The 55,720-nt window shown below is 50.7% G+C and overlaps 3 protein-coding genes and 2 long non-coding RNA genes across 10 annotated transcripts; 2 read left to right on the top strand and 3 right to left on the bottom strand.

Annotated features, from left to right (window-relative positions):
• Window positions 1-2,817: 2,817 nt before the first annotated feature.
• Window positions 2,818-8,690, bottom strand: ZNF764 (zinc finger protein 764). Of its 2 annotated transcripts, none has more exons than XM_027126385.1 (3): window positions 6,669-8,690; window positions 6,407-6,520; window positions 2,818-5,613 (listed from the first exon to the last, which is right to left on the bottom strand). In XM_027126385.1, exons 1-3 carry the CDS (start codon window positions 6,862-6,864, stop codon window positions 4,697-4,699), a joined length of 1,227 nt encoding a protein of 408 aa, XP_026982186.1. In that variant the 5' UTR covers window positions 6,865-8,690; the 3' UTR covers window positions 2,818-4,696. The 2 variants fall into 2 exon arrangements, with proteins under 2 accessions (XP_026982186.1, XP_026982187.1); XM_027126386.1 differs by having other exon boundaries at window positions 2,818-5,610; window positions 6,669-7,941.
• Window positions 8,691-17,660: 8,970 nt separating this feature from the next.
• LOC113630318 (zinc finger protein 689) lies at window positions 17,661-39,832 on the bottom strand. Its single transcript, XM_027125518.1, has 7 exons — window positions 38,572-39,832; window positions 38,256-38,369; window positions 35,077-36,251; window positions 25,620-25,698; window positions 19,927-20,322; window positions 19,501-19,614; window positions 17,661-18,373 (listed from the first exon to the last, which is right to left on the bottom strand). The coding sequence occupies exons 1-7, from the start codon at window positions 38,774-38,776 to the stop codon at window positions 17,853-17,855; spliced, it is 2,604 nt and encodes an 867-aa protein (XP_026981319.1). The 5' UTR covers window positions 38,777-39,832; the 3' UTR covers window positions 17,661-17,852.
• On the top strand, window positions 20,735-23,972 carry LOC113630675 (uncharacterized). The gene is made up of 2 exons (XR_003437057.1): window positions 20,735-20,970; window positions 23,829-23,972. It is a non-coding gene; the product is annotated as an uncharacterized LOC113630675 (long non-coding RNA).
• Window positions 24,064-25,683, bottom strand: LOC113630674 (uncharacterized). Its single transcript, XR_003437056.1, has 2 exons — window positions 24,741-25,683; window positions 24,064-24,611 (listed from the first exon to the last, which is right to left on the bottom strand). It is a non-coding gene; the product is annotated as an uncharacterized LOC113630674 (long non-coding RNA).
• A 10,042-nt stretch (window positions 39,833-49,874) lies between the features above and the next one.
• Window positions 49,875-55,481, top strand: PRR14 (proline rich 14). Of its 5 annotated transcripts, none has more exons than XM_027126380.1 (12): window positions 49,875-50,570; window positions 51,363-51,434; window positions 51,559-51,727; window positions 52,370-52,491; window positions 52,564-52,753; window positions 53,040-53,083; window positions 53,286-53,395; window positions 53,696-54,284; window positions 54,421-54,496; window positions 54,573-54,664; window positions 54,937-55,008; window positions 55,099-55,481. In XM_027126380.1, the coding sequence occupies exons 2-12, from the start codon at window positions 51,412-51,414 to the stop codon at window positions 55,376-55,378; spliced, it is 1,767 nt and encodes a 588-aa protein (XP_026982181.1). In that variant the 5' UTR covers window positions 49,875-50,570; window positions 51,363-51,411; the 3' UTR covers window positions 55,379-55,481. The 5 variants fall into 5 exon arrangements, with proteins under 5 accessions (XP_026982181.1, XP_026982183.1, XP_026982184.1 ...); XM_027126382.1 differs by having other exon boundaries at window positions 49,876-50,570; window positions 54,421-54,490; XM_027126383.1 differs by lacking the exon at window positions 51,363-51,434 and having other exon boundaries at window positions 49,877-50,570.
• The last annotated feature ends 239 nt before the right edge of the window (window positions 55,482-55,720 follow it).

Here is a 55,720-nt window from a genome sequence, read left to right as displayed (position 1 = left end):
AGCCTTTGTCCCTGGTTCCTGGATTTTCTCAGGAGTGGAAGTGGATAGGAGAGAACCGCTCTCCAGTCCTGTCTGACTTGGATAGAGGCTTGTAGAGGAAGGGAACCTGAGAAACACTGCCCTAGGTGCAGCTTTGAATCAAAGGAAAAGTGACCCTGGAAAGACAATTTAATAGGATCCAGTTCTTGTCCTTCTACTACCCTTGCTGCTGAAACTAGTTGGTAGTGTTCTTTCTTCTTTTTTTTTCCCGGTACGCGGGCCTCTCACTGTTGTGGCCTCTCCCATTGCGGAGCACAGGCTCCGGACGCGCAGGCCCAGCGACCATGGCTCACGGGTCCCGCCGCTCCGCGGCATGTGTGATCCTCCCGGACCGGGGCACGAACCCGTGTCCCCTGCATCGGCAGGTGGACTCTCAACCACTGCGCCACCAGGGAAGCCCTGGTAGTGTTCTTGACAATTAATGAACCAAATTCTCTCTGTGGGAGTGATGCAGGAACCATAGATTGTGTTTTCTTGTTGCCTTACCAGACAAAGGAAAGGAGGAAACTACTTAGGAGGAAAGATGGCATCTTCCATTCTCCTGAAAGGAGATGAGAACAAGAATTTGGAGAATCCCAAAGGAGAAAAGGCTGGAGAGACGCGATCTCAGTTCTCAGTAGAGGCTTACAGACAGAATCACAGATAGAGATACCTTCCTACAAATAAAGCAGGAGTCCTTTTCTGCCCTCCAGAGGATCAGCTTCCAGCTCCATGCCTCTCTCCCATCCCACTGTCTGTCCTAAAACCTTCATGAAGAAGGTCCAGCACTAGAGGGCCCACACAGGCAGAACACCCTACAAGTGCAGTGATTATGGGAAGAGCTGGACCTGGGCCACCTCCTGGTCATCCCCAAAGCACACAAATGAGAGACAAAAGTCTCCTTCATGAGACACTTTTCTCTGACCTCCTACCTGCTTACCCACCAGAAAATTCCCACAGGAGAGCAGCCGTCCCCTGCAAAGTATGTGGCGAGTCCTCCAGCCCCAGCTCTGACATGGTCCCTGCCTGCACTCTTCATAGCGTGGGCCACAAGCCCCACGAATAGCAGAAGTTGGGCCAGGGCTTCAGTCTGCTCTGGCACCAGTATTTCCATGTGGAAATTCAGTCTCACTAGTACCTGGCTGACTTCCAGGCAGCCTCCTCCAGCACCTATCCTCTCTATGCAATGGACCTTCGAGAGGCAGCCAGCCTCTGCCGGCCGCATGCCCATAGCAGGGATAGGCTCTAAGCACAGGGAAGACTCTGATGAGGGTTCCAACTTGACCAAGTGCATGTCCTGAGTTGGGCAGCCACTTTGTCCACAGCATCATCCCTCAATGTGCAGCAGCACTGGGGCAGTGTGCAGCCACAGTTCATGGTCCAACCAACTTGGCCCACACCCAAGAGAGTCCTGACAAAGGCTCTGTGTGAGAGGGGCTTCTGTGTGATCTGCTTCCTCCCTGCATGCAAAGGACAAGCCCTCTAAGAGGGCTTCTGTCAGATGCTACAAGAGATGCCCAGGTATATTCAAGAAGCTTTGAGGTACCCAGAAAGAGACCAATCATGACACAGGCCCCTTTGCGAAGAACAAAGGAAATGGGAGTCTTTGTGTATGGCGAAGTCATCAGCTGGCCTGACACATTTGGAACAGGCCCTGACACCAACCCCTACTCTTGTAACGCTAAGAGCAGCTAGAAAATAACATTTTTACGTTCAGAGCAGTGGTTCTCTCAGACTTCAGCAGCCATAAGATTCCATTGCTGGAGATACAATAGACTAGGGACAGGGCCCAGGGAGCTAGCTGCATTTTGAAGAGATAACTGCATGTGATTCTGTGGCAGAAAGGCCTTACTTTGAAAAATATTGGCCTAGAGCAGGTTTTAGCTTCTGAGTCATAAACGTCTCTGCATGCACTGTTCCTAGAAAGATACACATAAACAAATATTCCCCCCAAATTTAGGGGTCTTTGGAGCTCAGATCAATACTTATCCTTTACATGGCTTGGACAAACTAGGAAGGGGCCATGTGGTCATGGCCTTGACCTCTCACTCTGGCCATGTGGATGGGGCTCATGTTTTCACTGGTGCAGACAAGCATTTCTCCTGATGCACCAATGAAGCCCTAGGAAAACCCTCTTCCTGGCTTAAATTGCTTCAAGGGCTGAGCCTCAAAAACCTGTGGTAGTGGAGAGAAAAGGGAGCCTTACCTTTAGGGGGAGTATCTGTGCCAAGGAGTGAGGAGCCAAGAAGGGGGTGAGGCTGAGGCTTAAGCGTTCCATGATACTCAAATATTAAGTGGGGGGGAAACTGGGTCACGAGGGCAGGAAGCAGAGGAGTTGGTTCTGGTTTGGGGGCCCTACGCAAGTCTTGAAAACTTAAGCGCACTCAGAGAAAGTCGTAATTATACCTTTAATTGGCAAGCTCAGACAGGGTCCAGATCTGGCTTTGAGGCTGACCTGAGAAGTGGTATTGCAGGCTGAGTTTCCCCCAGGCAGTGCTGAGGGGCAGGGGAAGGATGGGTTGGACACTGGCTTCTCTAGGGGAATAAAAGCTGGTACAAAGGTAGCTACTACTGCCAAGGTGCCTCTCCTCACTTCCAAGGTGCCTCTCCTTAACTCCCACATTCCCCCTGTGACAGGTGGCATATGAGCCAATCCTCCTGGTGAAGTTTAGTCTAAGAGAGATCTTGGTGGGGTCAGATTGGAAGATTAGGTTGGAATCAAGTCAGTCCATCACTTTACCTTAAGTGTCTTTTCCCCAAGTTTTGTACCTCTTCCTATAGAAGTTTCTTTAGGTTGACAAATCTGGTTTCTTCCTAAGGCCAGACACAGGCTGAGTTCTCAGAAGGGAAGTGCACACAGGCCACCGAGGACATAAGTCTTTGCTACTTCTACTTGAGGGGAAGGGTCATCCTGACCAGAGGCAAGAAAGGGTCTGCACATGGCTGGCTGCTTCCATCACCTGGACAAGGCTGGACTCTGACCACAAAGGAATGAGTGGTAGATGGATGATGGAGTCACAGGGTGATGGGGGAGGGATTCTGTGCAGAGCTTGGGAATATAGAATAGTACAGTTCCCTCTGGCCACTAACCCCAAATGTTCCTGGCCTTGTCCCCCTTTGCTGGTGATGGAGGTCCTGAAGAGAGTGAAGATGCGAGCTTTGCTTTTGTTGGCCCTGGAACTCTCATCTAAGGCTGCTTTCTCCCTTGCCTTGTTGGCTATGTGGCTGTTTTGTCACTCATCTTGTACCTGGGCTTCACTAACACTGGGCTGCTCTGTCCCTAGTCTAGGTCAGTGCCTGGGTGTCATCTCAGGGAGGGGGGAGATGCTTCCAGAACCCTGGCTGAGACACTGACAAGGAACTCAGGAGTGGTATGGTAAAGACAGCAGGAAACAAAGAATCCTAGCATCTCACTCTGTGTGTGACCTTGGACAGGTTGCTCAGCTTTCCCCAGTCTCAGTGTCCCCAAATGCAAAAGGATGGAAAAGCTAAGATCTCTTCCAGTTCAAAAATGTGATGAGGCCCTCCTGGCTGGGCCTAGAATAGCAAAGCCTGAGCCATAGGGCTCTCCGAGGGAGGCCCAAGGAGTACTAGAGGGGTCTCTCAGGCCCCTGCCCTTCAAAAACAGGAAGTGCAGGTCAGCTGAGTGGTGCTGAGGTGGAGACACCACTCCATTTGGGGCAAAACATTCAGTCCTGACTGCCTCTTCCTGATGGGCTGTCCTCTCCAAGCAAGATGCTTCCTTCCATATGCAATTATGAGGGTGAAATGAGTGGATGGACAAGACAGTACTTTGTAAACCATAAAATGCAATACGAGCCAAGATCTAACATAAAGCCTCCTTTTACTTCTCTCCTGCCACCCTTTTACAAATATGCTCTCTACCTGAATCCCTGATTCAAGAACAATTGAATGCTGTAGACTACAGTTTGCAAACTCAAATGACTACAGGAACCCAACAGGTCATGGAAATGAGTAGAAAAATGCCAGATGGAGAGGGCCTGCTTTGCCAGAGATGTTGGCGAGCCATGATGAGTGCCAGCTGACACTGGTCAGGAGGTGACAAGGAGTGGCAGGCATGCTGAACTGGAGAGCCTGGTCTCCATCCAAAGGGGCAACTGCCCCTCAGCTCCCACCAATTGTGGTTTTGTGGGAGCTCAGGTGGAGTTGCCAAATCTTCGGATTTTTCAAGGGAGGCCAGAAACCTGGTTTTCTGTGTGAAATATCCTGATTTTTAAATCTTAACCAATAATTCATAACATTTAAAAATGCTGGCTGGGCTAAAAAAAAAAAAATTAAAGGCTGCTACAGACCACATTCAGTACCCAGCCATCAGTTTTTAACTTCTGCAGTAAAGTCAGTGGGTAAAACAAAGTTCTCCACCTCAATCCTCTTAGAAACAGCCTTTTCTTCCCCACAGTGAAAGTCTAGTGGGGGTTCTAACCTCAGCCCTAACTCAGCAAAGGGGGCTTCTAGAGTCTGGGACAGTAGGGAACAAGGTATCAGCAGATGAAGCTCGTGAGGGCCTAAGATGAAACAGTCCTCCTCCCCCAGGTCCAACTCTGACTGGGAATTCTGTGGCCTCCCCGGGGCTGCCAGAGTTTCAGGCCCCTGAGGCCACCCTGGGCCTCAAACAATGTCTAGATCTTCACCCTTTGCCTTGTCACTGTTGAGGCCATCACTCACACTCCTGGAATATCTCTGGGTAGTGCTGGAAGCCCACGGGTGGGTCCAGGTCCCCTCGGCCAGAGGCCAGGGGTACAGGCAACCCACTGGCACCCCGGCCCCTGCGCCGCCCCGCCCCGGGCCGATGGACCCACTGGTGCTTGGCCATGGCTGACTTCTGGCCGAAGCACCTGCCGCATTGCGGGCAGGCGTAGGGGCGCTCGCCACTGTGGGTGCGCCGGTGGGCTGCCATCTCGGAGCTCTGCCGGAAGCAGCGCCCGCAATCTGGGCATGGATAGGGCTTCTCGCCCGTGTGGGTGCGCACGTGGCGCCGGAGGTCTGAGGCGTGGGCGAAGGCGCGGCCACAGTCGGGGCACGGGAAGGGGGTCTCGCCGCTATGGACCCGCTGGTGCTGGTACAGGGCGGAGCTCTGGCTGAAGCAGCGGCCGCAGTCAGCACAGCTGTAGGGCTTCTCGCCCGTGTGGACCCGGAGGTGGGTGGTGAGGGCGGAGCGCTGGGTGAAGGCCCGGTCACAGTCTGGGCAGCGGTGGGGCCGCTCCCCTCGGTGGATGGCCCGGTGCTTGCTCAGAGAGGAGGCCTGGCTGAAGCCCTTGCCACAGTCAGGGCAACTGAAGGGCTTCTCGCCCGTGTGGGTGTACAGATGCTCCACCAGGGTGGACCGCCAAGCGAAACTCTTCCCGCACATGTAGCAACCGTGCCTCTGGTCTGCCCTGGGGACCGGGGGATGGGCACAGAGTGATGGGCGACCCCGGCGAGGCACCTTCGATGGCTGCTCCCAACCATAAGAAAACCCAGCAGAAAAGGGTTTGAGAGCCGTCAGCCCGGGAGGCTGAGCGTCCACAGAAAGGATCTTCCCCAGTGCCTCGGTCCCTTCTCTTTGTCCTTTCTCTTCCTTGTCTCTGGAACCTGCTGGGAGATAAGGGGAGAGCTCAGACCCTGGCTTATCCTGGTCCCTGATTCCCACAGCCCACATGGGGACAGAGAAGCCTCTTAGATACAAGCACCTTCTGGACCCACAGCTGCCTCTGGGCCTCAGCTTGGTACAGGCAGGGAAGCTAGGAGTGACACATTTTCCTCAGCTGCACAGGATGGTAAGAAAAGCTGCAGAGACAGAGAGAGAGGGAAGGAACAGAGGCACAGTACATTCTACCTCAGGGCTGGGGAAATGAAGGTCAGAGGGATAACAATTTAGCTTGATCACGGAGGATGAGTGGATGGTAAGGATGCAGCACAAAGAGAGGCATGAAGGTGACTGGCATTGACAAGTTCAGAGGGGCTGGGCACTGTGCAACAGGTGGACAGGATAAGTGGAGGAAGAAAGCCGTGCAAGCCAAGAGAAAGGAGGCTGCTACAAAAATACAACAAAAAGGAAGTAAACTAAAACAGAGGAGGTGGCAGAGGAGCTAGAGAGCAGGCAAACAGCAGACGAGGTGACGCGGAGCTCCAAGGAGCTTAGAGACCAACTAGATGTGAGGGGCTCAGATACCGCGGAGCTGGGAGTGGAGAGGCAGGTATGCCTGGGTCACACTCACAGCCCCTTTCTAGGCTGAATCCAGAGCTAGGCAGGGACCAGGCATAACAACCTTAGCTGGGAAAGCAATTCAGGGAGGAAACTGATGAGCAGGTAAGGAGTTGGCAGAGGGTAGCAGGATGGGTCAGACCCAGAGGAAGTCCCCACGGGACAAAGTACCCACTACTTCACCTGTGTCTGCTTCTCTAAGACACTCTCCCGTCTCAGGATCCCGGGCATCTGGACCCCACAGTTCGGCCTCTTCCTCCACCCAGGAGATGAGGGCTGGCTTGGTGCCTCGGAAGCCTAGGGGAGAAGAACGCAAAGCCCACGCTGCGGGGGAAGCCGCCGCCCAGGGTCGCGACTTTCCAGGGCCTCCCACTCCACGTGCAGGACCCAGAGGTTGGGCGGGGTGGACGGGGTTGTGGGCGCAGGCGAGCAGGTGGAGCCTCACCGAGCGCGCCCAGGTGGCCGTAGGTCTCCCGCATCACGTCCCGGTACAGGGCCCTCTGCGCGGGCCGCAGACACCCCCACTCCTCCGGGGAGAAGTACACGGCCACGTCCGCGAAGCTCAGGGACTCGGGTGTCCCCCACTGGCGCCCGGCCCCGTTAGGTTCCCGCGCGGGGAGCGGGGCCGGGGGCGGCGCCATCGTAAGTGCCACCCCGGCGGCGGGCCAGCGCCAACACTACCCGCCGGGGTCCGCGGAGCCTCCGCGATCCAGAACGCTCCGTGGCCCGGCCCGAGGGTCGGGGCGCCGTCGTGAGGCCGGGAGACCAGGGACGGCCCCTCGAGGGCCCACGGGGAAGGCTGAACACTAAGAGCGGGTGGCTGAAGGTGCACCGAGAACCAGAACTGGAAGATGCCTTCCTAAGAGATGGCGGCAACGCGGCCCCGCGAACTTCGCTCCCGCGCCATCGTGCCCAGATGACGCCGCCCCGGTGTCTCCAGGTGGCTTTGTCTTCGAGCCCTCAGCCAACATGGCTGCGGCGGCTACAGGCGCCCGAGGAGGCGCTGCCACCAGCCCGGAGGCGGCGTTCCCCAGAGCTTGGCGCCCGGCCCCGGAGGCGCGGCGGCCCGGCTTCCCCGCCGGGTCCCCGCGCCCGTCGCGCTGGAGGCGCAGCCGCGGCCCCGCCCAGGTTTGCAACAGCGACCTCCAGCCCAGACCCCAGGCCGCTCCGCGCTGTTAATTCAGACGTTCAATTTCGTCGCTGGCCATCACTGGGTGACAGCAGGCTTCCCCCAATGTTGAGGGTAAAAAAAAAAATGGAGCGGGTAAAAGAACCTTCTCTACTGGAAGCTTGATAAGCCTGAAATTATGGGAGCTTCTGTTTCAGGAGATCGTGGGGGCGACTGGGAAAGAGTAGGGTGAGGTCTAAAAAGGTCGGAAGGACCCTCTTTCTGTAAGCTTACGCTCCCCCGACATGCCCTACAGGACGTCTCCCGAACATCTCTTTACCTCTAGCTCAAGCTTGGCTCCTGAGCTCCTGATCACAGAGCCACCTGCCACCTTGCCCCGGCATGGATGGCCCACAAGCACCTCGGACTCTGCGTGGCTCAAACTGAACTCATCCCTTTCTTCCCATAACCTGCCCCTCCTGGGGTCTTTGTCTTAGCAAATGGCACCAACTCTCTCCATCATTTCTACCTCCAAACCCTCTCTCTCACCGGACACATTTATTGACTGTCTAGTCTGTGCTTCCCACAAGCCTTCATAAATACCCTGCCCTAAGAAGCCTTGATATTTTTCCTTTGGCCACTTAAATCAGTCTCAGCATTTCACACACTTCGTGGACATGCCCTTCACATCTTCAGCAGCTCTGGTGTCTGCTCTGGAGCTCTTGTCTGTTTGCCTCCTTCCAAAGGCCCCCCTGAGGCTTCCACCTGACATCCTGTACCCAGTGGCTGCTTCTCCCTAGGGGAGCTGGGCAAGTAAAGAGTTGATCTCAGCAGGAGGGAAGGGGAAGACTTAAAACTTGGGAGGGGTCAGCCTGGCCAAGGAGAGAGGCTTGTTGCAGGGTGGTCCGTGGAGCGTAAGGACTAAGGGTGCAGAGTTGCCCAGGGGCTCAACCCCAGCAAGTTCTCTTAGCCTCTCAAGCCCCCTGAAGGACACAAAAGAAATTAGAAATTTTCCATTAAGAGTAATGGCTTTTTGTCACCTGTCAGTGCCCATCCCTATCACACACTGGAAGAGCCCTGGGTAGTGCTGAAAGCTCGCAGAGGGGTCTGGACTCTCCTGGAGAAGAACCCTGAGCAGAGTCTGCACTCCTGGGTCAGACCCTGAGGGCCATGGTACCAAGCTGGTGGGTCTATTAGTGGCCTCTGGCTGAAGCACCTCCCACTGTGGGGACAGTAGTAGGCCTGCTTGCCTGTGTAAGTCAGCAAGTAGCATGAGAGGTACTGCACTAGCTGCAAGTAAAGGGTCCCTCTCCAGAGTGCACTGCGCCGGGACTTCCCTGGAGGTCCAGTGGTTGGGTCTCTGTGCTTCCACTGCAGCGGGTACAGGTTCGATCCCTGGTTGGGGAACTAGGATCCTGCAAGCTGCATGGTGTGGTCAAAGAAAACAACACAAAACAGAGCGCACTGGGCCAAGTTGAAGGTAAAGGTAAAGCATGACTGCACTTGGTGTGGGGATGAGGGTGTGGTGTGAGTGCCAGGTGTTGAAGCTGGGCACAGACTGAGGGCCTGGGAAAGTCCTGACTACAGGGAGCCTTGGCCACAGGCTCCAAGGCCACGTCAGTGTCTCTGACCCCAGAGCCTCACGACAACTCCCAGATAGACTTCTGCTCACCCCTTCCAAACGTATCATTTTTCTGAGTGAGTGCTGGGAAACAGCAGATTCAAAACTTACCATTTTTCCTGTTAACTCTCCAAGGCCTACGTATGTTCAGGTAATAGAATCAACCTTCACAATGACAGAAGCATTCAGATGGGTACCCAGCCCTGGAAGCCCCCTTCTACACTGTATTGGCCAGTTGAGGGCTCCCAAGTCAGGGACATTCCCACCCACTCCAGGGCCAACCAGAAGAGATACTCTCAACCAGAAGGGCAGCTGTTATAGGAACCAGGGACCTGGAAGACAGATGAACTGCCTCCATCCTAAACTTGAATTCACACACTGCCACTAACCTACGGTCTGGATGATTCATACAGTGTGACCTAATCATGTGACCACTTGGATGCCTCAAAGCCAATTAAGTGAGAAAGAGAAGGTCAAGATTGCAATCTCCAGTGGGTGTCATAAATTCAGGTCAGTGAAAATTAGTAATGCCAGCAGTAAAGAGCATATAGATGGTGTTTCTTGCTCAACAAACGTTTTCCCTTACAGTTGACACTGGGACATCACCTCCACTTCCCATCTTTCTGGCTTTCTCTCAGGCTTCCTCCTCCAGAGGATCCTGAGCACCTGTACCCCACAGCTGGGTCTCCTGCTCCACCCATTTGATGAGGGCTGGTTTGGGGTCTGGCAAAACTGGGCAAGAACCCTCATCATCCAATAAACAGTTCTTAAGACTACCTACGCATGCATTTAATGAAAATGTATTGGGCATCTCACGTGTGCCAGGCATTGTTCTAGATGTTCCAGGTATTAGAGACATTGGTGAACCAAGATAAAGTACCTGCTCTAAGAGAGATACCAGGTAGGAGCTTTGCTGGCACAGGTGCAGAGAGGACCTTTGGGCAGATTGTACTCAGGGCTACAGAGATGGACACAGAGCTGCAGCTTAGAGGAGACTTCCAGCACAGGGCAGAAGAGCTCCAGGAGGAATTTCATTTCTTTTCTTTCTTTCTTCCTTCCTTCCTCCCTCTCTCTCTTTTCTTTCTTTCTAATTTTTATTAGAGTATAGTTGATTTCCAATGTTGTGTTAGTTTCAGGTGTACAGTGAATCAGTTACACATATACATATATCCACTCTTTTTTAGATTCTTCTCCCATATAGGCCATTACAGAGTATTGAGTAGAGTTCCCTGTGCTATATACTAGGTCCTTATTAGTTATCTATTTTATATATAGTAGTGTATATATGTCAATCTCAATTTCCCAATTTATCCCTCCCCCCCAAGGAATTTCTTGAAGATGGCATTTGAGAAGGGCATTGAAGGGTGTTAGAGTTGGAGGTCAGTGTATAACACAGCCGAATAGCAAGAACAAAGGCTCATTAAGCTAGAAGCATGTCCAAAGAACAAAGATTCTACTTAGCTGCAGTCAAGGAGATGGCTTGTCTGTAGGGAAAGATCTGGTTTGAGTCCGTGGAGGTTAGTGTGCCATGCGCCTTTAAGGCCGGTACAGGTTCTGAACTTTTTTTAGAAGTTTTTGCAGTGTTGAAATCTAACCGGAGAGGGTCACTTATGAATTTAGGCTGATCTGGCGAGGATGCCGGGAAACAGAGTCCCTCTCTGTTGGAGTCAGGCTCAGTGGATTCAGGCACCTGGCCCTGTTCGTCCCACCCACCCGCTTCCCTTTTCAGAGATCCGGGACACTGGATCTCACCGAGCACGGTCAGGTTAACGTATGCCACCGCAGACATCCCCACTCCTCGGGGAAGAAATACAGGGCCACCTTCACTAAGCCCGTGGCCCTCAGCCTTCTCCCAGCTCCTTCCCCCCCGGCCTTCACCGGCACCTGCGCAGGGAGCCCAGAGCAGGGCCGGGGACGGAGTCTTGGGCTCACCCCCATATCCCCGGGTTGGGACGCTGGTGATTCGGCCTGCGGTGCTGGGCGGGCGTGGGTCCCTCCGGGCCCAGACGACCGGAAGTAGCTTTGGTTGGGGCCACTCTAGGATGGCGGGAAACGGCTCGTTACGCGAACTCGTTGGTCCCAGGGCCGGGAAATGAAGAAGCCCTCAGAAGAGATGGTGGCACTCTACCGTCCTTATACTTTAGCGAAAGGCATGTAACAGCTTCAGTGTCGGCCTGGCGTTGATGATCTGGTATACTCCCCCCTCGAGTTGTCTTCTCTTACTGTTCCGCTAGTGGCTTTGCAAGGGCCTGTTGCTCGTAGTTAAGATGGCCGCAGCCGCTTCGGCGCCCGCGCTCAGGTCGGGTGGGTGAAAGATGAGGCGCGGGTGCAGGCGCGGGTGCAGGCGCGGGTGCAGGCGCGGGTGCAGGCGCGGGTGAGGGAGGGCTGGCGGCGGCGAGGGGTTTGGGAGACGGGGACGCTGGGCTAGGAGTGGAGGGGCTGTCCGGCCAAATGTCCTCTTCCCAATCCCCGCAAGAAGGCCCACTCAGTGACCCGGTCATTAAAATATATTTTTTTATTATTGGCAAACTAATTCATTTATCAGGTTTTTGGGTTTTGTTTTTTCATTTACAAGGTACATAAGAATATTCAGTGAATGTCCTCTCCCCCAGCCCCCCACCATTCCTCTAATAGTTTCTTAAATATCCCTACAGTGATTGTGCCTTATAGAGATAGTCAGTCTGTTTGTCTATAGTACTTCCACACATTTACTAGCTCTTACTGAGGACACCTGGCCGAATGCCTCTCAGTCCCTTAGAGTTCAGTCATTTTATAGAAGGGAACTGAAACCCAGTTAGGACCCAAGGTCAGGAGGCCATTAGTGACTCAGGGTTTTCAGACTCCTAATGCGAGCCTTTCCACCGCCTCCTGGCGCTGCCTCCTCCAGGCTCCCAGAAAAGTAACATGAATGCTTCAAATTTACTGGCCCCTGCTGACATTGTGAAACAAACTGGATTCTCGTTATTGTCATTATTGTTGTATAAAAAGTTAGACGAGGGACTTCCCTGGTGGTGCAGTGCTTAAGAATCCGCCTGCCAATGCAGGGGACATGGGTTCAATCCCTGGTCCAGGAAGATCCCACATGCCGCGGAGCAAATAAGCCCGTGCGCCACAACTACTGAGCCTGCGCTCTAGAGCCCACGAGCCACAACTTCTGAGCCCACGTGCCACAACTACTGAAGCCCGGGTGCCTGGAGCCTGTGCTCTGCAACAAGAGAAGCCACGACAATGAGAAGCCCGCGTACCGCAACGAAGTGTAGCTCCAGCTTGCCGCAACTAGAGAAAACCCACGCACAGCAACGAAGACCCAACGCAGCCAAAACTAAATAAAAATTTAAAAATAAACTTATTTTAAAAACAAAAAGGTTAGGGACTTCCCTCATGGCCCAGTGGTTAAGACTTCACCTTCCAATTCAGGGGGCACAGGTTCGAGCCCTGGTTGGGGAAGTTCCACATGCTGTTGGGCGTGGCCAAAATAAAATGTTAAAAAAAAGAAAAAAGTTAGATGAGTTACTGGATGACAGGACTCATTTGCTTTCATGCTCCATCGGAATATGCTTCCATTTCCAAGCTCCCCTAACAGAACAGTGGCCGACTATGCAAGAGCTGCAGTTGGTTCTGTGATGTGACTAAGACATTAATAATATTAGCTTATCTTGATCGATCACTTACTGCATGCCAAACTCTGTTCTAAGTGCTTTTGCCTGTTAACTCAACCCTCACAACACTTCAGAGATAGGTACCCTTCTGGATCAGGAAGCTGAGGCGCAGAGGAATGACCTTGCCCCAAGCCACACAGCTAGTGAGGGTTCTGACTCCAGAACCCATGCCATGATGTCTCCAATTATTGAAGGCACAATGTCAGCAACCAGAGACAGGTGGGATTTTAGGCCAGGTATGCAGTTGTAATGTGGGGTAGGGCAAGAAGCAGGGACGTAGGAAGTCAGAAGAACTGCTTTTGGTCACCTATGCAATTCCATACTGTTGTATTAAATGTAAAGAGAAAAAATTAAAATGATGTGCTCTAAGCATTAAAAGGATTGTGTTTAGGGGTCAAGTCACGGGGAAAAAAATATATCATTCGAGTGCTTGGGAGGTATGTGAAATTGCCCTTCAGGAGGGTGACAGGCTTCACAAAAGGCACCCTGTAGCAGCTCTTGCTCAGGCCATTGCTGATTTAGGCCTGGGGTCTCCTACCTGATCTCTGGGCATCCAGCCCTTTGCCTTTCCCATCCATCCGGCACTGCAGCCTGGTGTAGTGAAAAGATCAAGAGCATCAGCTGAGAAATCGGGAGCTTTAGGTTCCAGGCTTGCCTCTGCCACTAACTCAACTGTGTGGTCTAAGCCAGGCCCTTCCCCTCTCGGGGCCTCAGCCTTTCTCAGGGTGTATTCTGTGGAACAGTATTCCCATGAGATAGGAACAAGTGCTCTTCCCCGTGCCCCAGAGAGTCCCCTCCCACCCTCGGTTTCCCAAACCCTGCTTCAAACATTGGACCAGACAGCTCCAAGAGCTCCCTGCCAGCTCCAAGATGCCACAGTCCACCCTGTCATCACCTCCAGGTCCACCCCAGGAACTGCTCCTCCATCCTCCTCACTCAGCCAGAAACCTTATCACGGTCCTGGTGCCCCTCCAATGACCCAGCCCCCATGTGCAGCCCTGGACAGGCCCTGTCCCTTCATCTTCCAGTGTTTACCTCCAGCCCTTCAACTACTCTCCATTTCCACTCTATCGCCCCCCTGCAGTCCACTCTCAGAGCAGCCAGAGTGGGTTTTTAAAATGCAAATCGGATTACCTTGACCCTTGACACTCTGCTTAAAACCCCCTAGTGGTTTAATCCCTAAAGTAGTCAAATTCACAAAGACAGAAAGTAGAATGGTGGTTGCCAGGGGCTGGGGGAAGGGGGAATAGAGCATTATTGTTTAAGGGGTACAAAGTTTCAGTTGGGGAAGATGAAAAAGTTCTGGAGAGGGATAGGGGTGATGGTTGCCCAACATCGTGAATGTTGAGCAATGTTGGGCAATGTTAATGCCACTAAACTGAACACTTAAAAATATTTAAAATGGTAAATTTTTTTACATATATTTTACCACAAAACAAAAACAAATGATACAGTGGCTTCCCAGTATATTTAGAATCAGATCCAAACTTCACATCATGGCAAGCAAGAGCTCTGTGACCTGCCCCTTTCCCACTCCCCACACTCCTTCCCCTGCCTCCAAACTCATTTTCAGCACCTCACCCAAACTCATCCCTACCTCAGAACTTGGCACCTGCCGGCCCCTGTTTAGAAGCCCCTCTCTCCCACACCCTGTCCCCAGCAACCCCCCTACCCCAGCACCCACCCACCCCCGCCTCTGAAACCCTGCCCTCCCCCACTCCCACATCCTGTGACCCTACCCGCTTCCCCTTGGCTCCTTTTTTTTTTTTTTTTTCTGGCCACGCTGAGCTGCCCTTTGGTTCCTTCTCATCCTTTGGATCTCATCTCAAGCGTCTCCTCACCAAGGCCCGGCCTAGGTATCCCCCCGCAACAGGCACTTCCAGTATGTCCTCTGTTTTAGTTCCTTTGTAGTGCTTGTTATTTGCAATTACAGTACCTTGTCTTATTTATGTACCGGCTTATCACTTGTCTCTCCCCACCCTACCCAAATGTAAAGTCCAAGAGGATGCCTATGTCTGTTTTCCTTGCTATACCTTGGCACTTAGAATAGTACCTAGTACATGGTAAATGCTTAGTAGATATTTTCTTGTTGTTTTTTGTTTGGTTCGTTGGTTTTTCTTTTCTTTTTTTTTTTGGCTGTGTTGGGTCTTCGTTGCTGGGTGCAGGCTTTCTCTAGTTGCGGCGAGCACGGGCTCTAGGCACGCGGGCTTCAGTAGTTGCAGCATGTGGGTTCAGTAGCTGCGGTGCACGGGCTCTAGGGCACACGGGCTTCAGTAGTTGTGGCGCACGGGCTTAGTTGCTCCACGGCATGTGGGATCTTCCTGAACCGGGATGGAACCCATGTCCCCTGCATTGGCAGGCAGATTCTTAACCACTGTGCCACCAGGGAAGTCCCTGTAGATATTTGTTAACTGGATTAACGAGAAAGAGCAGACAGCACTTGCCCTGTGCTGAGACAGCTCTGCTTGACACACTGTGCCTGGTTCTGCTCCCCCCTCCTTGGTGGCTCCTCCACTCTCCAGCTCCCCCTCCTCTTTGACTCGCCCCCTCCAGTACTGGTCACCCCTGGACCTTCACACCCTCCCACTCCTGATTGCCCCTTGCCCAGCGCCCAGGCTCCCTTGCTTACCTGTTCACAGCTCATGTTGTTCATTCACTGAGCCATGCAAATTCTATGGCAGAAGCCTCTCAGGAGTATCTTTCTTCCCAATTCCAAGGTCAGCAAACAAGAGCAACTGCAAGAAAGAGTCTTGCTTTCTAGCTTTGTCCCACTCCTGATCGCTTCTACCTGGGGACAAACGCCAAACAGATCTCTCAGGTGCAGGCTCTTCCCACGGAACCCACTCCACACTGTTTGACAAAGACATCATTTTTTTTTTTAAGAGTATTTCTTTTTTTTAATATTTATTTATTGGCTTCATTAGGTCTTAGTTGCGGCACGCGGGCTCTTCCTTGTGGTGCACAGGCTCTCTAGTTGTGGTGCATGGGCTTAGCTGCCCCGCAGCTTGCAGGATCTTAGTTCCCTGGCCAAGGATCAAACCGGCGTCCCCTGCATTGCAAGATGGATTCTTAACCACTGGACCACCAGGGAAGTCCTGGCAAAGACATCTGATGGGACCTGTCAAACAGCCTTGCTACTGCTCGGGGATTTTCTATGGCTCCTCAGTGCCTACAGGGTGAACTCCAAGGTCCCCGCTGGGATCCTTGGTCCTCCCAGATTGGTCCCATTTCTCCGGCTGCATCTGTCATCCATTATTCTTTACTTTCAATCTTTATGTTTCAATCAAGTGGAACTGCCAACCATTCCCTATACATGCCCATCCTGGTTGAAATCTTTCTCATCCTTCAAGGCTAGTTTGAACCACCTCCTCCAGAAAACCTTCCTCGGTCTCCTCTTGGTCCTCCTCACATATTATTTTGTGTTGTATTTGAATAATAACAATAACCGATGTTTATTAAACACTAATATTCAAGGCACCATTCTGTGTTATCTCATTTAATCGTTATGTCAGTCTTATGAGGTAGGTGCTATTATTATCCAGGTTTTATAGATGAAGAAACTAAGGCAGAGAGAGGTAACTTGGAGCAAGAAGTCATTTGCCCACGACTGCAGAGCTAAAGCAATCGAGTCAGGATCTGAACCCAGACAGTCTGACTCCAGAACCCATGTCCTTAACCTTTACTCCATGCTGTGTCCCTCTTTTATCCTTTTTAGGAAATAAGCCTCCTTCGCTGCTTCCTCTGCCTAAAAATCTCACTACATACCAATTCCTCTTAATGCTATGGGAAGCACAACCACCTCCTTCTCCAAGCTACACTTCCTGGCATATCACCAACCAGGATGGGTTAAGTGGTGCCTCTGGACTTCCTCCATCACAGCCCAAATCACTGTTTTGAACATTGGACTTGAGTCAGTGTCCCTGGCGCCCTGCACAAAACCCGTCTTCAGACGGTGTTTGCTGAATAAAGGAAATTAGCCTTCCTCATCTTGGGATTCCCTTATCACCTGGCAGTCTCTCCAACAGAAGCCACTCAATATATGGTCACTGAATGTTGACTGCCAAAGGTCTCTGGCCTTGGCGGGGCTCTCATTTTCCTGCTGAGACTCCCCCAGACAGGTGAGACTGGCTCCTTCACTTCACCCTCACCTGAGCCCCTGACCCCTGTTCTGCCCAGATCTGACTGCTCTTAGGAAGTGGTAGATACGTGTGGGCACAGTGCCAGTTTCCAGCTTTCCTGCTTTGTAGCGGTGAAACTTTGATCCTCAGTTTACTCATCTGTGAAACACAGCTGTTGCTATCCATCCCTGCCTCCTTAGCAGACTTCTTTTCATGGTCTGAAGTGTAAAATATCGACAATCATTTTCAATTGTGTTTCAACAAATGTTTATTGCACATTTACTGTGTCATACATATTGTTACAATTTCAGTCTTCACACTAACCCTTTGAGGTAGATATTATTATTATTATTATTATTTTTTGTGGTACCCGGGCCTCTCACTGCTGTGGCCTCTCCCATTGCGGGGCACAGGCTCCAGACGCGCAGGCTCAGCGGCCATGGCTCACAGGCCCAGCCGCTCCGCGGCATGTGGGATCTTCCCGGACTGGGGCACGAACCCATGTCCCCTGCATTGGCAGGCGGACTCTCAACCACTGCGCCACCAGGGAAGCCCGAGGTAAATATTATTGATCCTCATTTTACAGATGAAGGAGCTGAGGCTCAGGGAAAGCATGTGACTTAACAGCTACGCCTTGGGGGCAAGTTGCAGAGACTAGGTCTGCACCCGGTGTTTCTGTATTCTTTCCACCCACTCCACTGCCTGAGCCTCCTGTTGGTGTCAGTTACCCGCGACTAGACCATGCCCTACATCTGAGGCCTCCTCCTCGGCCTTAGTCCCCCGGAGCATTTGCCTCTGCTGCAGATAAGCAGCGGGGATTGTTTTTGGAGACAGTGTTTGCACATGATCTTGGCTGCACCTGCTACTGAGATAACACTTCGAGAAAAATCCAGCATGTCACTCTCTTCATTTTTTAAGAAAGACTAGGGAGAGGAGGTGTCAAGTTTAATCTCTGAATCTTTACAGGCACTTTTATTTTTACAGGTTTGGAAACTAGAGGGATCCTTGAGGGAAAACCAAGGGATGAATTTTGGGTCCCAAATCCCTGACTCAGGAGCCTCCCTCAGGGCCCAGTTAGTCCTTAGCGCTGAGGTCAGGCTCAAGCCCAGCCAGGGGGAGCCGCTCACCCGCACTCTTTAAAGATGTCCGGGTAGTGCCGGAACAGCACCGGCGGGTCCCGGTCACCTCGGACTGGGGCCCGAGGCACAGCCCGGATTCCGGGCCTCCGGCCCCGCCGGCCCCCAGAGCAGGAGCGGTGGATCCACTGGTGCGCTTCCACGGCAAACTTCCTCTTGAAGCGCATGCCACACTCGGGGCAGGGGAAGGGCCGCTCACCCGAATGCATGCGCCGGTGGCTGACCAGCAGCGAGGGATAGGTGAAGCGGCGGCCGCAGTCTGCACACACGTGGCGCCGCTGGCTGGCCTGAGCATCTACGCTGGGCACCAGGGCCGGGGGCTGCGCACCTGCGCTCTGGTCACAGGCAGCTTTGCTGGGTGGCTCTGCTCTTGCCGAGGTTTTGCTGATGGTTGAGTCAAGGTTGTTTTTAACCAGCTCTTCAGGCCTCTCCTTCCTAGGAGTCTTTTCGGATCCTTTGGCTCCTGGCCCTATCTTGGGTTCCTCTTCCCTTTTGTTTGGGGCATCTCCTAGGAAACAGGAATCAAGTTACATTTTAAAACACATTCGCTTATATCGTTTCAGGTTATAGGATGCTTTTACTTAAGGAAGTGCCAGAAAAGTACTGCCCAGTGATTAACACACAGGCTCTAAAGGATGGTAAACAGGGGTCAAATCTCTTAAGAGCGACTTATCTGGGCCTTGCTTCCTCATGTGTCAAACGGGAATCATAATGGTTTCTTTAGTTCACAAGTTTGTTGGGAGGATTAAATGAGTAAAAGCATCTTAAGTACTTAGTAAATGCTCAGTAAGCAATAGCAGTACTTCCCTGGTGGCGCAGTGGTTAAGAATCCGCCTGCCAACGCAGGGGACAAGGGTTCCATCCCTGGTCAGGGAAGATCCCACATGCCGGAGCAACTAAGCCTGTGCGCTACAACTACCAAGCCTGCGCTCTAAAGCCTGCGCGCCGCAACTACTGAGCCCGTGTGCTGCAACTACTGAGCCCACGTGCCCCAGCTACTAAAGCCCGCACACCTAGAGCCCCTGCTCCGCAACAAGAGAAGCCACAGCGATGAGAAGCCCACACACCGCAAGGAAAAGTAGCCCCCCGCTTGCTGCAAATAAAGGAAGCCCGCGCGCAGCAATTAAAACCCAATGCCGCCTAAATCAATAAATAAGCAGTAGCTATTATTATGGTGGTTTCTCATTTTTTTGCAGGGTTAAGACATTTACAGAGGAGTAAAGATATTTGCTCAAGATCACTCTGCTGAGGGATGGTGAAAGGAGAAGAGCCAAGTTGTCAATTACTGGCCAATTACTACTTTGCCTTGTTTGAGAATGTGAAAGGCAGACCTGAAGCTGCTTTCATTCTTAGGGGATTTTAGTTGTCCCTGAAAAGGGGAGAATGAACAGCGCTTCTCCCAGAGGGAGTCTCAGACTTGGGCTCCTGATTATCTTACTCTGGTCTCAACTTGACTACTGTACCAAATTCTGAAAAATTTGTATCAGGTCTGACTCTTTTCCTTCTCCCGTATCCAACATCTGTTGACTCTTTCATTCCTTTAGGGATGCTGGAGGTGGCGATCTGAAAGAAAACACTGCTAGACAGGAAGCCCTGGAATACTGGGGCTGGGGGAAACTTGGGACCATCCCTCACCTCTCAGAGCTCCTCCCAGGCTTTCCCCCTCCTCAGGATCCTGGGCGGCGGGGCTCCAAGCCTCACTCTCCTGTTCCATCCAAGAGATGAGGGCTGGTTTGGGGCCTGGGAATCCTGGGAGAGAACAGGGATCACAGTGCTGGCCTGAGAGGCTGCCCTGGGAAGATGGCATCCCCCTGTCAGGGTGAGGTCACCTCCTCAGAATTTAGGATCAACCTGGACAGGGTCTGCAGTGCTCCTGCCTGAAGCAAGCGGATGCGAGATGGAAGGACTCTCGAGAGGGTACCTTAAGCGCTGGGGATGGGAGGTGGCTGGTGTCGTTGGTGGAATAGTGCGGGATTAGGCCTCACAATCCTCCGGGTCCTCATGTCATCTCCCCTGTGAACCCCAGTGAAGGAGCAGGCGAACTCTGACCCGGAGCCTCACCGAGCGCATCCAGGTGGCCGTAGGTCTCCCGCATCACGTCCCGGTACAGGGCCCTCTGCGGGGGCCGCAGACACCCCCACTCCTCCGGGGAGAAGTACACGGCCACATCCGCGAAGCTCATGGCCGCAGGCTTCTTGCAACCAAGCCCGGTCTCCCCTGGTCTCAGCACCAGGAGCGGGGCCGGGGGCGGCGCCATGTGGCCTCCAGCCCAGAGCAGCGGCCGCCTGCTCCCCGCGCCTGGCCTCAGCTCTCGTCGTCCACAGGAAGGGCTCCCGAGCCTGGGGCCCCTCCTAGTCTTGGCCTCCGAACTCAGCCGAAGGGAACCGAAGTAGCAGGGTTGGCTGTTTGGGATTCGGGATTCTGATGGGGACAAATAAACACCCTCGGTGTTTAGTCACTTCCTGGCAGCTTGGACACACACACCCGGGTTAAGGGACCCGTAAGGTGCCTTCAGAAAATATGGCGACATCCAGGCTTCAGTTGTCACTGGCTGCTCTTAAGGGCGCCGTCCCTTGACCGTATCAAACATGGCGCTGGTCTGGCTTTTCATTGTCCACTTGACCTTAAATACAATGGCCGTGCAGGTGAGTTTTAACGGGTGGGAGCTGAGGGGAGCTTTCCTGCCATCAAGAAAGATGGACGTGCCCGCGGCTTCCAGCACTCCCGCTGGCCGCGTTGCACGCCGGTGATTGGCCGCGACAGCAGGAAGCGGCTGTGCCGCGACGCGGGACTGGCGGGGCGTTTTCACGCGGAACTCTCTGTAGGCGGGATCTGGAACCCAGCAACGATCTCGGCGTTTGTGGAGCTCGGGACTTTGAACTCGATGGTCTCTTTCTGCGCGTCCCGGCAGCGGGATCCGCAAGCCGGTCTCTGGCCCCTGCGGGAAGACGCACACACCTGGCCAAACCCTGGGGGCAGCCGAGGTAGAGATCAGGTACACGTTTACACTTGGGTGCACAGCTGCGGAGCCGACCCGACGCCTTGCACCGGCAGTTCCGCTCGCTCATTTTCTGGACTGGAGCCGCCGGCGAAGGAAGGTGCTTGGTGAGGCTGGAATTGGAATGGAGAAGTTTTAAATTACTTTTTAAGTTTTTCCAAAATAATTAACGTACGTGGTTTTTAAAAAAGTAATACAAAAGGTTTGTAATGAAAAAGGCAGCCTCCCTACCCATTCCCCCTGTTCCGTAGAGGCAACTACTTTAAACTTTTTTTTTTTTTTTTTTTTTGCGGTACGCGGGCCTCTCACTGACGTGGCCTCTCCCGTTGCGGAGCACAGGCCCCGGACGCGCAGGCTCAGCGGCCATGGCTCACGGGCCCAGCCGCTTCGCGGAATGTGGGATCCTCCCGGACCGGGGCACGAACCCGCGTCCCCTGCGCCGGCAGGCGCACTCTCAATCACTGCACCACCAGGGAAGCCCCTCAACTTTTTATTAACTTGAATTATATTGTACATACAGTAAAATGCACGGATCTTCAGTGTGAAATCCGTTGAGCTTTGACAAATGTATGCCATCACCCAAAACAAGATGTAGGACATTGGTATCACCCATGTTTCCTTTCCAATCAATACATACTTTTCTATTGTGATATATTGCATAAAATTTTAACCATTTTTAAGTTTTTAATTCAGTAGCATTAATTACATTCACAATGTTGTGCGACCATCACTAGTGTCATTTTCCAAAACATTTTCATCCTCACAAAAGAAAACCTGGAACCTGTTAAACAGTCCTTCCCCATTCCTTTCTTCCCCCCCCCCCAGCCCCCTCCCCCCCCGGTAACTTCCCATCTGCTTTTTTTCTTGGGTTTTTTTTTTTTTTTTTTTTTTTTGCGGTACGCGGGTCTCTCACTGTTGTGGTCTCTCCCGTTGCGGAGCACAGGCTCCGGACGCGCAGGCCCAGCGGCCATGGCTCGTGGGCCCAGCCGCTCCGCGGCATGTGGGATCCTCCCAGACCGGGGCACGAACCCGTGTCCCCCTGCATCGGCAGGCGGAATATCAACCACTGCGCCACCAGGAAGCCCCCTTTTCTTAAAAATTGTGGTAAAATATACATAACATAAAAGTTATCATTTTAACCTCTTTTAAAAAATCATTTTAACCATTTTTAAGTTCAGTGGTATTAAGTACATTCACAGTGTTATGCAACCATCACCACCATCCACTCCAGAAATTTTTCATCTTCCTAAACTGATTCAATACACTTCACTCTTAGCCATTTCTTCTGGAGCTTTCGTTTTAAAATACACTTTTTTTAAAATTGCTTTTTCTTGGTATACTCATTTTAGACACTATGGGCACCCTGCTATGATACTTAATTTCTAGCCCCATTCCCTTGACCTCTTTACAACATACTTAATGCAATAAATTATTTATTTATGGCTGTATTGGGTCTTTGTTGCTGCATGCGAGCTTTCTCTAGTTGTGGCGAGCAGGTGCTACTCTTCATTGCGGTGCGTGGGCTTCTCATTGCGGTGGCTTCTTTTGTTGTGGAGCACAGGCTCTAGGCGCGCAGGCTCAGTAGTTGTGGCTCGCGGGCTCTAGAGCACAGGTTCAGTAGTTGTGGCGCACGGGCTTAGTTGCTCCGCGGCATGTGGGAATCTTCCCAGACCAGGGCTCGAACCCGTGTTCCCTGCATTGGCAGGCAGATTCTTAACCACTGCGCCACCAGGAAAGCCCATTGCAATACATTATTGTAAATAGCATTTCCTATATATGCTATTATTATACTTCCTTTCTTGTCAACTGTTTGCTTTTCTTCAATTTTATAATTGTCTTTTCTCCTTGTGCTATCTGCTCTGCTTTTTTAAGTTGTTGCAAATCACCAAGGGGAGCATCAAATCTCAAATCCCCATTTTTTTTTCCTGGGAAATCTCCCTCCTTGGGCCCTCAGCCCTCTCTCCAAAACAGACTGGGCCTCAGCTGTCATCCAGGGTCTTCCCTCCCTGCCCTTGGGTTGTATCCTCTGCTTCCTAGACTCAGTGTCTTCCTATTTTTGAGTTGAGAGGGGTCATCTCAATGGCTTGCATTGGACTGACTACAGGTGCTAGATGTTTTCACTCCCACCTTTGGAATATTTCTGCAGTCAGGCAGGATGCAGACTCTAGTTGCTAAGCGTGGGGCCGGTCACTGGAGATAACAGACGGATGAGATCTACCAGGTGTCTGTTGGCAGCAGCCCACAGTCTGGTCTTGGAACAATTCCTTGCTTGCCCTCCTGCCTGCCCTACATGCCGAATCTCCCCTTTGTGTTCAGAAATGTTCTTTGCTGATCATGCTAGTGCCTTTTCAGTCTTTATATTTTCTGGCCTTGTCCTTGCTGTTTTTCACCGGAAATACTTTCTGGCTTTAAGTGTGACTTCTGCTGATTTTGCCTCAACAATTATGTGCTTATTTTAAAACATTTTGAGTTCTGGAGGTAATTCACTGTGTGAACAGTGTAGAAATGGGAGTAAGGAAAAAAACAGATCCTCAGAAATAAGTATCCTTTTAAACAGGGAATCAGGGGCTTCCCTGGTGGTGCAGTGGTTAAGAATCCGCCTGCCAATGCAGGGCACACGGGTTTGAGCCCTGGTCCGGGAAGATCCCACATGCCGCGGAGCAACTAAGCTTGTGCACAACTACTGAGCCGCGTGCGTAGAGCCCGTGCTCTGCAACGAGAAGCCACCGCGATGATAAGCCTGCGCACTGCAATGAAGAGTAGCCCCTGCTCGCTGCAACGAGAAAGCCCGTGCACAGCAACAAAGACCCAATGCAGACAAAAATAAATAAATAAATAAATTAAAAAAACAAAACAAAACAGGGAATGAACTTTATGTAAAAAGAAGCTATAAAGCATTTCACTTGGACCAAAAAATACTTGTTTATTCAGGTACTATGTTGTAAATCATTTCTCTTTGCACTAGGGATGGAGAAAACATAAGAAGATGGAGCTAAGTACACTTGGCTGTTAACCATCAGATTGCAACGTTCAAGACTAAAACTGTTTGCTCATAAGTGGTTGGTGTCATGTTTTTCCTGCCAATCATTATAAAAATACAAAAATGATGCTTTCAAATTGCTTTATTGCCCAACAAACTGTAAATGTTTGTTGAAGAATCTTGATCAGATAATTATGAGAAATTAGGAAACACGCAGGAGGTCATTATAGTTCATAAATTTTACTTGTCAGTTTACATCTGAATAATGTAATAATATAATATGCTTAAGGCCACACAGCTAGTGGGGACTGAGCTGAACCTGGAATCCAGGTCTACCAATTCAGGAGAGGCTATGTAGTGAAGTAAAAATAACCCTCAGTTCCCATTAATAATCATCTTTGGAACCCAGGTATTTGGAGAAGCAGTCTTTTGGTCAAGAGATATTTGAGCCACCTAGCACCACTCCTGACATAGACATGCTTAGTCCCCCCCCACCTCCTTGCTTTTATCCCTTCAAGAGTTTCCTGTTCTAAAGTAGGGCTAGCAAATCTAAATAGGTCAGAAAGACCTCTCAACTGTTGACACATACAAACATTACAGTAAAAATTAAGTCGGAAGATAACTATGCCTTGATTTCAACTCTAATCACAAGTAATATACTCCTTCTTTAAAAAAAAAAAAAATTCCCCAGCATCATATTTCCAGCTGCTGTGGCCCAAGAATACATCTTTACTCAAAAGATGCAAAATCCAGGAAACATGCAAATATCTGGGGGAAAAAAAGCACATTGCAATTACTAGTTCATAAAAATTTGGAGAAAAAACCCTTTAAGCTCGCTAAGTTTGATACCTTTGTGCACTATGTGCAGAGCAAGTGTGGGGCAGGAGAGTTCCTCACCTGAAGCCACTGTCCTCTTTACGGCCACCTCTAAGTCTTCAAGACCAAACAATGCCAACAGAGGCTTGACACCACATGTGTGTTCTTGCTAGCTACTTGACCTGCTCTGGGTAAAAGACAGAATCCTTGGATGAGCTTCCCCAGTGCGGACAGGCCCGAAGCGTGCCCTCTATTCCAGGGAGCACCAGCTCCTTTAATAGGCTCTTATATCTAGGGTACTCCGTCTCTGAGGAGCGGGAGAGATACAGTCCAGAAAGCAGAATGCACTAAGGGAGAAAATAATCCAGAAAGAAAAGCCAGTTAGGTGAATGGTTTTCAGTGAAGTAACCTCAAGTGGGACTTGGAAGAGGGACCAGGAGCCTCAGCCCAAGAACTGAACACTAGTCGCGGGTGGCTGAAGGTGCACCAGAACCAGAACTGGAACGTGCCTTCCTAAGAGATGGTAGCAACGTGGCCCCAAGAGTGCTACCAGTCTCAATTTAGCTGTTCTGTTGAGCCCTTTGTGCAGATCAGGTGCAGGGAAACACGGAGGGGCTCTGGAGTGGGCAGTGTGTGCTGAGGCTCCGAGTGCGGGAGGAGGTTCTCCAAGGTCACAACCTGGGGTTTGAAGTGAAGGACCTTTCCCTCGTTTCTGCTCACAGCTGCAGAGATCTGGATCCTGGGCCTCTGGGCTCCACGCCTCCACCTCTCTTTCCACCTAAAAGATAAAATTGGGTTTGGGGCCTGAAAATCCTCACAAACACTGGGCTCGGCTGAGAACCCGAGAAGAGAACTGAGGGCGCTTGCTCGGTGCTCCACACTTCCAGCCCATCGCCCCTGGGCGCATCAGTCCCCGCTTCCCACAGATTACTGGGTCCTGGCTGGGCCGCCGGACCTCACCGAGCGCGCCCAGGAAGCCATAGGTCTCCCGCGTCACGTCCCGGTTCAGGGCCTTCTGCGCGGGCCGCAGACACCCCCACTCCTCCGGGGAGAAGTACACGGCCACATCCGACAAACCTCACGGCCCCTGGGCTGCTGTCCCTCGTCCGCCCGGTCCCGGCCTCCCCAGGCACATCCGCCACCGGGAACCGGACCGGGGTCGGCGCCACGGGAAACCCTTCTGTGCTTCGCAGAGAGGCTTCCGGAAAATGTGGAAACGCAATTACCTGTTTCCGGCCTTCCTTGGAAAACGTCCTGAAGGCCCACAGTCCTGCCCTTAACTAAGATGGTGCCCCTCCGGCCTCAACATCCCTCGCCTTTCTTATCTGCCCTTCCATGCCAAGGGGCAAATCGGAAGGGAGGTTGGACTCCACGGCGTAACCGTAGAGAGATAGCATGCGTTGATTGGACAGCGCCGGTCGCTAGGGGAAGAAGGAAGGCTCTGATTGGTCTTTCCGGAGCGGTCTGTTTGAAAGGTCGAGAGTGAAGTAGCGGCAGATCCGAAGGTGGCCGGCGGTGCAGGATTTCTCTTGATCTGGCTTTTCTGGGTCGGCATCTAAGAGAGAGGCTCCAACGGAGTAAAGGTACTCATTTCTGCTACTCTCATGAGACCTCTTATGGGCAGGTCCGGGGCTTGGAGGTGAGTAAAAGCCCAAGGGCAAGACTGAGGCGGGTTCTGGAGGTAAGGGAGTGAGCTCTGGTACTCGGGCAGGGCTAGCCCGTGGGCTGTGGAAATGCGTTCCTACCCAGTATTTGATCTGGCCCGTGCTCCAAGGTCACAGATGTCTCCCCTTTTACAGACAATGAAACTGAGTGACGGGGCAGGTGACAGCTCACGGGGCAGCAGAGCCGGATTCAGAGTCATCTGGCTCCCGTTTCGGTTGAACTTAGGTTCAATTAAGTGCTTAGGGTAGCGCCTTGCACAAAGTACTCAATAAATAGGAGCTTATAGTTGTTATTGTAATTATAACACTATCTAGACCCTGCCTCAATCAGAAAACCTGTGTCAAATTACAGCTTATAAATGAATAATAACACTGAGGAATGAGTCAGATCATCTCTTAAGATTTATTTCAATTCTGGATCAAGGTGGTGGAGTGGGAAGGTCCTGAGCTCACCTCCTTCCAGGACACACCAAAACTACAACTACGTATAGAACAACTATCTCTGAGAACTGACCTGAAGACTAGCACAACAGATTTTCTACAACTAAGGATATAAGGAAAAGGCCACATCGAGAAAGGTAGGAAGGGCAGAGTCCTGGTCTAGTGAGAACCTCCCCCACTCCCGTGGGACAACCCACAAGCAGGAGGGATATCACAACCGCAAAGGTCCCCCCTGAGGAGCAAGGGGTCCATGTCCCACATCAGGCTCCCCAGCCTGGGAGACCTGCACCGGGAAGCCAAGCCCCCATAACATCTGGCTTTGAAAACCAGCAGGGCTTACATCTGGGAGAGCCCGAGGGCCGTGGGAAAGGGAAGACACTCAATTATTAAAGGACTCTCGCAGAAACTCACTTGCTCCAAGTCCTAGCACAGAGGCAGCAGCTTGAAAAGCGCCCGGGTCATACAAGAAGGAGATTCATTGACTAATTTCAGGGCATGCACCGGAGGGGCAGGGATCTGGTGGAATTTTCTCTGGGGATGGAAGCACTGGCAGACGTCATTTGTTTTTACTTTCTTTCCACGTAGCTGGCCTGGTGCTGGTGAGCACTATTTCTATCACTCTCCATCAGCCTAGCTAACACCACGCGCCCTGCCCCTGCTTTCCCCTGAGGACCCAGGGGACCAACCTCACCCACCAGCACACCTGCAACATTTGCTGCCCAACCGCAACAGGAGGGCACATGCAGCCCACACAGGGGATACCCCTGGAGCACCTGGCTCTGTTGATCGGGGGAGATTGCACCACTGAGCCCACAGGACACCTCCTATGTAAGGCCACTCTTTCAAGACTGGGAGATGAAGCTGATTTACATAGAAATGAACACAGAGGGTTAGGCAAAATGAAGAAACTACAGAATATCTTCAGAAGGGAAGAACAAGACAAAACCTCAGAAAAAGAACTAAACAAAGTGGAGACAAGCAGTTTATCAGATAAAGAATTCAAAGTAACTGTCATAAAAATGCGCATCGAACTCAGGAGAAAAGTGGATGAATCCGGAGAGGTAATCTGTGAGGAAATCATCAAAGGGCTAGAAGATCTGAAAAACGAAGATTTAAAACTTTTGAATTTATTAACTGAAATGAAAAATACACTCGTGGAAAGCAGCAGGAAATCAGAGAATGCAAAAAAACCAAAACAGACCAGTGATCTGGAAGACAAATGGAAGTTGCCCAATCAGAACAGCAAAAAGGGGGACTTCGCTGGTTAAGACTCTGTGCTCCCAATGTAGGGGGCCCAGGTTCAATCCCTGGTCAGGGAGCTAGATCCTGCATGCTGCAACTAAGACCCGGAGCAGCCAAATAAATAAATAAATATTAAAAAAAAAAAAGGAATCCCCAAAAAACAAGAATAGGGTCCCCACCGCGGGTCCCAGCAGCTCCAGTGTGGGGGAGAGTGGCAGCAGCCAGACAGCCCAGCTTCGAGAAGGCTCTTGGCAGTCTGGCTGGCACACCAGGGAAGTCCCTATTTACTCTCTTTTAGATCCTTTTCCCATATAGGCCATTACAGAGTATTGAGTAGAGTTCCCTGTGCTATACAGTAGGTCCTTATTAGTTACCTATTTTATATATAATAGTATGTATATGTCCATCCCAATCTCCCAATTTATCCCTCCCCCCCAATCCCCCTGGTAACCATAAGTTTGTTTTCTACATCTGTGACTCTATTTCTGTTTTGTAAATAAGTTCATTTGTACCATTTTTTTAGATTCCATATATAAGCGCTATCATATGATATTTGTGTTTCTCTGTCTGATTTACTTCACTCAGTATGATAGTCTGTAGGTCCATCCATGTTGCTGCTGTAAATGCTTTTTTTTAAGAGGTGAAGTCATTTGCTGGTTGTTTATTTTTTGGTACAATCAGAAAGTAGTGGGATATTGAATATGGGAGGTTCTGATTGTCTTGGGTGTCAGCTTAACATTCCATAGATGGGGTAGCTTTTCTATCCTATAATACAAAGCATACTAAATGGCAATTGGAGTCAATTGTACATTTAATATCTTGAACACTTTTTATATATTTATTTTATTTATTTTCCTTTTTTTTTTTATTGGCTGCGTTGGGTCTTAGTTGTGGCACACAGGATCTTTGTTGAGGCATGCAGGATCTTTCTCATTACAGCGTGCGGTCTACTTGGGCTTCTCTCTAGTTGTGGCATGTGGGTTTTCTCTCTCTAGTTGTGGAGGATGGGCTCCAGGGCACGTGGGCCCTGTAGTTTGCGGCACGCAAGCTCTCTAGTTGAGGCGCAAGAGCTCAGTAGTTGTGGCATGCGGGCTTATTTGCCCCATGGCATATGGGATCTTAGTTCCCCGACCAGGGATCGAACCCGCATCCCCTGCGTTAGAAGGCGGATTATTTACCACTGGACCACCAGAGAGGTCCCTTGAACACTTTAAATTACTTCTCTTCCCTTGTTGTTTTTGGTAGAATTGTTTCCTAAAGCAAACCACTCCTTGATCTTGGCTCTCCTGGTCAGAATTTTGTGCACTCTGTAACATCGTTGGTCCTGGTAGTCCAGTTTTCCTAATAACTTTGTTGATGTGCTATGAATGATTGAAAACTTGAGTATGTAGTGTATACGATATTAAATTGTGAATTTAGTGGGACTTAGGATGTAACAGCATATCAACATTTGAAGATATGGGTACTTGATATCCTGTTAAGGGAATTTGCCTCCAAATTTTAAGCTGGAAAGGCACTGGAATAACTGTTCAGAAAAGAATCATGGGGGACTTCCCTGGTGTTCCAGTGGGTAAGACTGCGCTCCCAATGCAGGGGGCCTGGGTTCGATTCCTGGTCGGGGAACTAGATCCTGCATACATGCTGCAACTAAGAAGTCCTCATGCCACAACTAAGAGTCCACATGCCTCAACTAAGCCCTGGCACAGCCTAAGTAAATTAATTAATAAATTTAAAAAAAGAAAAGAAAAGAATCATGGGAATTTCCTGGCTGTCCAGTCGGTTAGGACTCTGTCTTTCCACTGTAGGGGGCACAGGTTCGATCCCTGGCTGGGGAACTAAGATCCCACAAGCTGCGCAGTGCAGCCAAAAAAAAAAAAAAAAAGAATCACAACTACATAATTTTTTAGGTTTTTGGTATGTATGTTAAGAATTGTGTACAGAGCTTCCCTGGTGGCGCAGTGGTTGAGAATCCGCCTGCCAGTGCAGGGGACATGGGTTCGATCCGTGGGCCGGGAAGATCCCACATGCCGTGGAGCAACTAAGCCCGTGCACCACAACTACTGAGCCTGTGCTCTAGAGCCCATGAGCCACAACTACTGAGCCCACGTGCCGCAACTACTGAAGCCTGTGTGCCTGGAGCCCGTGCTCCACAATGAGAGAAGCCTCCGCAGTGAGAAGCCCGTGCACTGCAACAAAGAGTAGCCCCCGTTTGCCGCAACTAGAGAAAGCCCGCGCACAGCAACGAAGACCCAACACAGCCAAAAATAAATAAATTTATTTTAAAAAATGAATTGTGTACAAATTGAAATGCCTGTGTACTGATCCTCGAAACAACTAATAAAATCTCAATTATGAAAGAAAAGAAAAGAAAACAAAAATGAAGATAGTTTAAGGGGCCACTGAGAGGACATCACGCAGACTAACATTTGCATTGTAGGGTCCCACAAGCAGCCAAAAAATAAATAAAATAAATAAAATTTTTTTAAAAGAAAGAAAATGCAAATTAACATGAATTTTTTAAAATTTATTTATTTAATTTATTTTTTGGCTGTGTTGGGTCTTCGCTGCTGCACGCGGCCTTTCTCTAGTTGTGGCGAGCAGGGGCTACTCTTCCTTGTGGTGCACGGGCTTCTCATTGCGGTGGCTTCTCTTGTCGCGGAGCACGGGCTCTAGGAGCGCAGGCTTCAGTAGTTGTGGCATGCGGGCTCAGTAGTTGTGGCTCACGGGCTCTAGAGCGTAAGCTCAGTAGTTGTGGTGCACAGGCTTAGTTGCTCCACGGCATGTGGGATCTTCCTGGACCAGGGCTCGAACCCATGTCCCCTGCATTGGCAGGTGGATTCTTAACTACTGCGCCACCAGGGAAGTCCCTGCATTTTATTTCATAAAATAACCAAATGCAAAAGAATGTATAGTCAAAAGTAAGTTTCACAAGTGTTGAACTCTCATACTACTGGTGGAGTGTCATTTGGTACAGTCACTCTGGAAAGCTGGCGGTATATACTAAAGCTGAAAATATGCCATACCCTATGACCTAGTAATTTCATTCCTAGGTGTATACCCAACAGAAATGAATACATATGTTTACTGAAAGACATGTGCTCACAGCAACATAAGTTGCAATAGCTCAAAACTGGAAACTATCCACAACAGTAGAATGAATAAACAAAGTGGGATATTCACTACATGGAATACCATTCAGGAATGAGAATGAATCATCTCCAACCACATGCATAATATGGATGAATCTTATAGGCAAATATTGAGCAAAAGATGCCAGACAAAATAGTATACATGATTCTATTCATATAAAGTATAAAAACAGGCAAAACTAATGCAAGCTGTTAAGAATCGGGATAGAGGGTTACCTTTTTTGTTTCTAGGGTGCTGATGAGATTCTGATTCCTGTTCTAGGTGCTGGTTACTCAGATGTGTTCAGTTTGTGAAAATTGAGCCATGCACTTGTGATATGTGAACTTATTTTTGTATTATGCTTCAATTTTTTACAAAAAGTCTCTCCTCTAGTCCCTTTCCCCTCCCTAGAGGCAATTTCTGTTACCAGTTTCTTATGTCCTTCCTGAGTTATTTTACTTTTTTTACTTGTTTTTTTGGCCGCGCGGCATGTGAGATCTTAGTTCCCCAAGCAGGGATCGAACCCACGCCCCCTGCATTGGAAGGCAGATTCTTAAGGCAGGTTCAGACTGGACCACCAGGGAAGTCCCCCAACTTCATTCTTTTTCATGTCCCAGCACCACCTGTTGAAAAGACTTTCTTTCCTTTCAGTGTCTGGCACCTTTGCTGCAAATCAGTTGATCATAAATATAAGGGTTTATTTCTGGAAGAACATTTTGTCTTATTTAATACATTTCTCTCATTTGGATCTCGAAGAATTAGAATCCCTGAAAACTGTAGTTACTTCCCTTCTCCCATGCCCAGCCACCCTGTTAGATGGCTGTAGGTACATTTGGAAAAGGGTAGGAAGAAGTTTTACAGTGTTTTGCCAATGTAACATGGTCCTTCATCAAGGGGACCCAGCCTTCCCTTATTCAAGGGGCTCTAGGTCTGGAATTGGCTCAAGTCTGAGAATTTGCTGAGGGTAGAGCCTTGTGTTTTTTGGCATACTCAGCAAGATGTGTAGCAACATGAGAGACCCATGGAGGAGCATCTCCTAACACTGACTTTATGGGGTTCTCGTACCAACTATAGATTGGCATGTATATAAAATGCTTAATGCCACGGTACACGGCACATCATAAAGGCTCAACAAAATAGCTAGAATACTATTGCAGTAGGCCAAAGAATAAACAGAGTGGATGTAGTGAATGTAGGCTACTGTTGTTTTAAAAAACTTAGCTGAAAATAGGAGATGGGGACGGAAGCCAAAGGGAAATTTCTTTGTTTTCAAAGACAGATTTTTCCACGTTTATAGGTTGGCATGTATATATTCCAGGCAAAAGAGGGACTCTGAAACCATAAAACTAAGAGAGAATAATAGACGGAGCAAAGTCCCTGAGAGGGCACAAGGAGATGAAATCCAGGCACACCTATACAGACAAGCTCTGCGTATGAGGGACTTCCCATGAGGTGGGGAAGCAAGTACGAGTGGTCACACTGGTAAATATGGAGTCACAGCAGGGAATGGAATGTTAAGGGAGTTCCTGTTTGACATCCTGTGTTTTCTTGGTGAAGGGGAAGGCAGTCACTGGTTTGGGGCTATAAAAGACATAAACAATGTTGAAGGTTCAGCTGAGGATGGAGTGGAAAGGCTGGCCCCTCTCAGCAGCACTGTGAATTTTTTTTTCTTCATAGCTCACATATAGGCATGAGGACAGATGGGAAATATACCCATATTGGGGCTGTGGATTAGTTAATTCTTTTGGTTGCAAGTAACAGAAACTCAATTTAAACTACCTGTAGCAGAAGAGAGAATTACTTGGAAGAATACTGGGATCTCCCACTGACTACAGTTAATTGTCAAAGGGATCCTGGGACTGAAGTGCATTAGGAAACCTAAGAACTTGTCTGTCATCTCGGCCCTCCACAGACCACATACTGGGACTTGCCTACCAACGGCTCCCAAGTTCATGAGTTACAATCCAGGCCCAAAGAAATTTCTAAAATTCCTAGGTAAGGAAGTAGTTGGGTCAGCCTGGTGATAGAGGTAGGGAAAAGAGGCAGTTCTGAAACAGGAGGCTAGGCAGAATTCTAATAGGTTTCTGCTAGGAAAGGGCAGGTTTCCATCAGAACTGTAAAAATGTCTACTTAGTCAAGGAACTAGATTTACATTTTATAAACAGTAATTCCACAGAGAACATAATCATTCATCAGACATTTTAATGAAACCCAATCTGGTATGACCCCTGCTTTTGGGGTAGCCCATCAATCCAAGGAGAAACAAACAGTTACAACGCAACTTGCTAAATACCAGAACAGGTAATTACAAATACCCGGTGCCCCAGCTACACCCCCCTGGGGCTGATACCAGGCGGACTGAGGGAAGAAGCAACAGGGGTAGGAGGATGACCCACACCAGCTATTGGAATATGCGATATGTCATGTTTAGAAATTCAGTTTGGTACAGCTACCCAAGGCAAAGTGGTAGGCCTTGTTTACTTAATTCAGTAAAGCTTTACTGCACACCTACTTAGGAATGGGTGCCACGGAGGCATGTCAAAATTAAAACACATTGCTGCTGCTGCTGCTGCTGACTGGAGCTTTTATTAGGGAGGCAGGGCATGAACACAACTTGATGACTACAGACTCTTCCTGCTTTGTATTCAGTTACCTAACTCTTTAACCTCCTTGAATGGCCTCACTTCATTTCATAAAAAATGTTCACAGAGGACTCATTGGAAGGTTTTGTGCTAGTGTCCTGATTCTGATGAGACTCGGGGAGGAGTGAGACCCAGTTCTCAAGAATTTTCCAGCTACTGGCTGCCGGGAACTAATCCAAATCCACCAGATAAAGTACAACAAGCTGGTCCTGGTTCTACTTCTTGCTGCCTAGACCACAGCTCCCCTGTTTTTCCTTAAAATTAACCTTCTCCCAAAGCTCACTGTGCTTATGTCCCAGACCCATCTTGAACCAACTTTCCAAACACAGGATGCAGACGACTTACTTCACAGCATGTGGTTTTAGAACAAAAGAAAAAGCTTAGGTATTTAGGTGTCTGAAACCCAATAAATTCCTGGTACACTGCTACCACCCCCAAATCCAATGCAATCTAGAGCTGTTAAAACAAGTACAGACCAAGGAGGTACAGTGTATACTGTGATGCTGGCTTACTTTGTATGATCCTTTAAAAAGGACATTGAAAAACCAGCACCTGTTTGGGGAGAGATCATGTGTGGGACTTGAATACCTATCTTTAAGGAATGACTGACCAAATTAATGCTAATTAACCTGAAAACATGGGGGCAGAGTATCTGTGGTTAAGTTTTCTGAAGGGCTGCCATGTAGATCAAGTTTTAAACATATTCTGGGCAAGGCTTCCAGGGAAGGAGAATGTTGTTCTTAAGGGCCTTCTAAATTGTCAGAGCTGTCCCACAGTGAAATGACCTGCGTTGTGAGGTAGTGAGCTCCCTGTCAAGGGAGGTTTTAAAGGGTAGAAGACCACTTGGCAGGAATATCGTCAAAAGGGGGCTAAACCAGGTTTGTTTAAACCTGGCATGGAGGAAGAGGCAGAGGAGGAGAAGATCTTGCTCCCCATAAATGGGGTCCTCCTGACTGCATGCAAGGGGACAGGTAATCCCTGCGTGCACAAACTAGAAAACACAAAGCCCGTAAATTAGATGGGGAGAACTTTTAGCCCAATATCCACACACAGAAACTCTTTTAGGATAGGGTAGGTTGGAAAACTTTAACCAAATAATGTCACTTGTCCTACTGGGACTGTCTGTTCTAGACACATGTATTAAGGCAGCCAGCGTGGTAGAATAAAGTTCAGCTCTGTGTAGCAAGAGACCTGGGTTTTAGTTCTGACTCTGCCCTGTATAACCGGGGGCTCCTTCCCTTTTCTGGGCCCCTCCGCAAAAAGAAATGAACTTACACAGTCCTTCCCATTCTAAAGGGCGTTGCCTTTCTGGCTAGGCACCCCTATAGCAGATCTAGGGCTACAGTTCTGGACCCCAGGGCTACACTTGTGGACGGCCAGAGACCACCTCTGGCGGAAGCAACGGCCACACTCGAGGCAGGGGAAGGGCTTCTCCCCAGTGTGCAGGAGCTGGTGCTGAGCCAGGTGGCTCCACTGGGCGAACCGCTTGGAGCACAGGTCGCAGGCATAGGGCCGCTCGCCCGAGTGGACGCGCCGGTGACTGGCCAGCAGTGAGGGGTAGGCGAAGCGGCGGCCACAGTCGTCACACGCGTGCAGTTTCTCCTCGGTGTGCGTGCTGCGGTGTATGGCGAGGGAACCGCTCCGCCGGAAGGCACGTCCGCAGTCCGGGCAGGGATAGGGCTTCTCTCCCGTGTGCAAGAGCTGGTGCTGGAGCAGCGTGCTGCGCTGGGAGAAGCGGGCCTCGCAGTGCTCGCAGGCGTAGGGACGCTCTCCGGAGTGCACCCGCCGGTGACTGACCAGGCGAGAGGAGGAGGAGAAGCGCCGCTCGCAGTCCGGGCACGGGTAGGGCTTCTCGCCCGTGTGGATGCGCTGGTGGATGACCAGGGCGGTGCGCTGGCGGAAGCGCCGGCTGCATTCCAGGCAGGTGTAGGGCTTCTCTCCGGTGTGTGTGCGCTGGTGGATGGCGAGCAGGGAGGGGTAGGCGAAGCGACGCCCGCAGCTGGGGCACTGGTGGGGTTTTTCACCCGTGTGTGTGGTCCGATGATTGGCCAAGGACCTGCTCCTCCGGAAACAGCGGCCACAGTCAGGACAGTGGTAGGGCTTCTCGCCTGTGTGGATAACCTGGTGCTGGGAGAGGTTCTTGCGCTGGGAGAACCGCTTGCCACACTGGTCACAAACGTAGGGACACTCCCCAGAGTGTGCCCGCCGGTGACTGACCAGCAGGGACGGGTAGGAAAAGCGGCGCCCACAGTCTGGGCAAGGGTAAGGCTTTTTCAGATTCTGGGCACACTTGTGGCTCTGCAGGGCCGGGTGATCGGGAAAGGTACAACCACAGTCAGGGCAGATGGGACCTCCGGATGTTTGCCTGGGGATCAGGCGGGGTTTGCTGGGCCGGCGGCCTCGCTTCCCCTTTCGGGGTGCCTCCTTAGGCGGGAATACTTCCTTCTTTTCATTCTTCTTTCTGGTTCTGGTTTCTACAGGAACACAAAGGAGAAATTAATTTAACAAACACTGGGCTCCTACTCTTTCCTATTATAGTGTTACAGGTTATAAAACAGACTCAGCCCGTCTTCAAGGAATGTTAGTGACAAAGACAACCAACCAAGTGTGACATACGGCTATGGAAATATGGAGGGTATTACAGGAGCCCCTAATCCAGCTTGGAGAAATCAGGGAAGGTTTCTTGGAGGAGGTTAAGCTGACTTTAAAAAGGTTTTGGGGGCTTCCCTCGTGGCGCAGTGGTTAAGAATCCTCCTGCCAATGCAGGGGACACGGATTCGAGTCCTGCACCGGGAAGACCCCACATGCTGCGGAGCAACTAAGCCCGTGCGCCACAACTACTGAGCCTGCATTCTAGAGCCCATGAGCCTCAACTACTGAAGCCCGCACGTCTAGAGCCCCAGCTCTGCAACAAGAGAAGCCACTGCAATGAGAAGCCCATGCACTGCAAGGAAGAGTAGCCCCGCTCGCCACAACCAGAGAAAGCCTGCGTGCAGCAAAAGACCCAACTCAGCCAAAAATAAATAAATAAATAAATAAATTTAAAAAAAAAGTTTTGGGGACTTCCCTGGAGGTCAGCGCTTCCACTGCAGGGGGTATGGGTTCGATCCCTGGTCCAGGAACTAAGATCCCGCATGCCGCATAACGTGGCCAAAAATAAACAAATGAATAAAATAAAATAATAATTTTTTTTTTCAGTTTTTGAAGAGGTAAGTATAAGGCAGGAAGTGGAAACAAATGAGGTATGATTTGGCATTGACTAGGTCATAAGGCCCTTTAAGCCAATGCTTCTCAAATTTTATTGTGATCCGAATCATTTGGAGGATTTAATGAAACAGATTGCTGGGCCCTACCCCCAGTTTTAGATTCAACATGTCTAGGATGGAGTCCAGGAATTTGCATTTTCTAATACATTTCCGACTGATGCTGCTGCTGCTGCTGCTGGTCTGACGACCACACTGTGAGAACCAAACCTAAACGTACATCCAAATCAACTGAGGCTACTAAAATATGTATATGTTCATAGATATCCATAAGAGTAAATGAGTCGTTCTGGGATGGGGTCCAGGAATCTGTATTTTCACCAAGTTCCCCAAGTGTCTTAGATATAACTGACAGCCATTTGACAACCTGCCTTGGCAAAAACTGAAAGGTTTTTTTTTTGTTTTTTTTTTCTGGTACGCGGGCCTCTCACTGTTCTGGCCTCTCCCGTTGCAGAGCACAGGCTCTGGACGCGCAGGCTCAGCGGCCATGGCTCACGGGCCTAGCCGCTCCGCGGCATGTGGGATCTTCCCGGACCAGGGCACGAACCCGTGTCCCCTGCATTGGCAGGCGGACTCTCAACCACTGTGCCACCAGGGAAGCCAAGCTGAAAGGTTTTAAGCAAGGAAATATCATGTCCGATCTGAATCTTAGAAAGATAGCCCTGCTCTTAGAGAATCTGGCACAGAAACTCCAGCCCAGACAGTTGCATCTGCCCCTGTAGGTGGATCTGGGGGGCCCTTCTACCTGAACGGCCTTAATCAGAGCCTTGCTTGATCCTGAGGAGACGTGCAGATTCCTGCACTGATCGGGGTCATTCTGCCAGAAGGGCAAACAGAGGCCCCTGCACCCCAGGCCACTGTTCCCCATAAGATCCCTTCAACCAAAACCTGGAAAAGTCAGAGGTATAGGCTCTCTCAGTCAGAGCCCAATTCAAAGCATGCTGGAGACAGAGTCCTGGGAAGGAGGAAGGAGGGTTGTAGCTCTTTTGAAAAGCTCACTGATCCATTTACACAACAGACAACTGCAGGTAGTCAGTTTACAAACTGACAAGTGAATCTTTGGTAGAAGGACTCGACACCATGAAAGAGACAGGAACCCTGAAGTTGTAAAAACGAACACGGTAAATGGAGCGTGGGTCATAGGTACCCCTAGCCACGGAAACTCTGGACTGAGTCATTAGAGGCTGCAAGCCCTCCGAGGCATTTTTCACTTACTTCTTTGGACTGTTACCCTCCTTGGGCACTCCTGTGGATCCAGAGCAGCCGGTTCCCAATCATCGGTATTTCGTTCCAACCAGGAGATGAGGGTTGGTTTGGGACCTGCGCACCCTGGGGAAGAAGAATCAGTCAGAGGCCCAGCTCGTACATAACGCTGGGTAGACTTATCTACCCGGTGGCATCTCCTGCCAAGCCCCTGTCCTCCCGCCCGACACAACCTCTTCGCAGGCCAGGACCATGGACACTCTGGACTCCCACCCCCAGTTCCTCCATCCCTTCAGGTCCCGCGGAAGCGGATTGGGGCGGGCCTTACCGAGCGCGCCCAGGTGGCCGTAGGTCTCCTGCATCACGTCCCGGTACAGGGCCCTCTGGGCGGGCCACAGACACTCCCACTCCTCCGGGGAGAAGTACACGGCCACGTCCCCGAACTTCACCGCCCTCGGCCTCCTTCCCCTTCTCCGGCCGGGTCCGGCCTCTCCTGGTCCCCGCGCGGGGAGCGGAGCCGAAGGCCGCGCCATTGGACCCGACAAGCCGGCGCCACGGCTGTCCCGGCCTTGGCCGCTGGGCGCTGGCGGGCGCCGGGACTTGGGAGCCCAAGCCGGATCCGGGCGGAGCGTGCCTGGGGAGACCAGGAGGGAACAGGAATCGGCCGCCGGCGGGGTTAACGGAAACCTTTCGCTGTTATTCAGGAAACTCCTGCCCGAACTTGGGTGAAAGGCACCGGAAGATGCCTTCAGGGAAAATGGCGGCCCCGCTACTGCACCGCCTTTGCCTGAAACACAAGCAGCTTCCAGCTATCGATTTTATTGACCGGAGCGCCATGCCGGCTCCCTAACCTTTTTGCCCTCAAGTGTGATGGCGCTGCGATTGGGCTTCACGCCCTTTTCCCCCCTATTCCACGCGGTCATTGGGCGGTGGCCTAAGATCGAGTATTCTGATTGGGTATTGCCAAAAGCGGCCTGTTTGAACGAAGCCAACGGAAGCGTAAGGGCAGAAAGTTGGACCCTCGATGTCGGGTGACTGCCCGGGAGTCTGGAGGCGGGAAGGGGCGACCCCGCCTGGGATCAGTAATGGTCCTCTGTTTCTTGGAGGCGCAGCCTAGCCGAGGGAGGGAAGGATTTGAGCGACGGAGCCACTCTGGCCAACCCGGGGCTGGAATATCCCTGGGTCTCCTTTCCTGGCTTTCTCAGAGGAGCCTTCTCTTGCGATAGTGGGTAACTCCCTCCTTGCCCTTTGGGGAAGGGAATTAACGTTAGCGTTTCCTGTGCGCAGGTACCATGCCCAACATATTACACGTTCAACGTATTTATTTTTTGCTACCATGTGTGAAATGATGATTATCATCCTGGTTCTACTGATGAGGAAAATCTCAGAGGGCACTTGCTAGTAAGGAGAAGAACAAAGATTTTGTCCAATTGAAGAAAACGTACAACCTAAAAGTTCCGAGCTGAGTTTTATTCCAGGAGCTTACTGAGGACTATCCTCTCAGCTCTGAGGAACTGCTCCAAAGAGGTAAGGGAGGAGCCAGGATATATAGCAGTTTTTGCTGGAAAAAAATATATATATATTTGAACATCAAAACATTATTGCTAATCACAAAAAAACAGACATTTCAAGTTAGTGATTTTAGGGCTTTTCTATATATGGGAAGATGCAAGAGTCTGGGCTTGTTGAAATTGTTCTTTAGATATGCAACTTAACTATCGAACAGTATCCAGGGCACAGAATGTTTCCTGTATCTTTCCATCTTGAATTTCCCTCAAGGCACACCTTGGTAGGGAGTAGGAGGGCCTGGTGGCTGCAGTGGCTGATAACTTGATGGCCGGCAGCATTTGTTGTTTACCAAATGGCAGGCAAGGTTCCCTTTCCACAGGGCCCCGCCTTTTTTTTTTTTTTTTTTTTTTGCCACGCCCAGCGGCTTGTGTGATCTCATTTCCCTGACCAAGGATCGAACCCAAGCCATTGCAGTGAAAGCCCGGAATCCTAACCACTAGGCCACCAGGGAGCTCCTGCACAGGGCCCCCTCTTGGTCATAAATTCGACCAAGGTTTGGGAGGCTTTTCATGGTCAATTTGTCATGGAATTCTTATTCCTAGGTCAGAGGAAGATTTCATTGGTCAGCCACCCAATGTGCTGCTTCTGTTTTTTTTTTTTTTAATTTTTTAAATTTTTATTTGGTTGTGCCAGTTGGGGCAGATGTGCTCCTTAGTTGCGGCTCACCGGCTCCTTAGTTGTGGCATGCGAACTCTTTGTTGCGACATGCATGTGGGACCTTAGTTCCCTGACCAGGGGTTGAACCCAGGCTCCCTGCATTGGGAACACGGAGTCTTAACCACTGTGCCACCAGGGAAGTCCCCCAATGTATTATTTTTGGATTGGGCCCTATTAATAACCTAAAATTCTCTGGATCGTGTGTTTTACTAGTCTATTCCTATAATCCAGGAAATGTTTTCCCTTGTTGCTTCTCCATATCTAGAGTCTCACTGTTAAAATTATTTTACATAGGGTTATGTGTATGATCAATTGCCTCAAGACATTTAGCCATCATTAATTTTGTTGGAGGCCTGATGATACATTAGGTAATGCAAGAGGTAACAATCTTATAAAATAGACAGGATATAAGTAATATAGCTAGTAACATTAATAAGGTCATAGTACAGCAGAGAGAGACACAAGGCATAAGCAATTGGAGAACAACATAAAGAGAACAAATTTCAATGATTAGTATAACTAGTTGTAACCTGGTCGCAAGAAGCCATCAAGTCCAGAGGGGAGCTAGCTAGAGAAGCCAAATTCTGGAGGGATCAGGCAGAGAGAAAAAGAGCAATGTTTCATCTTCATTTACAATACAGAGGTATACTTTATCAACTTTTTGTAGGTCATAGCATAAGAGGAAAGGTTTTCTGGAAAACAGAGATTAAAAGCCAGCCAGTAATATTTTAGACAAAAAGTCATAAAATTATAAATCATATTTATCAGTTCATTCAGTCCCATGTAATTCCTGTTAATCTGGAAGAAGCCATCAGGTTTCCTGTTAGAGTTTTGTGAATCTTAATGTAAACTATGGACTTTGAGTGATAATGATGAGTCAATGTAGGTTCATAGATTGTAACAAATGTGCCACTCTGGTATGGGTTGTTGATAGTGGGGGAGGCTGGGGGGAGGGCAGAGGAATATGGGAACTCTGTACATTCAGCTCAATTCTACTGTGAACTCTAAACTACTCTAAAACTAAAATCTATTAAAAAAATTCTAAATAATGATTCATGTTATAACACGGATGAACTTTAAAAACATGCCAAGTGAAATAAGCCGGATTAAAAAAGACCACATGTCTTATGATTCCATTTACATGAAATGTCCAGAAAAGGCAAATCTACAGAGAGATAAAGTAGATCAGTGGTTGCCAGGGGCTGGAGGAGAGGAGAATGGGGAGTGATGGCTGGGGAGTTTCTTTCTGGAGTGATGACAATGTGTTTAGTTGATTGTGGTGATGGTTTCATAACTCTAAATATACTAAAGAACACTGAATTTTACACTTTAAATGGGTGAATTACATGGTATGTGAATAACATGTCAATAAAGCCGTTTAAAAAAAAAACTATGCTGTAGTCATAGACACAGCAAGATGGTCATAGTAAATTATTAAAAAAAAAAAAAAAAGGCTTTCAAGAGGCACTCTAGGACAGTCCCTCCCCAAGCCTCAGCCCACTATCCCCTCTGTTCCCCTCAGCTCCAGGCATTTTGCCATGAGTAGTCCGCATCTGCAGTTCTAGCCCAAGAACTGGCTTACGTACATCGTGAATAGATGAATAAAGAGTGAGCAAAAATGGGCAAAGGGAGACCACTAAAGGGCCTCACGGAGCGCCCTCAGGTGGCCATAGGGTTCTAGTATCACTTTCGGTAAAGGGCCTTCTGCGCCTCGGATTTCACCACTTCTCCAAGAAGAAATACTCCGCCGCGCTCACAGCCTCCTCGGCTCGGATCCAGGCTCTGGGCTGCAGATGTGGAACGGGACTAGGGCGGCGCTTGAATTCTTCCAGTCCCCAGGTCCTAGATGCCCCAATCCAAGAGCTACTCTCTTTTCCGGACCAAGGAGACACTGCCCTGCTAGACCCGGTGTCTGAGCCAGCCCGGATTTGGCTTTGCGTGGGGCCAAGCTGCGGCCCAAACAGAGGAATCACAACGTCATGGGTCACTCTGGTACTCAGAGTGGACAATGGTACCGGAAAACGTCCTAAGAGAATATGGCGGCGACCTGCCTTCACAACCATCATTCAGATGCAGTCGGAAGCTGGTCATTCCCTCCCCCTAGGTGGTCTTATCAAATAAGAGCCAGCTCCGAATACTCAGCTCCAGCTCTTAAAATTCCTAACCCCTCATTGGTGCTTGCGGAGATTAGCTTGAGGAGGTGGCTGTTGACAGCGCCCGGTGACTGGACTGTTCCCATCACTGAAATAACTAAGTACGTGCTGATTGGCCTCTTGGGCCAGACTCTAGGACGCTGTTGCTAGGTAACGCCTGACAGGAGGCCGGGTTCGCAAGAACAGGATCAGGAGTCTCCGGAGGTTACCATGTAGCGAGCCCGCATTGGTCAGCGTCCTCTGGGCTATTCCACCTCAGCTCCTTCTGTTCTGCTGACCCACAAGGCCTCGGAGAGTGCGTCCTGGCCGCAAAATTAACTGGGTTCCTGTCCTGAGAGAAGCCAGTAGGGAGCTGAGCACCTTTGTGGAATTTCTACATTGCCCCAGGTGCACAACAACCTTCTTAGAATCATCTAACCTTGATCAACGCTCCATGTGAGGGTAGGGACTGTGGTCTCTATTTAAGAATAAGAACATTGAGATTCATTAAGATTTGTGCACTTTTGTGTATTATATTATCCTTTAAAAAAAAAAGTAATGTATATCTCAATATGTAAATGCTTGGGCAGGGCTTTGCCAAAGGATTTAGTGAAGCAATCATATGGAAATATGCTTGCACTACATATAGGATTTCTATGAACACAGCAGCTACAAACTCAGGCTGTCACAGATGGGTTGTGCTGCTGATTCAAATTCAAGTGTGGCCATCTGTGCAATGATTTTCCAAAATGGCAAATAATTCTTGGCAAAGTTCCAAACAAAACAAAATACAGTCTTTCCTCCATTTATACAGGCCTTTCTGGAAAAGTCAGGATTAAAACTGTACTTGTAAGTTTGTGCTTCTATATAAAATAAATATAGGTTCTGTACTCAGATAATTACAAACCTGTTTTCACCTACACGCATGTCCACGGGGCATTCTGAGCATGGTAGAGGACAAGGGACACTTTTTCACTGAGCAGGGCTGGCTGGTTTTGAGCAAGACAGCTGATACCCCTGGGCCCACCCATTATCCATAGATAAGGAAGGATCCCTTATCTATGTCGATTAGAAATTGTCCATTCTCCCGCTTTGGAAGGTAAGCTCCTTGAGGAGAGAAACTTTGCCTGTTTTTTTCCCCCATGGATTTGTCCTAAACTACAGGTACACAATAGACTCGGGACTGGCATGGGAAAACCATGAGAAGGAAGGACTCGGGTAACAGGATTTTAGGTCATATGCTAGCAACAGGAGTAAAGTGTAGTTGAATAGTCAACTAAAATATCTAGAAAAAAATAAGCTCTCGGCTCATCAACCATGTGAAAATGTTTAGCAGCCAATTAGATGTGCAGGCCTAGAGGAGGATTTCTCAATCGCAGCACTATTAATATTTTGAGTCAGAGAATTCTTGGTTGTGAGGCGCTGTCCTGTGCATGGTAGGATGTTTAGTGGAAGCATCCCTAGCCTCTACCCACTAGATGTCAGTAGCGCACACATAGCCCTCCCTGGACCTTCCGTTCCCCCCCACCCCCACCCCCATGCTGGACAACCAAAAAATGTCTCTATACATTGCCAAACACCCCCTGAGGGGTGGGGTAGTGGGGAGTCACCCCCCCAAGTGGGGAATCACTGGCCTAGAGGATATAATGACAGTTGGAACCAAGGAAAAGAGGTTGGATGCCTGAACCTTGGGAAAATGTTTTTTTTTTTTTAATTTATTTTATTTATTTTTGGCTGCATTGGGTGTTCGTTGCTGCGCATGGGCTTTCTTTAGTTGCGGTGAGCAGGGGCTACTCTTCGTTGTGGCGCACGGGCTTCTCATGGCGGTGGCTTCTCTTGCTGTGGAGCACGGGCTCTAGGCGCACGGGCCTCAGTAGTTGTGGCTCACAGGCTCTATAGCGCAGGCTCAGTAGCTGTGGCGAATGGGCCCAGCTGCTCTGCAGCATGTGGGATCTTCCTCGACCAGGGCTCAAACCCGTGTCCCCAGCATCGGCAGGCGGATTCTTAACCACTGCGCCATCAGGGAAGCCCCAACATATTTATTCTAAAAGGCATGCATTAGTTCTGAGAGGCTGACACCCAATTATTTGCAGCCTCCCGAGTTTTGTCCTCTGGTCCTTTGCACAGTTGGGATGACCCATGCACAGTCTCCCCACCGACCCCCTTTCCCTCAGTTCTTAGATGATTCATCACCTTCTCTGAGGTTTCTCTAGCTCTGCTTATGTGCACTTTTGGGAACCTGCACATAAGCTGAGTTTAGCATTTATCTCACTAGGCCCTGGTCTGTTTACTTGTCTGTCTGTGGACAAGGACTCTCACTGTCTTGCTCACTACAGTATTTTTTGTGTCTGGCATGTGGTTTGAGTTTTAAAAGTGTGTTGAGCAAATAAATGGACATGTCATCCCATATTTATAGCCTTCTTTTTTTTATTGATTTATTTATTTTTGGCTGCGTTGGGTCTTCTTTGCTGCGCACAGGTTTTCTCTAGTTGCGGTGAGCGGGGGCTACTCTTCGTTGTGGTGCGCGGGCTTCTCATTGCGGTGGCTTCTCTTGTTGTGGAACACGGGCTCTAGAAGCACAGGCTTCAGTAGTTGTGGCTCGTGGGTTCTAAAGCGCAGGCTTAGCAGTTGTGGCGCATGGGCCCCGTTGCTCTGCAGCATGTGGGATCCTCCCGGGCCAGGGCTCGAACCCACGTCCCCTGCCTTGGCAGGCGGATTCTTAACCATTGCGCCACCAGGGAAGCCCTAGAGCCTTCTTGACCAGCCAGGGCCCTTGCCTCCCATGTCTAGGCCTCTTTCTCTGGAGGAAAGGTCATAGCCAGGTGAATGTATTTTGTGTGTGTCGTGGACCTCCCTGCCTCAGCATTGCCACTGATACCACTGCCCCTCTGCCTTCTCAGCCTATAGTATCAGGTACAGTCATTTCTAGAAACCTCTACCTGGACTTGTTTTCTGAGTGTTGTCTAGAGCTGGCCTCCACCTGAAACCACAGGATGTCAGGAATGGCCTTTAGATAACATGGCAGCTGTCTAGTCCAACTTTCTCCATTTCAGTTGAGCCAGCTGTCCTCACAGGCACCATCTGCTCTCATTTATTATTTTTTTCTCAGGTGCGATAGGAGCATTCAAAATGCATTTAAGGAATATGTCTGCAATGCAGATTTTAAACCTCTCTCAAAAATGGCCTACTCTCTGAAATATCTGCATAGTAATTGCAGTAGGAACTTTCAAGATTCGTATATTCCATTTTCTTTAGTGCTAAAACACTAGTATTTTTGTTGGTGATGGTATAAGTGTGGGTGCAATTGGGAGAATCCACATAGCAATTTCAACAAGCAGAAGTTTATTAAACAGAATTATTGGGAGTTCCCAATAATTGGGGTGGCTTAGTGGTTAGGATTCTGGGCTTTCACTGCTGTGGCCCAGGTTCAATCCCTGGTCAGGGAACTGAGATCCTGCAAGCCATGCGGCGCAGCCAAAAAAAAAAAAGAATCATCGGGACTTTCCGGGTGGTCCAGTGGTCCCTCCCAATGCAGGGGACATGGGTTCAGCCTCTGGATGGGGAACTGGGATCCCACATGCCACGGGGCAACTAAGACCCCGCACTCTGGAGCAACCAAGCCTCTACGCTCTGGAGCTCGTGCACCACAACTAGAGAAAAGCCCACGCACTGCAACGAAGATCCTGTGTGCCATGACTAGGACCTGATTCAGCCAAATAAATAAAATTTAAAAATACTTTTAAAAAAAAGAATGATCAACTAAAAAAGGGAATTAGAGAAATGAGGGATTGGATTATGTATTAGTTTCCTAGGGTTGCCGTGACAAATTACCACAAATTGGGTGCCTTAAGACAACATAAATCTATTCTCTCGTAGTCCTGGAGACTAGAATCCTGAAATCAAGGCATCAGCAGGGCCATACTCCCTTTGAGACCCTAGGGGGAATCTTTCCGTGCCTCTTCCTAGCTTCTGGTGGTTTGCTGGTGATCTCTGGCATTCCTTAGATTTGTACATGCATCACTCTAATCTCTGCCTCTGTTACCACATGGCGTTCTTCTTGCATGTCTCTTTGTGTGTCTTCACATGGCCTTCTCCTTTCCATGAGTCTGTGTCCAAATTTCCTTCTTCTTACAAGGACACCAGTAATTGGATTGAGGCCCAACCAGATACAGTATGATTTCAATGATTATGTCTGCAAAGACTCTATTTCCAAATAAGGTCACAGTCACAGGAACTGGGACACAATTCTGAGGGACACAATTCTGCCTGCTATAGATAGTAAGAAGGAAAGAGAATTCTAAAGAATGCAGGAATAGCAGCTATAAGAGCAGCCACTACCCCTCAGCTGGAGATACTGCACCTAAGAAAGAGCCTCTACCTGGGCCTCCCTGGAGCTGAGATCCAGAATTTTGGGGGGAGAACACAGAAGTCACTGGAGTGTCACTCTGGTGGAACATGCTGGAAATCTTCCCTCTAGGGTGCCAGGGAAAACTGTTCATGGAAAGGTGTCTCACCAGAGGCACTGTACCATTAAACTGTCCAAGGGGTGTACCAGGGGAAGCTGCTGGCATTTGGGTGCCGCTGGCCACTACGTACTTCAGGAGCCTGCCAGTAGGGCTCATGGGAACCAGGAAGCAAAGCCCTTCCTTCCTGCAATGTCTCCCCAACTCTCTACTGACAAAACATTAATTGTGCCAGCTGGGAAAGAAAAAGTAGTTAAAGGGCCCAGATCCATTTTCACAGAGCATGCAAAAAGAATGAATTTTTTTCCAAGAGGTAATAAATGAATAACTGGCACAGTGACATACATCTGTTTCAGATACTAATAGGTAGCTCCCTTTACACTTCTTGACTCTCTCTCTAATCCTCCCAATGTTCTTCCTTCCCCTGACATCCTCACCATAAGCCCTATCACTTTTTTTCTGGCCGCACTGTGGGATAAGTGGCATCTTAGTTCCCTGACCAAGGATTGAACCCGTGCCCCCTGCAGGGGAAGTGTGGAGTCTTAACCACTGGACCGCCAGGGAAGTCCAGGCCCTATCACTTTACCATTCAGTTCCTCCAAACTTGACACCTGCCTATCATACCCACTTAAATAAATAAATAAATAAATAATAAAAGGAGGTGAGGATAGTAGTGGTGGCAGATGGTTCTAGACTGGGGAAGACGAGTTAGATGATGGGCAGGACCACTTTCCCCAGATAAATAAAAATTCTAGCAAGTAGCTGACCAGAGTGGGAGAGCCCCCAGAGGTGGTCTTGAAAGCTCCTCACCAGGGGAACTAAATTGGACAGGAGTGTGCTGGCACCTGGTGGACTAAATACTTCAGGGTGGAGGGGACTGAGGCTGAGGGAAGCAGCAGAGGCAACGGCCACCTTGTCACAGGCATATAAACTCCAAACTCCTAGGGACAGGCACCTGTCTGTTCCCACAGCATGGCACACAGGTAATGAAATTTTGTTGAATGGTTGATGCGAACCAGAGTAGCAACCCAAACCCAAGACTTCCTGTCATTTCTCTGGGGTGGTTCTTGGCAAAGGGCTATAACTGAACATCCCTCCATCTCAACACCCTGCAGCCACAACCCAACCCAATCCTCCCTGGCTGATCTAGAGCTCAGGCTAGAGGCTTCTACAGAGAAAGATACTGAGCAGAGTAGCTGGCTTGAGGACCAGAAGGGATAGAGCACTCTGAGGGAAAGAGGCAGTTTTTATCATCCTCTTTTTACCTGCAGCCTGAGACTTAACTTACTTATCAGGCACTTTCAGATGTGCCTTCTCACTTGATCTTCTAAGTCTATTTTGAGGCAGGCACGACAGGGTTTATTGTTCCCATTTTACAAATGAGACCACTAAGGCCAGGAACAGTTAAGCAGATGTGAGCCCAGAGCCTAAAGGGGTCCAGATTTTCTTAAGAATAGATACACGGATGTGCCAATCTCCAGCCACATCACCTGTCCCGTAGGAGGCTGGGTGAGGCCTCTTGCCACTGGATCAGCACACACTGGCCACACCTGGGGTGTGTACACAGGTGGTGGATAAAGTAAGAGTTTTTGAAATGGTAGTCACAAAGAGGTGACTGGAAATCCTCCCTCTAGGGTTATTTCCAGAGGCAAGGCCGTGAGGGTGTGAAGGCTCGTCACTGCTGGCCTGGGCTGAGGGCCAAGAAACCGCAGTCCACCTTATTCAATTTGATGAACTCCAGCACCCCAAGTTAGGATCATAGGGCTGGGCCCTCCCCGCCAGATTCTCAGGCCCTTTCTTTAGGCTACTTCCTTTGCCCTCAAAACTCAGATCAGGCTTGCTCGGCCCTTGAAATGTTTTCATTGCCCTGGAGTCTGGGAAACACCTGTGTATTTAAGCAGGAAAGTGAAAGCCTACAGGGGCCCTCTCAACTCATCAAAGTTGAGAGGGATCTCTACTCACAGCTGGAAGCATCACCATACCAGCAGGGAACATCCTCAGGCACCTGTGTAGCCGGCCCTGCTCCAGCGGGGAGAGAGAACACTTCTGGTTGGAAGAACTGTTGCTTATTCGCACCAGAAGTCTCACCATGCATTTCCAGAGGCCCCAGCAGGCCTTGTGCTACAGAGAGTCACTGTAGTCCCAGAGACCTATCTGGATGAGTCCTTGGTTAGAGTCGGGAGTCTTCATTTTCCACACCAACTCTTACCGATGCTGTTCTTTCCATATCTTCCTTTCTGGATCATTACTCTTATCATTCAATCCCATAAAAGAGAATTATGCTGGGCTGAGTAGGTCACTCCGCACCTTCATCTCAGACCCAGGATTCTAGGCTCCAGGCTTTTTTGTTCTATCAAGAAAATAAATACTAGGGAATCCCCTGGCGGTCTAGTGGTTAGGACTCCCAGCTTCCACTGTAGGGGGCAGGGGCTCGATCCCTGGTCGGGGAATTAAGATCCCGCATGCCCTGGGAGCGCGGCCAAAAATAAATAATTTTTTTTAAATAAAGAAAAAAAAGAAGAGTACTAGTTTGGACCAGGGAATCCTGGGGAAGGAGAACTAGTGGAGGCATGGGCTTTGGTTAGGCAGTGAGGGCGCCTTCACAGTACAAGAAGCCAGTACATGCCCACTACCTCCCCACCAACAGCAGGCTCCTGGTATAAAATTTCCGTGACGCAGCCTCTCTAAGCAGCAGGATTCCATCCCCGATCCCCTACTACTAAGGACTATTTACACACCCCATCAGCCAGGCCCCTCTTGAAAGAGGGCTCGTGGGAGCCCCAGAGAAAAGCGGACCCATCAAGCACGCCAAGGTGGTTACTGGTCTCCTGCAATGACGCCTCTGTACTGAGCCCTCTATAGAACATTTGGGTAAAGTGAAGCTCAATGCCCCACCCTCTTCCCCACTTTGACCGAGCCCAGTCTCTCCAGGCCACCGTGCGAGCAAAGGAGCCTGAGGCGGCACCAGCCCTAGCCAAACTCTTCCCTGCAACGTGAGAACCCGGTTCAGGAGCCTTCGATGGTACTGGAAACGGGCTCAATGGGGCCTCTCTAGGAAATTGGGAATTTCACATATCGTTAGCACTCGGTTCACGTTTATTGGCCTAAAAACGAAAGAACCGGAAGATGCCCTTAAAAAACGTGGCGGCAACCTAGCTTCAGGACAGTTGCCTCAATAGCTCAAGAAACTTGCCATAGCCTTCGGCCACTCACTGACCGGAGAAGATGACGCCGTCCGGCCTACTTCGGTTCATCTGGTTTAGCGTAATCTGCCCTCAATTATAATGGCGGCGCTGCCAAATTTGGCTTCTTGCCCCTAGGGATGATGGCCGCCAGGCGGCTTCACTTAGTTTCTCACCACCCCGGAAGACGGGGACCGGCGATTGGGCGGTGCCCCAAGGCTTCGAGAAGAAGGCCCTCGGCGGTTGGGCAGTGCTGGGTAAGGCTAGTTTTAAAGGAGCCGGAGGTGGCAGCCGTCGAAGACCCGGGATCCGCGGGAGGCGGCGGTGAGCGGCGCGTGGGGGAGGGCACCGAACGGCTGCAGAGAGGGCGGGAGGAGGGAGGGAAAGAAACTTTTGAACCATCTGGTCCCCGGCTGGGGAGAGAGCTGGGCGGGGATCAGGGGAGGGCGGAGGGAGGGGGTCTGTGGGCGGGACCTCCCGGGATTGGAGTGAAGGGGGGGTATCTGCTTGACAGTGGATCCCCAGGGATCCGGACTGAGTTCCTGATGCTCAAGCTCGGGCCGCCCCTGTCTGAGTGGAGCTTTGCGGAGCCGAAGCTCACAGGGAGAGGAGGATCCTCGCGCGGCGTCTGTTTGGAGGAACCGCGCTGTAGGATTCTTTCCGCGGGGGTCTAGTCTAGGGGATCTAGTGGGAGTGGGGAACCGTCGGCGTGTGGGAGTATTGCTTCGGAGTCCTCGGCCACTCGCTGGGGGTGGATGAGAATTGAAGAGGGTTCCGGCGGAAACTGAGCCTCCGAGGACTGGGATCCCAGCTGATCCCGGGGGAATCTCCGGGCGGAATCTGCAGGGACAAAGGCCCCAGGAGGCTCGGGCCGGGGGAGAACGGGGGCCGCAGCAATCCAGGTTTTCGCGGCCCAGACAGGGCGCGAGTGATCCGCTGGTCGCTGCGGCGGCAGCGGGAAGACACCCGTTCCTGGCAGCCAGGCGGGGGCGCCCTTACGCGCCCCAGGGCTCCGGCCCGTGAGCTACCGGGAGCCGCGGGCGGACCATGAAGGGCGGAGCCCCACGGGAGGGGCTGGCCTTCACTCCCGGCTCCCCCGCTCCCCCCCCACCCCAGGCTGGAGCCTGGGATCCCCCAGGGACTCCCCGGAGCCGCCGCTTCCCCCATGGACTTGCCCGGGGACTCCAGGTGAGAGCGCACCCCGCCCGCCTGTCTTGAGCCCGGGAAACGGGGAGCCTGGTGGCCGTACCGGGGAAACCACAGAGCCAACAACAGGCTCAGGCGACCGTCCTCTGCTTCTCTCATCCTCCAGCCCGCCTGGCCGGCAGGGTCTGTGCCGCCAGCCCCTGGCTCGAGCGTTATGGGGAGCCAGGAGCCCCAAACGGCCGAAGCTGCAGCCCCTCGGGGCCCCTTCGCCGTTGGAAAAAGCCTCTCGGCGGGTCCTGGCCGTGGTCCTGGAAGATGTCATGGCTGCCCACATGGTGAGCCCCTTGAACTGAGAGGCCCCCTTCTCCCTCAGGTCCCCTCAGTACCAAAGTCAAACTAGATCACTAGTGAGGATAACTGAGGTCCAAACACCTCACACTCACACTCGTCCATCAGGCAGCCTCCCTAATGCTAGATTTTTTTTTTTTTTGTCTTTTGTTTTTCCTTGGCTCTCACTCCAGCCTGGAATTGGGCAGTGTCTCCAGTGCCCATTCCCCACTACCAACTCTGTTGGGCTGAAACCACATCCCTACAACTCTTAAGTATGAGAAACCCTTCTGCTTTCTTCCCAGCCCAACTTCTAGGCAATCCTTGGGAAGCAGGCTGAGGACTTTGGCTCCATTGCACAGATTAGAAAAACTGAGGCCCCAAATAGGGCAGTGACTCACTCCAGGTCACCCTCTCCTTTTCATTTCTTCAAATAGCCTGGGTGACATCCAGCTCCCACACCAGCAGCTCAGGACACTGTCATATCTGGCCCTTAATTGAGGGCCATCACTGACCTCTTCTTTGGGGATCTTGAATGAATTCTAGCCACGATTTGTGTCATTTTTGTGGCATAGGGCACTGTTAGGCACAGGGAGGTCCTGTCCAGCCTCATTCAGTCACCTTGCTCTTGACACTTCCTCCTCCCATAGGTCCCCCTGGTGCCCCAAGAGGAGATCTCCACCCCACGGCACTGCAGCAACCATCGGGATTCTGTCCACAGCCATCCACCTGCCTCACCACCCCGACAGGCCACGTGGTCCCCACAAGCCAGGTGAGCATGGCAGGATGGGGGGTAAGCTGGGAACACAGCTGAGCCCCACTGATATTCCTGGTCCCTCTCTAGGCCTCCCAACCCACTGCACTTATGCCGAGAGCCCTTGAGCCGTGTGCATTGGCCCCATTCCACACTGAGGCGGCGATCAAGGACAACACCTGGCCCAGAGGAGGGCCCTTCACAAAAGGTGGACCAGGCCCCCCAGCCCACTCTGGTGGTGATGCTAGAGGACATTGCCAGCTCCAGACCCCCAGCGGAGGTATGGAAACTTCAGGGAAAGATGTCAGGAGTTCAGCTGGGGGCAGGCATGCCAGTGGGCATAGAAGACAGGGGTAGGAGGGCTGAGTCTGGGGTGGATTTTGCTCAGAGCAAGGAGGACAGCGTTTTAGGGCGGAAGACACTGTCTGAGCAAAGACCTATATGAAAAAGTCTTTAGTGTGAACCCAGGCAGGAATCTGGAGACCGAGAGAGTCGGGATGTGGGAAGCTACGGAGACCACAGGGGGCTTCCCTGCCTCCTCACAACCATCCCCTGTTTATATCCAGGGCTTTGCCGATGAGACTCCCAACTTCACCGTCCCAGCGAGAAGGTGAGAGGGCTGGGGAAGGGATTATCAAGATGTGCAGGCAACAGCCATTATCCAGGCAGCCAGAGCTAGGGGCATCAGAATTTACATGTCCAGTCCTTCCTTGTAGCACTTTCAGAAGCCTTAAGGGACAGGGGATGTGCTGGCTCAGGTGGGATCTGAATCTGGAAGCTTCCTCAGCCTTTAACTTGCCCCTTCACCCCAGAACTGAGCCAAGGATGATGGTTCACCAGCCAAAGCCTCCACCCAGGGATGTGGAACCCTCATTCCAGCCATCTGCCCTGTCTGCAAACCCTCTGGAGAGCCCACCACCAGGTAAGGACTCAGATGGATGAGACTTGGGGTTCTGGAACATTCTAGCTGAGCTTAGAAGTGTGAGGTGACGAGTTGGGGATGGGGCTTAACCCCCTCCTGGGGCAGAGCTTGGTGTATGAAGATGGGGTTTAGACTTCAGAGACCTGAAGCTTAACTTCTAAATTTAGGGCTTGGTATTTTAGGGATGGGCTTATTCCTCTGTGGGCAAAGATTAGTGTTTGGGGAGGGACTAAGGCTACTGAAGTGGGGCTTAGACACCTGCAGCTGAGGAATACCCACCTGACCCTCTCCTTTCCTCAGCCCCAGATCCTGTTCTGGAGCTCCCATCGACCCCACCGCCATCCAGCCTTTTACGCCCCCGCCTCAGTCCCTGGGGCTTGGCCCCCCTCTTCCATTCCGTCCGCTCCAAGCTGGAGAGCTTTGCTGACATCTTCCTCACACCCAACAAAGCCCCACGGCCCCCGCCCCCATCACCCCCCATGAAGTTGGAGTTGAAGATTGCCATCTCAGAGGCCGAGCAGTCTGGGGCTGCTGAGGGCACTGCATCTGTCAGTCCCCGGCCCCCTATCCGCCAATGGCGGGCCCAAGACCAGAATCCCCCAGCACCTCTCCCTAAGCCCTCTCTGGGCCGAAGCCACTCCTGCCCTGATCTGGGGCCCCCTGGCCCAGATACCTGCAGCTGGCCCCCTGCTCCACCCCACCCAAGCCGGCCACGGCCTCGGCGGCACACTGTGGGTGGTGGAGAGATGGCCCGAGCCCCGCCACCCCCTCGGCCCTGTCTCCGGAAAGAGGTCTTCCCTCTTGGAGGAGTGGGAGGCTCTCCTCCCCTCGTCACATCTTGCTCGTCTACCACGTCCACTTCTTCCTTCTCTGAACCTGCAGAACCCAGGTAGTGCTCTTGATAAACCCTCCTTAAAGCTCTGGCCATAGTCTGGGCCCAGCCTCCTTCCCTAGTATCCAGTGGGCAGGAGATGGGGATGTTGCTGTGAATGCTGTTTGGCCCTGAGCTTTGACCTTCTCTGCAGGTTGAGCTCAACCAAGAGGAAGGAGCCAAGGGCCTCAGAAGACCAGGTGCTTTCAGACCCCAAGACCAAGGTAGAGGTACAGATGAAGGGGGAGGAGACAAGTGGGAGCCTGAGCCCATGCTGCACTTTTACACTCTGCCCCGTTTTTGCAGACCATGGGAAAGGTTTCTCGATTCAGAATACGCAGGACACCGGCCCGTTCTCAACCAAACCTTACACCAATGGGGCTGCCTCGACCAATCAGGTGAGAGGCTTCTTGTGCACAGAGCTGCCTTGGCCAAACAGGTGTAGGCTCAGATCCCCTGAGTGTGGCTTCATCTCCTCTCAGGGAGCACAGTCCAGCTTGGAGGAGTCAATTTGGTCTGGACATGGTTTATGCTTAGAACCATTTGTCTGCCTCAGGCAGCACTCCTGGCACGTCCTAGAAACTGAAATACAGACCAGGCCTTGATTATCCCTTCTCCAGGCCCACTGGCCCCAGGTTTCTCAGAGGCCTCTGCTCCTCTTTGCTCACAGGTTGAACAAGAAGGAGTTCAGCTTAGAAGAAATTTACACCAACAAGAATTACCAGTCACCCACAACCAGGAGGTGAGAAACTTTGAAGGCTTGGGGGTGACAGAGGGAAATCTGGAACCAGGGGGCGTGCTGGTAACCAGCACTCCTCCCTGCCTGGTCCAGGACCTTTGAGACCATCTTTGAGGAACCCCGGGAGCGCAACGGGACTCTGATTTTCACCAGCTCAAGGAAGCTCCGGCGAACTGTGGAGTTTCGGGACAGTAGTCTTCCTCGATCCCGGCGGCCATCTCGCGGGGCCCGGGCTGCAGCTGGCAGGACCCTTACTCCCAATCTGGCCCCCAGCCCAGATGTAGGACCCCTGCTGCAGCAGCGACTGCAGGAGCTGGATGCCTTGCTCCTGGAGGAGGAGGAAGGGGATCGAGAGCGGCCCCATCGGACTTAGAAGCTCCATCTGTTTGTCCATCCGTCCTGGAGGGAGGGGAAGTCTCTGAGACAGTTATATTTTTTTCTCTGTGTTTCTAGTAAAGTTTTCGATATGTTTCTGATTCTTTTGTATGTCTCTAGCTGAGTTTGAGATTAACTGGCAGTACCGGCTGATGTTTCTACTTTGGCACCCGAAACTGGGAAACGGGAGGGACCAGGGAAGATGATGAAGGTTGGATATAGGGAGGGGGTAGAGGAATGGTCATTGGAGATACCCTCTTGATTTGAGAATTTTCCTATGTGGAGGGATACTTCTGAGTATGCTCCAGAAGCTAATGTGACCCTGGTCAGGGTTCTCTCA

Source organism: Aethalodelphis obliquidens, unplaced genomic scaffold (assembly GCF_003676395.1).
Source record: "Aethalodelphis obliquidens isolate GAN/ISIS:26980383/991018 unplaced genomic scaffold, ASM367639v1 scaffold30, whole genome shotgun sequence".
In the NCBI taxonomy this organism is placed as follows: Eukaryota; Metazoa; Chordata; class Mammalia; order Artiodactyla; family Delphinidae; genus Aethalodelphis; species Aethalodelphis obliquidens.
This window is presented reverse-complemented; position numbering and strand designations above follow the sequence as displayed.

Bases quoted from the DNA above. Each gene is read 5' to 3' on its own strand.
- ZNF764 (XM_027126385.1), bottom strand. From the start codon at position 6,864: ATGGCGCCGCCCCCGGCCCCGCTCCCCGCGCGGGAACCTAACGGGGCC. The intron at 6,521-6,668 runs GTGAGGCTCCAC...CTTCTCCCCTAG, and splicing joins CGGCCACCTGGGCGCGCTCG to GCTTCCGAGGCACCAAGCCA. The intron at 5,614-6,406 runs GTGAAGTAGTGG...CTTATCTCCCAG, and splicing joins TCTTAGAGAAGCAGACACAG to CAGGTTCCAGAGACAAGGAA.
- LOC113630318 (XM_027125518.1), bottom strand. From the start codon at position 38,776: ATGGCGCGGCCTTCGGCTCCGCTCCCCGCGCGGGGACCAGGAGAGGCC. The intron at 38,370-38,571 runs GTAAGGCCCGCC...CTTCTTCCCCAG, and splicing joins CGGCCACCTGGGCGCGCTCG to GGTGCGCAGGTCCCAAACCA. The intron at 25,699-35,076 runs GCCCTTTAGAAT...TCCCCGGAGGAG, and splicing joins TGCCTAGCCAGAAAGGCAAC to TGGGGGTGTCTGCGGCCCGC.
- PRR14 (XM_027126380.1), top strand. From the start codon at position 51,412: ATGGACTTGCCCGGGGACTCCAG. The intron at 52,754-53,039 runs GTATGGAAACTT...GTTTATATCCAG, and splicing joins GCTCCAGACCCCCAGCGGAG to GGCTTTGCCGATGAGACTCC. The intron at 53,396-53,695 runs GTAAGGACTCAG...TCCTTTCCTCAG, and splicing joins TCTGGAGAGCCCACCACCAG to CCCCAGATCCTGTTCTGGAG.